The following is a 60,948-nucleotide window of genomic DNA, read 5'->3' as shown; positions in this document are numbered from 1 at the left end:
ACCTTTCATATAAATATAAATGACATTGTACATTATGTGACCTTCTGTATCTGGCTTCTTTCACTCAGCATGTTTTCCAGATTCCTTCACGTTGTGGCGTGTGTTATCCACCTGTTCCGTGTTATTGCGGAATAATATTCCATCGCATGGAAATAACCACAATTTGTTCATTGATTCATCCACTGATAGATCTTAAGCTTGTTTCTGTCATTTGGCTATTATAAATCAGGCTGCTATAAACATTCGTGTACAAGTTTTTCTGTGGACGTATGTTTTCATTCCTTCGGGTATGTGCCAAGGAGAGGAAATGCTGGGTCCCGTGCTAACCCTATGTCTAACTTTCTGAAGTTTTCCAAAGCAATGTATGAGGAAGGTTCCAGTTGTTCCACATGGACCAACACCTGTTATTAGCCATCTGTTTTCTTGTCCTCTAAAGCAGTTGAGTGGATAAGGGATGGCCAATCCTAGGGGAGGAGCCTGAAGACCAAGGAGTAGAGCGCACTCAGCCCCAGTGAGCCCGGGCAGAGCTGGAATCAGATTCCAGGTCTGTCTGCTGCAAATGCTACGCTCTGCCCTCACCAAGAAACATTCCAGTAAATGGGTCAGTGGTGTGCCTTCCACAGGGCACTAGGAGACTTTGAGCCCTTGGTGTTGGGGGTCTTGGAAGAGGAAGTAGCCCGAGAAATCAAAGGGTGCTGGGCACAGAGCGCTCAGTCTAGTGCGAACTCACTGCGAGTAAGAGTTATGATAATTACTATGTTAACTACAGGGTCCCCTCCAGCCATTGCGCTAACCGTTCAGCCTCTGGCCCCACCCCCAACCCAAATGCAGAACAGCTGCTGGGCTGAGTCCCCTGAGACCCAAGCCTGCCCTTGACCTAGCACTGCCAATTGCTTTTTTTTTTTTTTCCCCTGTGACGGAGTTTTTCAGCTTGATCCCCATAACTGTCACATTGTGGGGCGTGCTATGTGACGCGTTCCCTCCACCCGGCAAGTCCTCAGGCCCCATGACCTTGACGGAGCCCAAGAAGCCTGAATCAAAGGCACAAGGTGCACACATTTGCCTTGGATGAAAAAGAAAGTGTCTAGTTTATTTTAACTTAGATGTGAGCCTACAGTTTGCGGAGAGATAAATGAACGTGGGGTGTTGAAGGAACACAATTAAATGCTCTTCAAGGCTGTACTGGGAACAGATGTGCGATTCCTGGCCATTCTAACTAAGCTGTCGTCTGCCAGGGGCAGGGGTGGGGGCGGGGGCGGGGTGGGCTGTGTGTGTATTTTGCATATTGAGAAGGACAGGGTGGGACTCAGCTCTGGGATGTGCCCACAGGGTATATCCACTGGAAGCTTCTAATCTCCCGCAGAAAAGGCCGGGAAAGGGAAGAACCTTACTGCTGAGGGCAAGGACCTGATTTCTGGTTGACTCTCCATGCCCTGCTGCTGCTTCTCCAGGCACGTCCGAGCTCAGCTGTGGGCGGGCCACCTGGCACCTCCCCCCTGCTCTGCCAGTGTGCCCCCCATTCCCAGCAGTTCAGATGATTACAGACACCCCCCACCCCCACCGCCCGTAACAGCTGGTGGGGCCCATGATTGCTTGAGGCTTCTGGCTGGGGGTACATGGGGCATGGGGGTGGCAGCTGAGAAGGTATTAAAACACAGCTTCTAGAAGCACCATCTGTAACAATATCCCAGATAAAAGGCCGGCCCCAATGGCTGATGGCACTGCTTTGAAAGGACACGGGGCGGAGGGGTGGGGCACCCGGGTGGCTTCTGCCTTTGGCTCAGGTCATGATCTCAGGGTCTTGGGATAGAGCCCTCCATCGGCTCTCTGCTCAGCAGGGAGCCTGCTTCCCCCCCCTCTCTCTGCTTGTCTCTCTGCCTCCTTGTGATTTCCCTCTCTTTCAAATAAGTAAATTAAAAAAAAAAAAGGGACACGGGGTCCCTATAGGAGCAGCAACTTCACAGTAAAGGGGCTGTGGCCTCCCTTGAGTGAGGCTGTGATACAGGCTGGGTACCACTGTGTTTTGGGTTCAACTGTGTCCCCCACCAAACCCCTATGTTGAAATCTTAAACCCCAGGAGGCCAGAACGTGACCTTAGAGATTGGGTCTTATAGAGTGAAAATGAGGTCAGCAGGGTAGGTCCTAATCCAATATGACTGGAGTCCTCTTAAAAGGGGGGAAATGTGGACCCAGGCACATGGGCACACACGTGCACACGCATGCAGAACACCATGTGAAGACTGGAGTTCTGTTGCCATGGGCCAGGGAACTTCCAGAAACTTAGAGGCTTGGAATAGAACTGTCCCTCACAGCCCCAAGAACCCAAGCTCTGGCCTCCAGAACTGTGAGACAATAAACTTCTTCTCCTTTTTTTTTTTTTTTTAAGATTTTATGTATTTGACAGGGAGAGTGAGAGAGGGAACACAAGCAGGGGGAGTGGGAGAGGGAGAAGCAGGCTTTCTGCTGAGCAGGGAGCCTGACGCGGGGCTCGATCCCAGGATGCTGGAATCATGAACTGAGCGGCAGGCAGACGATTAACGACTGAGCCACTCAGGAGCCCTGAGACAATAAACTTCTCTTGTCACTGCATAGTGACAGCAGCTCAAGCCAATGCTCCCATGCCTGGTGTAGGGGGGGGGGATCCATGATGCCTTTGATGGGGTGTCCCCTGCCCTCCCACCAGCTGAGGCAAGCGACAGTCTCCTGGCACAGACTTCCTGACCCACCGGCTCCGGACTGCAGCGACGGAGCTGACTTCTTTGTGTAAAATAAACAAAACACTGAGGGAAAGATTAAAGTCATTAAGAACCAGTTTCCCAAGAGGAGTGTAGCTGTTCTTCCTGTGAAAGCCGGGCCCTTCTCAGATTCAGCATGGGCACGACGTCCCCTCCCTGGGCACCTGCTCACTGGCGGTGAGTGCAGCCCACCGCACCGCCCCTTGCGTGACTGGCCCCTAGTAGGAGCTCAGACCCACTCTGTGGAGGCTTGGAGCTTGTACCAGCCACAAAGGAGAGAGGTGACCCCACACCACGCTGACACCCGCTGCTGTGTAAGTGGGCTTCCTGCGTGGGCATCGACCCCCAATGCCCTGCCTGGCCCTGCAGAAGCCCACAGAAAGGTCCCATTGCACACATGGGGCCTCATCCCCAAGCCCACCAGGAGGGGGCACTCTTGCCTGGAAGTGTGTGTGTCTCAGGAGCCCCTGGGGGCAGCTCTGGGGTCTCTTTTTTTGTTCCTGGCACAGAGCAGGTTCTAGCTGGTTATGGGTGGGGGCAAGTAATGACACTGGATCTTTTCCCAGTAGGGACTTGAGCGGGTATGGGGATGGTGGGTGGGCAGGATCCAGGACAGGATATAAGCAAGACAGAAATGTCCGGACTCTTCCCTTGTCATACAAGTTGGATTGCGTTCCCCCAAAAAGGATGTGTTTCAGTCCAAACCTTAGTACCTGTGAATGCGACCTTATTTGTGAATGGGATCTTTGCTGATGTAATCAAGGTGAAGTCATTAGGATGAGCTCTAATCCCACAAGGCACAGTGAGGGGCGCCAGGGTGGCTCAGTCGGTTAAGCATCCAACTCTTGATTTTGGTTCAGGTCATGATCTCAGGGTCATGGGATCGAGTCCTGAGTCAGGCTCCTCGCACTCAGAGACTCCACCTTCCGCCCCTCCTCCCTCTAAAATCAATAAGTAAAATCTTTAAAAAAAAAAAAAGAGGAGGGCACCTGTGGGAGGCAGGTGCAGCTCTGGGTATGGGGGTGGAGGGTCGGGATCTGATGTATCCATGATTTGGCAACTCGGGGGTCCTGGGCAGATGATCTTGGCTTCTCTGGGCCTCTCTGGCTGGGTCTGCCTGGTAAAACCCGATGAGGTCCAGTTCTTCCTCCCAGAGGAGGAGCGTCATCTTATGCATAAGAGGTCTGGACTCTGTCCCAGCTCCTGGAAGGTAACCTCCACGCATGGAGAATTTCCCAAGTAATAGAAGGATGTTTGCTATTCGTGGACCCCTCACACCTGATAGTGTATGCTAATAAGGTGACTCTGGTAGACCCCCAGAGAGTTTAAGTCAAGGGGATGGACTCAGGGTGGAAGCTGGCCACAGGGGAAAGAACAACCCCATGATTAAGACACTAGGCCATTCAGCCACATGATATCAGCCTGGCCTCTGGGATGGGAAGGGGCTGGAGATGGGGTTCAGCCACATGGCTAGGGATTCAATCATGCCTACAGAATGAAAACCCAATGGAAGCTGTGGACACTGAAGCTCAAATGAGCTTCCCCTGTTGGCAATACTCACTGAGTATTGTCAGACATTACAACTGTGAGGGGGAAACACTGTCCAGGACTCTGGGGAGAGGACCACGGGAGTTCCACGTTTGGGCTCCTGGCAGACTTAGTCCTGTGCAAAAGCCAAAGCCTTCCTTCGGCTGGTTCTAATTTGTATTCTTCTGTTCTGACAAAACTGCAATAGTAAAAATAGCGCTTTCCCGAGTTCTGTGAGTAGTTCTCGTGAATTATTGAACCCGAACGTGGTTTTGGGAAATCCCTGAACTTGGCCTTGAGGTCTTAGCCTTGCCTTCCGCTAACTCTGGGTTCAACCCAACGCCAGTAGGGGGCAGTGAGGAGAGAGTGGGGCTACCTTAGAGGTAAGAGATCAGTACTTATGGCCCAAATAAGGGCAGCAACCAAGACATCTCATTATTAGTCTGTCCCTTCCTCTGCTTTTCCGAATTGAAGAAAGACCCCCTCCTCTCTACTTCAGCAGCAGTTTAATAAAAATGCAAACACAAGTCCCCAATGGTGAGAACCATGTCCCCATCACTACCACTGTGTCCTGGTGCCACTTTCATTCTCCTTTTAAGATAGTTAAGGAAGGGATGCCTAGGTGGCTCAGTGGGGAGCCTGTTTCCCCTCTGTCTCTGTTACCTCTCTGCTTACTTGTGATCTCTCTGTCAAATAAATAAATAAAAATCTTAAAAAAAAAAAGATAGTTAAGGAAGGAGTATTTCTAAACTCAAAGTGTACTTTTTGATCTGAAGATGCCCCCACAGTAGAATAAATTGTCACAAAGCAAAGAGCAGTTATAGTTAATGAACCCCATACAATGATCTGTCCCTGCTGTGGATCTGCCTTTTTAATGTCATCATTGTTTCCTGGGGGGGAGAACATCTTGTTTTCTCTTTTCTGCATGGTCTGGACTCTAGATAGAGATATGTGGACAAACCCCTCTCTATGCATTTGAACCACCTCGGGGCTCTCATAATCCTGTGGTCATTCGAATAATACGGGAGACTAATTGTGCCCCCAAATCACCACATTGGAAAATTAATTTCTCTCATTGTCTAAAAACAATTTTCCAAGTGTTTCCTTGTCAGTTTGGAGCAGGCTTAAGTCCTCAATTGGTTTCCTTTCATCTTGATTTGTCTGATGGATTCTTCTGAGGGTTCCACTTTGAAAACGTAATTGACCGTATACAAAACAAAGCTGTTGATGGCTTTGGGAGAGTGTGTATATATAAAATATTTGATGGGCTAATTTTACCACATTTTAATTACAACACTGGATGGTATTATAAATTTGTGTTCAATTAGGCTCAAGCCATCAACTGCAGAATACATTATAAATTTTGTTAGATGAGCCCAACTGATGTTATGAGCTCCACTATAATAGCAAGCAAGATACTGTTGTTAGATGAATTTAACCCCTTAAGTTCCATCCAAACTTGTATTTGTAGCCATAAGATTGGCTAAGGAAGGGTATAGATAGCAGCCTTATAATGAACATCAGTGGGACATAAAATCAAGGCATAAAGCATTTTGCAAAACCCACAGTAGATCCGTAATGCTTTCTGCTTCTGACTCTATGAATCACAGAAAGAGAGTGGTCATTCAAGCTCAGTCCCCTCTGAAGGAAAGAGGAGGCCCAGAAAGTTTTGAATCAGATTTCTGTTCAATCTTACCCACCTAGCTGCAGCAAGTCCTTCAATTGGGGCACACTGGTTAAATATTCTAGTTAGAAGAAAAAGGGGGATTAAGAAGTGGGGTGGATAGTACTCTGGTTCATCAATCTCTTCTTGGCCTTTCCTTTCCAGCTCAAGGCAGCTGCACCCTGACTGTGAGTCCAGATCTGGCCAGTGATATACAAGGAGTGGCCTCCTCATTTTTGAAAGGCAGACATGACCCTGAAAAGCAGTTGAGACACTGAAAAGCAGACATGACCCTCCAGTCTGTCTCTTTCCCGGGCTGGATGATTGAGAAGGTCTCCACCAGCCTGGATCCCTGAGTGACTGCATGGAGAAAATATGTGTGGTCCCTCCCCTGGCCCTGATCAAGGTGCCAGATAAATACTGGGAAACTAGAAAGAAATCTGTGTTAAACCATTGAGATGTTGCACAAAGAGGAGATGCACAAAGCCTTTCCCATACTAACTAATACAAGAACTTCAACATAACTGAAATATGGTAAAACTCAAAGACAAGTCCAGTTTGGACCATCACTTTATTGTGATCAAAACTTTCTCGGGAGAGTTTTGATGAAGACACTGTAGCATCTAGGAGGGCTTTGGGTTATGATTTTGGCTCTTAATGGTTAATGCACAAATCTGTCTCAAATAGTTCCTTGATAACCTCTGTTGTCCTGGACCATAGTTTTGACCTGAACTTCTCAGGTCCTAGGTTTTTGTTTTTGTTTTTAAGATTTAATTAATTTATTTATTTGAGAGAGAGAGAGCAAGAGCAGGGGAGGGGCAGAGGGACAAGTGGACTCCTCACTGAGGGTGCAGCCTGATGCAGGGCTCCACACGGGACTCGATCTCAGGACCTTGAGATCATGATCTGAGCCAAAGTCAGACACTTAACCGATGGAGCCACCTAGGTGCCCCTCAGGTCCTATGTTTATAAAATAAGGTTAGACTTCACTCATTCATTCATCCATATGTTCTGAACATCAGGATGTGTTTCGGCCTGGGTTAGGGGCTCCAGGGGGATAATTATAAGGGCTGATAGTTACTGGGAGCTCGTCATGGGGCAGACGTGATGCTGAATGCTTCACAGGCATTATGAGACTTCATGCTCACCCTCCTACATGGGGCAGGTGCCCTCCTCACCCCCATTCCCCAATAGAGGGAATGGGAACTAACCAAGAGGAGGAGGGAATTTGCCCAGAGAGTCCCCACAGGAAGTGACAGAGCCAGGATTTAGCCCTAGCCCTCGGATTCAAGAGCCTATGCCTCAGCCTGGTCTGTCCAGTGGCAGGACATGAAGGCCCCTTCTGCTAGTCCCTTTTCTGAAACATCCATTATATACCTTCAAAGGCTCCCTGCTTCTCTGAGGCTCCTGGCTTATATCCCTACCCTGGCTTCAAGGCCAACTCTGGTAATCAGGCCCCTGTGGCTTTAGGCCTGTCACCATAACCCCTGTCACTCTGTCCCATCTGGGTGACCCTTGGGTATACCTAAGGAATCTTCCCTTCTCCAAGACTCACCCCCAATCCTGCATCTCCCAAGAAGTCCTCCTACTCCCTGACCACTTAAGCATCTGTTCCTCATGTAGCATGATCATGATATTTACTCCTGGTTGGCCAACCCCCTGGCCCAGAGTCCCTCATGCTGGTCTCCCTTGCCCGGCGCACTGCCTGGCACCCAGTGGGGTTCAGGGCTCATTGGTTTGGTCATATCCAAATGCACCTGGTGGGGGCAAGAGCAATCCTGGCATATCTGGAATAGCATTTAGCTCCACACTGGGGCTGCCACAACCTCAGGGATGACAGCCCTGACTCTGAGAAGTGACATCTATATACATCCGTAATCCTGGACTCAGCAGCTCCCGGGAGGCCTTTCCCCCATTAACAGAGAGTAATGGCTTCCGGCAGGTGATTTGGCTTCATTTAATCCCAAATAGCAACCATTAGCACTCGTCCTTCGTGGTTAAAGGGGACACAACTAAAGGAAGAGTTCGAAAAGAGCCAATTTCCTGGATCTCTCCAGCCACGTCTGTCTCAACAAAGCCACCGCCTCCCAGGTCCACCCAAGCTACTGGGGACAGCATCGGTCATTTCAAACAGATCCCCAGGTGGCTGGGGTGAGGCCCATATTTTAGAACTGAAGTCCAAGACCTCCAACACCAAGGCAGTGGTATTTTCTGGGATTTATGAAGCTGGAACGCTCTTCCTAAAAGTGACCATCTCTCCCCGGGGTAGCTGTTCTCAGTCCTGGTGTGCTTTTGAATTAGAGACTCTCTGGGGCAGGGATAGGGCAGCAGTATTTTTTTTTTTAAAGCTCCCCGGGTAAGTCCAGTGTGTGGCCAGGGTAAGAACAACTGTGCCAAGGGGCACTGGGCAGAGGCAAGAAGCCGTAGGGGGCCGGGCTGACCCTTTGGAAGATGCTCGTGCTGCCTTCTCCCTGCTTCCCCAGCATCTAGACATCAAAGATGCTGCTATTAGAGGAAGGGAACAGAATATTCTGAAGTTACAGCAGATGTCCAGAAGAGGCATTATATTGCTGAGATGTCCCTCTATGATGTCTAATAATTGAGGAGTGTACAAATCAGTTGCAGGTGATAGAGCCTGTTTCTTTTTCACCATGACCCTCCCTCCAGAACTTCAGCCTGCCTTATTTTCAAGTGCCTTATTTCCAGCTTCACTGTGACGCAGACTAAAGTAGGGACACCTGGCTTTTGATCCTTCCCTGCCAGCCCTGTGCTAACAGGAATGACTCATTGTCTCTGAGACTCAGTAACCTCATCTGTGAAATGGGAATTATATCTCCCTTTCCAGGCTCAGGCAGGCCCCCCAGTGTGACCATAGTAATGAAAGTGCCAGTTAACTGCACAGGGAGCCCCTTTCATTCACTGGGTCACCGGACAAACATTTGCTGAGCCCCTGGTGGCTGACCGGGCAGCATGCTGGTTGCTGGGCACGGAGGCTCACCGATACGCGGCCGAGAATCCATCGATAGGATCCCTGTAAGGCCACGGGGTCCACTCTTTCTCCACATAAAGTGTTTGTAGGTCAGCTGGGGGAAGACAGTCCAGAGGCAGGCCAGGAAGTGGGTATTGAACCTCACGGATCCCCTACATTATAAGAGGGGCTGGTTCTCTAGAGTTTAAAATTAAGCTTTGTCAGAATTTTAGCTGTTAGGATGCCTGCCTCCCCCTCTTTCCCTCCTCCTTTCCATGTTTCTTTCTTTCTGTTTTTTACGATTTTTATTTATTTATTTGACAGATCACAAGTAGGCAGAGAGGCAGGCAGAGAGAGAGAGAAAGAGGAGGAAGCAGGCTCTCTGCTAAGCAGAGAGCCCAATGCAGGGCTCGATCCCAGGACCCTGGGATCATGACCTGAGCCGAAGGCAGAGGCTTTAACCATTGAGCCAGCCAGGCGCCCCTCCATGTTTCTTTTTTCTTTTCAAGGTACAGGGACCATTTTCCTGTTATCAGCATTATTTCTTACCCACTATTTTCTTCACCACAATAAAACCCTCCTTGGTGTCTCCATTTATGAAGATATCTGGAGTTATTTGCATTCTGACAGCTTAAATCATGTGTTTTAAGACCGGTCATGAGCAAAGCAGTAAATCTCTGACTTAGCTTCAGCCCAAACAGACAATAAAAAAAGATCTCCCATCAAAGCAATAAACATCGGCAGCGCTGGTGACTTGTTAGGATTCATAATTGTGACGGACAAGTATTTTAATAAAAGGAGAAAGGGCAGTGGGAAACCAGAACGTTTGTTTTTCTTCCTTTTTTTCCCACTCCTTTCTCTTTATTTAGGCCTCTTCGGTGTGATTTCAGATGATAAGTTTGGAGGGTGTGAGCGATCTGAGGACTTCTGGTTTTGACTAGGACATATGGTCAGAGATGTGCTTGTATGGGCAATGGTAGAAGGAGAAGTAACACCAGAGTGAGGAATCACTGGGTGAATCACAGCCACGTCAAAGAAATTCCCAGTCCGTTTCCTTACTAACATCCCACCTTGTCTGGAGCCAAATTCTCCTCTATTTCCAGAGCTCTGTGGCAATCCATGATCAGTTATGGTTATCACCATGGTGCTGCTCTTTGCGCCAGAGGACGCCTGGCATGTGTGGATATAGACACTGTAACAGCTACTCCCAGCTGCGTAACAAGTCACCCCAAATCTCAGCAACATAGGACAGTAAACATTTATCAGCTCACACAACGTCTGCAAGTCAAGAATGGGAGTGTCTTAGCTCGGCTCACTGACAAGGTTCAGTCAGGATGTCTTTTGGTGCTGTTGTCATCTGAAGGCTTGACTGGGACTGGAAAACCTGCTCTCGGGGGGCTCACCCACATGGCTTAAGTGTGGGTTAAGTTAAGTGTGGGCTGTGGGTGGCACGTGGACTTGCCACGAGGCAGCTTGAGGATCCTCACAACATGGAGGCTGGTTTCCTCCGGTGGGGAGTGATCCAAGGAAGAACAAGACAGAAGGCCCAAGGCCTTACATGATCTAGGGTCTGAAGTTATGCTGTCATTTCCACAATATCCCACTGGCTACACAGGTCAGCTATATTCAGTGTGGAAGAGGACCATGCCAGGATGTGAGGACCACGGGGGCCATCTTGGATTCGAGCACAGCAGATACAGCTCCCTATGAAAGGAAATGCTTTGAAGAGCATCATGCACAAGCCACAATAAGGCCCATCCCCATGTTTCCTGGAACTTTTTTATCAAGAAGGGAAGGAGAAAAGCATGGCAAATAGGTTGTAGCTTGCATGCTTTTGCATATCAGTTGGTGGGGCTATCTGGAGCATTGGGGCTCAGCAGGAAAGCATGGTGATTGATTAGTGAGGCCTACCACAGACACAGAAATGGGGACTGGGGACATGGATACACCCTTATTACTCTGACTTATCATAGCAGGCTCTCCAGGGGACATAATATGAATGATCAGACACAGTAAAAAAGCAAGCAGCAAGCCCTAATTATGATATCAGGTAGAGTCACAAGAGCCTATAACCAGACAAGTGTGGAGGTGACTATCCTCTTCAGTTGATGAACCTTCCCCTGGGGTCTGTTCTGGCCCCAGAATCACATGATCAAATCACAGTCCCCTAAAACCTAGAACCAGAAACCTCCCCAGAGGCCATCAAGTCAAGTGTATTTCAAACCGTTTTTGTTCAGACCCCCTTAAAAAAAAAAATCCCCTCCAGGACCATATCATACCAAACAGGTAAAGGCAGAATTGTTCTGGTGGAAGTGAGGTGGGGAGCTTGGAACCTGCCCATTCTGATTTCCCCTGGGTCATCCCAGGGAACTCTGATGTGCCTCTGTTAGGGTTCCATGACACATTGTTTGAAAACCACTGTTTTACTCCATTTTTACTATTTTAGAGCTGAAAAAAAAAAAAAACTGAGTCGAAGAGAGAAGCAGGGATTCCCAAGAACATGTTGGAGAGGGGCTCCTGGCTTAATTTTTGCAGCATTGGGTCTCTAGATGGTTGCTGCATTACAGAGGTGAGGAAGGACCCTTTCTCCCACCCACCCCGCATCTCCCCACCCACCCCATCGTGGCCAGTCCGGGGCTGGCGGCTCCCCGCCCTTTTAGCAAGACTGATAGACAGGTAGGCTGTGTTGGGGATCCCTGCACCAGGGCCGACGGCAAAGGCGACTTCTCTTCCATCCCCTTCTACTCGCAACAGCTCCACACCGGTGCACGTGCACATGCGTTTATGTCAAGCACATCCAAACCCACAAGATGGAGTGGCGCCGGGGATTTTCAAAGCCGAAGGAGACAGCGCTCTAAGTATGTTGTTACCTTCCCCTGCCTCACGGAATGAAAGCAGCAGGCCAGAGCTTCTGTGCAGCTTCCACCAAGGGCTAATTTAGTTGTGATTTGTGGCAAACATTTATGGTTTAATAAAGTGACTTTCCGGTTGCCTGTGTTTATCACAGCTCAAGTGAGGAGGTTCACCAGGGAAGCATCTGGGGCTGATAATTATTAAAATAAAAACACTTTTGTGAGCCATTTTGTCAAGCTCCTTCAAAGTGACTCAACCTCCCCAAGCCCAAATGTGATAAAAAGGAGAGAAAGTGCAGGGAGGGAGAGGCTCTGTGGAGGGGGTGTTGTCTGGAAGGGTCTCCGTGGGGCAGACAAGCCTTCTTGGGGTGACTAAGGGAACCACTCCATGTGACATCTCCTTAGCCCACAGAACTGGCATGACATCTCCTTAGCCCACAGAACTGGCATGGTATGCATGCTATTTGCAAGCTTACGGTAATGACATCATTTCATGCTTTTTTTTTTTTTTTTTTGTGGGCTCTAGGAGTCCACAAGCACCCTGACCTCTGTAGGTTTTGGGGTATAGTCTCTATTACAATAAATGGGGACCCAGAACTCTATGGAAATCAGAAATTAACTTCCTTCTTCCTTCCTCCCTCCCCTCCTCTTTTTTTAAAAAAGATTTTGTTTATTTATTTGAGAGAGGGAAAGTGTGAGAGAGAGCACCAGCAGAGGAGCAGGAGCAGGTAGGGGCAGAAGCAGAGGGAGAAGCTGAGCAGGGAGCCCTACCAGGGGCACCTAACCAAAAGCAGACACTTAACTGACTAAGCCACCCAGGCGCCCCAGAAATAAGAAATTTCTGCTTGAACATGGTCACAAGCTGAACTGTGGCCCCTTCCCAATTCATATGTTGAAATCCTAACTTCTAGGACCTCAGAATATGACTGTATTTGGAAATGAGGTCTTTAAAGAGAAAATTAAGGTAAAATGAGGGCACAGTGGGCCCTCATCCAGGCTGACTGGTGTCCTTATAAGAGATTAGGACACAGACACACACCGAAGGAAGACTATTAAGGGCACAGGGAGAAGCAAGTCATCTACATACCAAGGAGAGAGGCCTCAGGAAACTCCAACCCTACTGACACTTTGATCTCGGACTTCCAGCCTCCAGGATGGAGAGAAAACCAATTTCTGTTGTTTGAGCCACTTGGTCTGTGGTATCCCGTAGTATCCTATTATGGAGGCCCAAGCCTCCATAACACACACAAATAACACACAAATGACCAACGGAGATACATTTGTTAAAGCAGCCTGTTCGTTCTCACTAACTCAGACCCAGCGCTCATCTGAGAAAGTCGATACTCAGGCCAGAAGAATTCTGTCCTAAAGGCACACTAGCCAAGACTGTTAAAACAACATTGTTGAATGCTTAGCGAAATGAGACAATGGGAGACTATGATCACATGATCTCGTCATAAGTGCAATTTAAAAAAGAAAACAGAGGAGCATGTAGGAACGGAGGGAAAAATAAAACAAGATGAAATCAGAAAGGGAGACAAATCATAAGAGACTCTTAGTCATAGGAGACAAACTGAGGGCTGCTGGAGGGGAGGTGTGTCAGGGGACCAGGTAACTGGGTGATGGGCATTAGGGAGGACACTTGATGTCATAGGCACTGGGTGTTACATAGTACTGATGAATCACTGAGCTCTATCTCTGAAACTAATAATACACTGTATCTTAATTAATTGAATTTAAATTAAAAAAAGACTGATGAATCACTGAACTCTACCTCTGAAACTAAATACACTATGTTAATTAATTGAATTTAAATTTAAAAATTAATAACACCCTTGTATAGTGGCTTATTGTAAACCATTAAAATGTTTATAAAAAATGAATAAAAATAAAAATAAATTTTAAAAAGGTATCTTAAGTACTAAAAATTTAAAAAAATAAAAGTTTTCAAGTATACGATTCTTTTGAAAAAAATAATACTTGCTATCTCTATATTTAACAACTAGATGCATACTAATTAAAAAGCATTACTTTATTTTTTTAAAAGATTTTATTTACTTATTTGACAGACATAGATCACAAGTAGGCAGAGAGGCAGGCAGAGAGGGAGGAAGGGAAGCCGGCTCCCTGCTGAGCAGAGAGCTGATGTGGGGCTCATCCCAGGACCCTGAGCCAAAGGCAGAGGCTTTAACCCACTGAGCTACCGAGGCGCACCAAAAAAAAAAAAAAAATTACTTTATTTATTTATTTTTAATTTATTTTTAATTTATTTTCAGCATAACAGTATTATTTTTGCACCACACCCAGTGCTCCATGCAATCCGTGCCCTCTATAATACCCACCACCTGGTTCCCCCAACCTCCCACCCCCCGCCCCTTCAAAACCCTCAGATTGTTTTTCAGAGTCCATAGTCTCTCATGGTTCACCTCCCCTTCCAATTTCCCCCAACTCCCTTCTCCTCTCCATCTCCCCATGTCCTCCATGCTATTTGTTATGCTCTATAAATAAGTGAAACCATATGATCATTGACTCTCTCTGCTTGATTTATTTCACTCAGCATAATCTCTTCCAGTCACGTCCATGTTGCTACAAAAGTTGGGTATTCATCCTTTTTGATGGAGGCATCATACTCCATAGTGTATATGGACCACATCTTCCTTATCCATTCGTCCGTTGGAGGGCATCTTGGTTCTTTCTACAGTCTGGCGACTGTGGCCATTGCTGCTATAAACATTGAGGTACAGATGGCCCTTCTTTTCACTACATCTGTATCTTTGGGGTATTTTTAAAAAAAGTATTACTTTAGGGGCACCTGGGTGGCTCAGTGGGTTAAAGCCTCTGCCTTTGGCTCAGGTCATGATCCCAGGGTCCTGGGATGAGCCCCACATCGGCTCTCTGCTCAGCAGGGAGCCTGCTTCCTCCTCTCTCTCTGTCGACCTGTGATCTCTGTCTGTCAAATAAATAAAATCTTAAAAAAAAAAGTATTACTTTAAATATTGTCTGTCCCATAAAAATGTTAAGTCTAATTAAAAAAATCAGCTCCAAATGGGAATATTTATCTTTGTGGACTCAGGAAAAACCTCTGTAAATTTTGCTAATATTTTCTTTTGGAATAGAATACATTTCCAAAGGGGGGAAAAAATAACATTGTTGAAGACAGCAAGTTTTTCAGGCCCCTGAGGACCCCAGAGGGCTGTTGCTGAGATAAAGCTCCCTTCTGAGAGCTGTTACCTCCCTCACCCAAGACAGGGGGAAGCAGGCCGGAGGAATATTATGTCTTCGAATTCATTCATTATTCATTTGTTCATTTAGTCTTTCAACAAACACTCATTTAGCACCTAGCCTCATAGCCTACGAGAGTGGACTCCAGCCAGCATTGGGATTTCTCCTTTCGAAATGTGGTCCTTAAAGCTCCTTTTAAAAACTCTAGACTACGGGGCACCTGGGTGGCTCAGTGGGTTAAAGCCTCTGCCTTCGGCTCAGGTCATGATCCCAGGGTCCTGGGATGAGCCCCACATCGGGCTCTCTGCTCAGCGGGTAGCCTGCTTTCCCCCCTCTCTCTCTGCCTGCCTCTGCCTACTTGTGGTCTCTGTCTGTCAAAAAACCCCAAAAAACCCAAACCCTCTAGACTTCAAGGCCCCGCCTCAGGGCTGATGAGTCAGAATCTCTAGGGGTGTGATTTCCTGGGAATCTGCCTTCAGAACGCACTTTCTGTGTGATTCCTGTGAAGACAAGTGTCTCAGAGCCTGTGCCCTACGGTATTCCTGGTGATGGTCACTCGGTCTCTGCACAGACACAGTGGGTGACAGGCTTGCCACCCACCAAGGGGGTCTGTCTCGAGAGACACGGCATGCGTTTCTTTCTCTGGGGTGTGAGGACACGCGTGTGAGCCACTAGAGTGGGTGAGGGGGGAAAGATGCCAGCTAAGGGCAGAGCACGAGGGGAGAAAGAGGAGAGAGACCAGAGAGAAAGTGCTGGAGGGAGACCGGAGGTGATATTTTGCAACCTTCACCTCAGTGCTTTGCTTTTCTGGACAACATCAGGGGGGGTTCACACAGCCTGGGCGTGAATTAGGATGGTTGAGGCTGAGCTTCCAAGAGAAGTTCAGCTTTCAGCTTCCAGAACTGGCTTTTGAAGGGAACTCGGGAAACTATCCTGGTGAGAGAAGCTGAGAAAAAGTTCCAGAAGAGGGCCGACCAATAGAAACAGAATATGGGCCACATCGGGGGGCAGTGGGGGAGAAGAAAGAAAGAAAGAAAGAAAGGCAGACAGACATGGAGACTTGTACATTATTTTGGAATCCGAGGTGTATCTGATGCTCGCTTACCGTGCTTACCAGTTTGGACACGCTGCCTGTCAAGTGCTCAGTAGCCACGTGTGGCGAGGCCACTGTGTATGACAGCAGAGCTCTTGCTGACCAGACGGGAAGGCCAGACACACAGGGAAGGGAGTTTCAGCCACACCACGTGCTCTGAGTGAGCAGAGGGGGTGACTCGCTGTCCTCCCCACCCCCTGGACAGGGGCAGAGGGGAGTCATGCCGGCTGGCCGGTGGCATGGGGTCTGACCATAGAGGAGCATGAGGGGGCAGTCAGGAATGTGACACCCAGTTCAAAGAGGTGCCCCAAACTCAGCAATGAAGGTAAGCAATGTTTTAAAAAATCAAAAGAGATGCAAAAAATTATCCATGATAAGCAAGATGTCAAAATTATAAAAACAGGGTCCAACACTCCCTGTGCCTTCACTGCCCTCACTCACCTCCCGCCAACCCCAGCCCCTTCGGATCCATGGGTCTCAAAGCCTCGTGCTTTCTCTCCCTCTCAGGCCTGTGGTTTGGGAGGAGGGCCCACAGCCCTGGTTCTGGGGCTTGGCTGGTGACCCAGGCCTTTGCGACGGAAGTCACCATTTGTGAGGTTCACGGCATGACTGCCATGGTGGGTGCCGCCCGCTGGTGGGAGGCCTCAGTTCTCCACAGAGCCACTGGAGCATCCTTGTGACACGGGAGGTCTAAGATGTACAAGATGAAACTACAATGTCCTCTAGGACCTGCCTCCGAAGTCACGCTCCCTCATTTCTTCAACATCCTCTTGGTGACAAGGACCAGCCCTGTGTCCGTGGAGAGGGGACTACACAGTGGGAAAGCCATTTCAGTTTCAGGAGTGCATGTGTGGCCCATGTTGGTTCCAGAACTTTCTTCGAAGTTCCTGGGAGAGAGGTGGTCTGTCGGGAGCCACGCTGGCAGAACAAGACGGCGCATGCGCTTTTGAGGAACTAGATGTGATTGACTGACAGCTTATGTAAGAGGTGCATGAACACTGCATGACCCTTAGGTGGTGGAAGGGAATGATCACGCGCGCGCTGCATGTAAGGGCTGCTCATTGGCTGTTGCAAACTGTATATATATGTGTGAACTTCCGTGTTGGAGGAGAGGCTATGAAGAGAGCGCAATAAAGAAGCTTGCCACCCTGTGTGCCCCCGGGTCGTTCTTGATGGTGAGAGCGACAAGTGGTGCCGAAACCCGGGAACGCTTACGTGGTGGGAGGACACACGGGAGCTAGGCAACAATAAGGTAAGAGTGCACCCATTTCTGTCTTGTGACAGGGAAGTTCCTTAGGGACGAGAAAAGTAAAGGTTTCTGGAATGGGAAACGAGATGGCTAGGTATAGAATGGAGGGGCCGTTAAGGGACCTTCTTAAGGCAAATGGCACACCCTTGAAAGCAAAAACGGCCCGCTCATTTTTAAGAGAGGTGGGGGAGGTCGCTCCCTGGTTCCTAGAGGAGGGGCTGCTGAATATTCCGCAATGGGAGCATTTAGGGGAAGATCTCAGGTGCAGTCCAAATATCACACCTGGAACTCTTGCCGTGTGGTCTTTGGTGAGGTCTGCTTACAATCTACATGAGAGCCCTTAAAGCAAGCAGTGCAACAGGGAGAGGAAGTTTTTGAGCAAGTGAAGGAGGAGTCCCGTAAAGGGTCCTCACAAGACTCCGATTCTGAAAGTGAAAGCTCAGAAGGGCTCTCGGACAGTGAGCTAAATGACATAGAAGAAAAGGAGAAAAATAGAAGGGAGGAATCACAAGGTCTACAGGCCTTAGAGGAGGTTAAAAAACAGCTTGAGAAAAAAGAGGAAGCACTAAGAAAGGCCATGGCGGAGTTAAAATTGCAAGAGGAAGCTGTGGCACAGTTAAAATTAAAAGCGAAAGAAGACGCTGTGGCACAGTTAAAATTAAAAGCGGAAGCTACAGTGATGGTGGACCCTATTCTTCCGCATCCCGGCCCAACCGCTCCACCTTATGAGTGGCCTCCACCTTATAAATCTAGCTGTTCCAGGACTTGCCATTGTCCAACTTGCACTGCTCAAAACTGGAGGGAAGTTCTTGGTCCGGAAAGGGGGTTTTTCCCCGTTATGGAGGATCAGAATCAACAGAGATATCACCAACCTCTGGACTTTAAACTAGTAAAGCAATTAAAGGAGGCAGTCATGTCTTATGGGCCCCAGGCTGCCTTTACTGTGTCCCTGGTAGAAACTATAGGGAGCCTTTTCCTCACTCCTGAGGACTGGGGCAACCTAGCTAAAGCGGTTTTGACCGGAGGTCAATATTTGGAGTGGAAGATCCAAAATCAGGATAACTGTCAGGACACAGCGCGGAGAAATGCAGCCGCAGGTAATCCTCAATGGAACATAGACATGTTAACAGGCACAGGACAATACCTCGGATCCCATGCACAGAGCAATTATCCACCTGGAGTGTATCAGCAGATAGCAACTGCAGCCTTAAGGGCTTGGAAGACTCTGCGGGGGGCAGGAGACTTACAGAGGCAACTGTCCAAGGTGATACAAGGACCAAATGAACCTTATGCAGACTTTGTGGACAGATTAACGCAAACAGCAGGCAGAATGTTCGGGGACGCGGACGCAGCTATGCCATTGGTCAAGCAGCTAGCCTTTGAGAATGCTAATAAATGGTGCAGAGAAGCCATTAGGCCTTGGAGGGTGAAGGATTTGTCAGCATATATTAAAGTCTGCAGAGACATCTCGGGACCAATGGTCCAAGGTCAAGTTATGGCCGCCGCCTTCGCACAGGCCTTACAAGGCGCTGGGGGAACTCGTCCCAAAGGGTGCTTCCTGTGTGGCCAGGAAGGCCATCTGAAAAGGGATTGCCCAAAACGAGGGACCCAAGCGGGGGGACAGAAACAGCCGCAGCCAGTTAAGTTTGTAAGGCCAGAAGGAGCACCCTTGGCTAAACTGCAGGGAGGACCTAAACCGCAACTTTGCCCGAGGTGCAGAAAAGGAAATCACTGGGCTAGCGAATGTCGCTCTGTGGCTGATATTGAAGGAAACGTCCTTCCCACAAATAATTGGGGAAATTCAAAAAACGGGAAGCAGGGCCCGTCCCCCCGGGGCCCGAATCAAATGTACGGGGCGGTTATGACGCTGCCACAAGTGCCGAGACAACTGTACCCACCGACAGGCCCAGAAGAGCCACCTCAGGCTCAGTAGGACTTGACATCTGTGCCGCCACCCGATTGGTCTTAACCCCAGAAATGGGAGTGCAGACACTGCCCTCCGACTTTCACAGGGGCCCCTCGACCAGGAGGAGTACCCAATGACGGGTAAGCATGGGTAGTGAGGATCGGCAACCTAAGACAGGCACGGTCTCAGCCATCACATATAAATAAAATAAAAAAGGGGGAGCTGTCAGGAGCCACGCTGGCAGAACAAGAACAAGATGGCGCATGCGCTTTTGAGGAACTAGATGTGATTGGCTGACAGCTTATGTAAGAGGTGCATGAACACTGCATGACCCTTAGGTGGTGGAAGGGAATGATCACGCACACACTGCATGTAAGGGCTGCTCATTGGCTGTTGCAAACTGTATATATATGTGTGAACTTCCGTGTTGGAGGAGAGGCTATGAAGAGAGCGCAATAGAGAAGCTTGCCACCCTGTGTGCCCCCGGGTCGTTCTTGATGGTGAGAGCGACAGTGGTCTTCCTTGCAGCAGGGCTGGGAACTAGGTGACTCCAGAGCAGTTTCTCGGCTTCCTCATGCCTCGTGTATTTATTTAACATGTATTTTTTTATTATACAAACAGCAAAGTCTTTATAGAATTATTTTAAGATTAGTCCTAATCTTGCCACTTAGGGGGCACGCTTGCTAGCATCTTGGTGTATTTCTTGTTTTCTTCCCGTTGGTCTCTGTCTGTCCGTGTCTGTCTGGCTTGCTTTCCCTCTTTTCCCACCGCCCCCCATCCATCATCCTTTTTATAGCAAGACATTTAAGCTGATCCCCTTGCTGCACATCTTCTGTGGCATAAAACTAAAAATAATAGCTAATGAGTCATGGTATCTCCAGGCTCTGGCTCCCCGAGAACCTCAATGGTTGAGGGGCTTGGAACAGGCTCCTTATGACTCCGGCAGAGCCACCTGCTTCTTCCTGTTCCCCCGGGGGGCTGGCAGGAGACCACGGGGCAGCTATAAATACTGAGAGTCCCAGGGCCTGGGGCAGGCTAGCCTTCAAGGGTGGGGGGGGCTCACATTTCCCTTCTGCCCTGATTTCCAATGCTTGGTCTCTTTCCTGGAGTCAGCTACATAGTGGGGACGCCTGGATCAAATTCCAGTTGCCTCTAATGACAGCTAGATTGACAGAATTGTGGACAGATTGACTCTCCGGACCCCATCCACCCTCTTGGTGATTCTGCTCTCTTGGTTTCATTTTCTGGTAGCTGTGGGCTGCTGGCATTCCTCCCTCAGGGCTTGGCAAAGCTGGGGTCTGCTCCCACCGAGAGGGACAAAACTTCTGGCCCAGGCAGAGCAGGAAAAGCAGAGAAAGGGCCTGGCGGGGCCAAGGTAGAGCCTGGAGCTCCTGGTCTGGCTCACGGCCCATCTGATTCCAGGCCCCTTCCAGCCCGGCTCTCCCTTGTCCTACCCCTTTAGTTTTGGTGCCATCCACCTTCAGGCCCCACGGGCTCATGGCCTCACCCCAACTCAGAGTCATTCCTGTGCCTCCAGCCTGTTCTCAGACCCTCATCACTAATTGTTATAATCATTCTCTACCACACTTGGACTCATACTAACGAGGTGACTCAGGGTGGGCCCCGAGGTGGCTTCAGGGTTGGGGCTGATCCCCAGAAAGACTAAATATGGGATCAGGTGGTAGGAGAAACTTCAGCCTCACCTTCCCCAGCCTCTGGGGAGGGGAGGGCTGCTGGAGGTTAGCGATATAAAAATGCAACAGCTCCCAGTGTGGTGAACACACTGATTGCTGGGAGGGAGCTGTGCCTGGGGAGGACATGGACGTTCTACACTCCTTCCCCCACCCCTTGCCCCACATGCCTCTTCCACAGCTATTCTGGAATCATCTCCTTTACAAGATACCAGTAAATGGAAGCAAAATGTTTACCAAGTTCCATGAGTCGTTCTAGTGAATTATGAAACCCAAGGAGGAAGTATGGGCCGGTCAGTGGGAAGTACAGGTGGCCCCTGGAACTTGGGACGGGTGTCTGAAGGCGGGGGGCCAGACTTGTGGTGTAGAGCCCTTCACATGTGGGCTCCATGCCAACTCTGGAGGTCAGTGTCAGAACAGGACTGAACGGCAGGACACCTGGTTTGTGTGTGGAAAGTCAGAGAACTGGATGGTGTTGGAAAAGACACCACACTTCAGGTGGCAGGAAGAAAACAGCAGGCAGTCTCACAAACAGAGACATTTGGGAGAAGATATGAGGGGGCGGCCGAAGATGGGGGGGGCTTCTGATGTGCAGTGACCCCATCTCACTCCTGCACAGGGGCTGCCCATGTCCCCCCACCCCACCCCCAACTAGGAGCCTGGTTCGTGGGCTCTGGCACAGGGGGTATCGTGGGCCATGATGGCAGAGCTGGAGACCCTGAAGCTTCGTTTGGAGATTTTCATGGAATCAATCGAACCAGCAGCCTCCCCATGCGATACCCTCTTTCTTTTGTTGTTGATGAGATTCTGAAGCTACCACCAACAAATGTGTCTCACGCTGCACATATTTGGAAACTGGCTTTTTATACTGCTCATTTAGAGAAGAACGAAAGCTTCCTTGGAACACAGGTTGTAATTATTAAGTCACAGCCAAGGAAACACGGCCAGCAACTCAGGTTTGCAAGAAAGTGTGTGCTAGGCTAATAATTTGGAATCTAGTATATCAAGGCCATCGGTAACCTCACCCCTCTGTTCTTGACGTGAGAGCACATTCCCGCTCAAGGTGGGGGAGAATCCGTTTTTCGTCCAGATAATCCTTGGCTCTGTCAAAATCCTAATATGACCCCCTCCCCTATCTCAGCATGAGTTCTGGCCAGGAGAAGGAAAGAAATTTCTGGTTTCAAATTCTTCCCCTGAGCTAAGAAGGCCAGCATTCATCAACAAGTATGCAGAATTTGTTTCCTTGAAAAAATTGGTCTGGCTTCCTTCCTGTTCATTCCAAGAAAGACCGTGTCTGCCAAAAGAGAAGGGAAAGGAGAGAATGATGGACAGAACAGGGAAGAAAGGAAGGGAGAGAGGGAGGGAGGGAGGGAGGGAGGAAGGAACCAAGTGGTCAGACGCTGTAACTGGCTTAGAGCATGGGCTCTAACACCGCACACGCCAGGGTGGGGGTAGGGGTAGGGGGAAGCAGCGTCAGAGACCCCAGGACTTCTCATGTGTTTCATGACATCTCAGAGTCTGTTTCCTCACACATAAAATGTGAGTTATCAAACCTGCTTTGCATGATTGCTATGGGGCTTAAGATAGGAAAGAGATAAGAAATGTCTATAATAAAGAAAACAAGTATTTCAGTAAAAAAATTGGGAAAAGGTTTGGGCAGACCCCCCTCCCAAAGCAAGTACAGTTGACTCTTGAACAACACGGGTTTGAACTGCACGGGTCCCCTCATATGCAGATTTTTTTTCTTCAATAAATACAGTACAGTTCTGTAAATGTATTTTTTCTTCCTTATGATTTTTTTTTAAAGATTTTATTTGTTTATTAGACAGAGATCACAAGTAGACAGAGAGGCAGGCAGAGAGAGAGAGAGAGGGAAGCAGGCTCCCTGCTGAGCAGAGAGCCCGATGCGGGGCTCGATCCCAGGACCCTGAGATCATGACCTGAGCCAAAGGCAGCGGCTTAACCCACTGAGCCACCCAGGCGCCCTCCTTATGATTTTTTAAATAACATTTTCTCTTCCCTAGCTTTATGGTAAGAATAGGGTATATAATGCAGCATTCTAAATGTGTATTCATTGACTGTTTAATGTTATCCATAAGGCTTCTGGTCCCCAGTAGGCTATTACCAGTTAGATTTGGGAGGAGTCAAAAGTGACATGCGGACTTTCAGCTATGGGGGGGGGTTGGGGTCGGCCCCCCCATATCTCCGCCTGGTATAAGGTTCCGCCATGCACAGATGGTCAATAAGTACCCGAAAAGATGATCAGCATCGTTAATCATCAGGGAAATGCAAATTAAAACCACGAGGAGACACGATAACACATCTATTAGAACAACTAAAATAAATATTTTTCAAAGGAGAGACGGACGGCAGGCACCAAATGCTGGTGAGGATGTGAAGCCAGCAAATGTCACTTGTTGTTGACATAGCTGCTCTGGAGGACAGCTCGGTGGTTTCTTAAAAAGTTGAAGCCAGGCTTTCTCACTCTGAGCCCTGCTGCCTCGGGGCCTGCCATCTACACCCCCAGTGTGACGACCAAAGACGGCCTCGGCACTGCCACGTGTCCCCGGAGGGGACATACCCCGCCGAGAACCACTAAGTTGAAAGTACTTAGCATTTGACCCAGCCATCTCGATCCTGGGCATTTATCCAAGAGAAATGAAAACTTAGGTCCACACAGAGACCTGGGCTTTGATCTCCAAGGCAAGTCTAACCCGTAATTGCCCAAACCTGGAAATGACCCAAGTGTCCCTCCACTCCACCCAAGTGTCCCTATCCAGCGGATAAACAAAAACCGGTGCCTATGTAAAATCGTGTATGGATTAGGCTGAGAAAAGAAGGCAGACCGGAAAGGCAACACGCTGTATGATTCCGTTTATAGGACAACCTGGAGAAGGCAAAACTCTAGGGGTGGAGAGCGTGTCTGTGGTTGCCGGGGTGGGGCAGAGGGAGGGATCCATTCCAAAGGGGTGCGAGGGAATTCTTTAGCACAATGGAAATGTTCTTTATCTAGACTGTGATAATTACAGGCTGGAGGGGTTTATGAAAGCTCTTAGAAATGTCCAAGCAGAGAAGTGAATTTTATTGTATATAAATCATGCTTTAATAAATCTGATCTTTAAAAAAAAAAAGGCAAGAGAAAAGGAAGAAGGGAAATGGCAAAGGGGGTGGGGGAAAGTGAGAGAAGAAAATGATTGAAAATCACAACCCCCAGTGCTCAGGGGGCAAACAGTCAATTAACTTTCTAAATCATCACTGTTTTAAAAACAGAGAGACAAGAAGACAGGGATAGTTGGGCAAGTATGGCGACTTGACAAAGCCCGACATTAGGCTCTGGTTTAAGTGGGGAGCTGGTTTAAGTGGGGATCTCCACCTCTGGAGACCAGATATCAGGAACACTGAGGCTCCCCTCACCCGAAGACTTTCCTGACATCATGCATCAAGGAGGCATAATTTGGAAATTACTCCATAATTTGGAAATTACTCCAAGGTTTGGAGATCAAGTATCTCTCCCTGCTCCCACCCCCGCCTCCGACCACCACCAACGTACTGAGATGGGAACAGGGCAGGAGAGTGCTTGCCACATCCAGGGCTTGGATTTCTACTCCAGAGAGAGGGACAAGGGTTGTGGTTTACCCGCCTGCACCCCCTGCCCACAGTGAGACCCCTGAAGGACCGGAGACCCACCCAATGCACTTGTGTGTCCCCATGCTTAGTACAGAGTAGGGTAGACAGAAGGTGGAAAGCTAACGAAGGCTCCACCCCCTTGGTGAATGAAGAAATGAACACACAAATAAGAATTTGATAGATGGGGGCGCCTGGCTGGCTCAGTGGGTTAAAGCCTCTGCCTTCAGGGCAGGTCATGATCCCAGGGTCCTGGGATTGAGCCCCGCATCAGGCTCCCTGCTCGGTGGGGAGCCTGCTTCCCCCTCTCTCTCTCTGCCTTCCTCTGCCTACTTGTGATCTCTGTCAAATAAATAAATAAAATTTAAAAATATATATATATTATAAAAGAATCCGATAAATGAAATGGGTTTCAGCTCTATGGGTAATGATTTCTGGTTCGCTCCATTAGAAGCACCTCAAAAACTGAGTCAAGCTGAAGACTGGCACCACAGAAGCAAAGCCCTAATTCTAGGTCTCCTTACTCTTCATCATTAGCTTGGGTGTCCCATCATTTCAGCTGTGTGGGTCTCCCTGCCCAGCCTCCTGCTCCTTGTCAGGATCATGCATTCCCTTCCTCAGTCAGGGTGGATGGCCCTGGGCAGGTGATGGCGACTGAGCAAAGCTGACATTCTCCAGGCTTGGGGCAGCCCTCTACGAACACAAGGGCTCACCTGGTTGGTGTTTGGGGGCAACGTTCAAGGAGCCTCTGGCACACTCATTGACTATGGAGGGAGAACTGTTGCAAATCAGGGTATTTCCAAAACTGGGCTTTCAGTCCAGCTGGAAGGAGACTGACTGAACTTGTCAGGGGTGGAGATCTCTTTGATGAGAGATCAGTCTGTGAATTTTGGCCATAACGCTGAAGGAGTTCCCACTGCTAAGGAGAGCTGCTGTCACAAAACCCCTTCCATTCCCATCTACTTACTTTATGAAGCAGCATATATATTTTTTAAGTTTACATTTAAAAAAAAAAAAAGGAAGAAAAATCAATGCCAAATTCTGGGTCTTTGTAGCCAGAGCTATACCCCTCCGTGGATTTCATGAACTAACAGAAAATAAAGATGGTTTTATCTATCTCATTAAGAGATGAAGTTCTGACAAAATTTTATTTTTATGCTTATAATTACTTATAAAAATGGGGAGCACAATGATTGATTTTGATAAATTGGATACTCATAACTGTACTGTTAGCTCAAACCAGGAGAAAAAAAATTTTTTTTAACTCCTGAGCTTTATGGTCACAGGTAATTAAAAAATGTAATTTTAACTTCTGTGCTTTTTGTTGAGAGAATTATGATAGGGTGATTAATAAAATACTTTCAAGCATAGAAATATATTACATTAAGATGCAATTCTGTGGGAGAAATGGGACGGAAATACGAGTTCAAGGGGAGACACGGAAGTTACAACATTTTTGACTATTTAAAAAAGACTTGTTGTGTATCTTCTAAATGAACGATGATGGATATTGAATTGCTACAGCATTCAGATTTCATTGGATGCACTGAAAGGAGTGATTTAATAGTGTTATTTTTACAGTGTTAATATTCACAATGCATAAGACATTCTATCCTTTGCAACCATGTCAATTCATGAAAAAATTTGATGTCAGCTAAAAATAGGGGCGAGGTTACATAGTGTTTCTTTTTGGTGGTAGAGGAAGGTACATAAGAAAATAATAATAATAGTAGTAATAAAAAATGATTGTTGGGGTGCCCAGGTGGTATAGTCAGTTAAGCATCTGACTCTTGGTTTGGGCTCAGGTCATGATCTCAAGGTCATGAGATTGAGCCCCTCATAGGGCTCCACGCTCACTGTGGAGTATGTTTGAGATCCTCTCTCTCTTTCACTTGTACGTTTTCTCTCTCTCTCAAATAAATAATAAATCTTTAAAAAAAGGTTGTCCTCAGAGAATTCCTCGAGACTTATCTTGAGACTGTTAACTCGTCTTTTGCAAAAACTGCTAACAAGCCTCATTACTTCCCAGCCCACAATTACTAGAAGAGTCAAAATATGGGGAAGTGAGGGAAAGAGGGTTGTCTGCCTATAGGAAGGATACTTACAGATGTAAAAAATAGCTATCTAGGCAGGAGGAAGGAGACAGAAAAATTAAGAACCCAGACATCAGCAGTGTCCGGTGCTTTCAGCTCAGAGCAGGCACCTTGCCCCACTGCCACCTCACACTGGTCCAGGGACACAGCGAGAATCGTGTGGCAGCCATCACTGCTTTAGCTGAAAAGGCTGAGCTCCCATCTCAAGACACCCCTGGGGAATATGCAGCACATTTCAGAAACATTTTCATAAAAGCTCTAAAGAAGTAGGCATTTAAAAGGACAAGGTTCTGGTTTCAGAACAAGTTTATTCCAACAAACTCTGGTCCACAAGCTTTGCTTGACAGCTCACTTACTCCTTGTTGATGGAGTGTCTGTGTGGGACATGGTATGTCTGTCCCCAGGCGGGTTCCCCGGGGCCATTGGTCAGGCTTCCAGGGATTATGAGACAAGCACACGGAAGAAGGTGCTTGGGGAGGATCAGAGCATGGCTTCTGGGCTCAGGCTGAGGGGTCAGATGCAGCGGGATTATCCTGAATATTGGGTGGGTCCTGAATATAATCACAGGTGTCTGCGGAAGTAGGAGGTGGAGGGAGCTCTGAGACAAGCAGAAACTAAGGTGACAGGAAGGCAGAGGCGGAGATTAGCCGAGGAACAGCAGCCACCTGGAACTGGGAAGGGCAAGGAGCCGGCTCTCCCTTACAGCCTTCAGGGGGAGGGCAACTCTACCCACACAGCGGTTTCAGCCCAGAGATACTGATTTCTGACTTTTCCAGAACTATACAAGAATACATTTCTAAGTTACCAAATTTGTGCTAAGTTTGTTATAATAGCCACTGCAACGAATACAGCTCGAACATACATCACCCGTGCAGAAACTTTGACTCAGAGTCTGCGCCTGGGGGATCCCAGCCTCTGAGAGCAGACATGGGGTCCTGGGCACATGGGTCCTGATGGGTGTGTTCCAGAAGGCTGAAGGTCCACAAGTCTGACCCCGGGCCTTGGGAAACAGCAGTACAGCAGGGGACAGAAGCCACATTCCCCAGGGAACCGAAGGAAGTCTGGACAGATGATCCAGGAAAGCCCAGAATAGCCATTCTCCATGTCCAACCTGCCCTGCCTCAAAAATGCAGATTCCCGTGGGACTGAGGAGTTTGAGGATCAGGAGTCTGTCTTTCTAAAATGCTCCCCAAAGAGTCATCATAAGAGAGATTCAGAGGAGGCTTGGCACACAAGAGGAAGAGACCACAAGATCTCAGAGGCAGAAACAGGAGTGATGCAACCGCAAGCCAAGGAATGCTGGCAGTCATCAGAGGCTGGAAGAGGCAAGAAACAAATCCTGCCCTAGGGCCTCCAGAGGGAGTGCAATCCTTCCAGCACCCCGATTTTAGCCCACACAACGGATTCTAACTTCTGGCCTCCAAAATGGTGAGAGAATAAATTTCTGTTGTGTTGTGGTCATTTGTTGTAGCAGCCCTGGGCAACTAATACAGGTAGGTACCCTTATTATGCCCATTTTGCAGACAAGAAAAGTGAGGTTCAGAAATGCTATGTCAGGGCTGACTTTCCCTGCCTGCTCTCTGCAGGGTGCTTCTGGGTCCATGTTGCTCCCAGAGCAGCTGCCCCAGACATGCAAGCCAGGCTGGCAGTGAAGGATCCCTCAGATCCCGGGAGGTGCTCATGACCTTGGACCTCCCCCCAGACATCAACCAGGCTGTTGGTGCCATAAGACCTCCACTTTACAGCATATCTTTGAACACCTATGGAGAATCTTTTCAATACATGCAGTGCGAACCTTTTGACTCCTGGGGACCTGAAACACCCGAATTTTGATGACTGAGCAGATGACAAAGTCCCATGGGAACACTGGCCCCTCACCCAGAGGGGCATGCCTTTTAGCAAAAAGCAAATCTTTTTGTAGAGGAACCTATAAGGGCAATGGCGAATCTTAACCAACTAGCAGCTTCTTTATGACTACAGTTTCAGTGGATGCAGAATTCATTTACAAACCATACCTTCAAGAACCAGGATGAACAATTTTAATTAACAAAGCTATCATAGCCAGGGATGGAGTTGGCCTCAGAGACCCACAGAAGGGGCTGAAGGGGAACACAGGACAGCTGAAAGCTGGCAGCTATTAAAGAAGGTTTGGAGAGGCTGGCACCAAAAAAAAAAAAAAAAAAAAAAAGGCTGAGGCATCCAGAGAACCCCCATCGGGACCCTGGGAGTGGGGGGCTGGTCAGCAGCATTCTAGAGAAATCATTACAGAAGGGGGGTGTAAGACATTATGTTCACATTGGTCCTCAAGCTGACCATATGCAATTTTTTAAATTTACTATTTTTAAAAAAGATTTTATTTATTTATTTGACAGAGAGAAAGATAGAGATCACAAGTAGGCAGAGAGGCAGGCAGAGAGAAAGGGGGAAGCAGGCTCCCTGCTGAGCAGAGAGCCCAATGCAGGGCTCGATCCCAGGACCCTGAGATCATGACCTGAGCTGAAGGCAGAGGCTCAACTCACTGAGCCACCCAGGTACCCCCATTTATTATTTAATAAGCATAAAATACTAGGCAGAATTTTTTTCCTGGGGTGGGGGAAACCACATTTTTTTTTTCCACAAAAAGAAAAGCTATTTGTTGGTCATGTATTTCAGCCAATTAAAAAAATTAACTTCTGAACTTGGTTAAAAAGTCATTGCTAGCTGGGCAATCACTACATCTTAAATTAAAAAAAAACACACACACATTTCTATTAAGGAGAATTTCAAATACAAATAACAGAGAACGTGAAGGTCAAGTACCCCCTTCTTAGATTCAGTAAGTGGTCAACTCATGGTCACTCCTGTAACGTGGAGAAACTTAGCACATCTGACTTCCTGTGGCTCCTCCTTCCCTTGCTACTGTGACTCCTAGCTTAGGAAGTTCTCATTAGCCCAGCACAGAGGCATGTTTATCAATGAAGGAATTTTGCTTATAGCTCACATTGACAAAAACTACTTTTTTTTTTTTAAGATTTTATTTATTTGAGAGATGGAGATCACAAGTAGGCAGAGAAGCAGGCAGAGAGAGGAGGAAGCAGGCTTCCTGCTAAGCAGAAATATGGATGCGGGGCTTGATCCCAGGACCCTGGGATCATGACCTGAGCCGAAGGCAGAGGCTTTAACCCACTGAGCCACGCAGGCACCTCGAAAAACTACTTTTTTTTTTTTTTTTTTAACCCTCACCAGAGGAGATAAGATGGCATGGCTGGATTCCATAAACCAAAGATCAACCGGCCAAGGACACAGAAGTTACCGAACCCTCCTCTGATGTCTACAGAGGTCAATCACCTTTTGACTCCAACCCCCCAATGCGTCCCCCTTTTTCCTGACATGAAAGAAGCTTGGATTTCATGGCCAGAGGAGTTGGTTCTTCAGGACAAGAGTCCACCCTCTCCTCAATGTGCTGGCTTTCCAAATAAAGATGCTTTCCTCACCCTAACATCTTGCCTCGTCACTTATTGGCCTGTTGTGCTGGGAGCAGAATGAGCTTGGGCTTGTTTATGCTCCTGTTCCATCTCTGCTCCACTGTCTCCATCCTGGGCTATTTTGAAATGAACTCTAGTCCATCATCTTTTGTTAGTAAATGTTTCAGTAATGTGTTTCTTTTTTTTTTTTTTAAAGATTTTATTTACTTATTTGACAGAGATCACAAGTAGGCAGAGAGGCAGGCAGAGAGAGAGGAGGAAGCAGGCTCCCTGCCGTGCAGAGAGCCCAATGTGGGGCTCAATCCCAGGACTCTGGGATCATGACCCGAGCCGAAGGCAGAGGCATTAACCCACCGAGCCACCCAGGTGCCCCGAGTAATGTGTTTCTAACAGAGAAGGATTTGCTTTTTAAAAAACAGAGCCACAATATCATTCTCATACCTAAAAAACTCACTCTAAGTCCCCGATATCATCAAATATTTTGAAGCATTCAGATTTTTCACGTCTCCAATTCTTTTAAAAATGTATGTATCTTTGACAGGCTGTTTGGATCGGGATCCAGATGAGGTCTGCATATTGCAACAAGATCACCCCACATCTCTTTTATTCTGGAGGATTTCCCCTCTCTGGATCTTCCTCTTTATTTCTCCCCCTCCTTTGTGATTCACTTTTTGGAGAAAAGCGGTTGCTGGTTCTATTAGATTCCCCCATCTGGATTCTGCTGATGGCAGCTGCTGGTGTCCGGTAACCCATCCCCCTGTCTGCTGTAAGTTAATAAAGTAAATCCAAGACCCGGCGATCCAGGCTGAGTTTTTGGCAAGATCGCTTCATGAGTGACAGCATGTCCTCCCATCAGGGCATGTTTTATGTCAGTTGGCATCTTTTTAAGACACATCATTGCTTCGTTTGCAATAGCTATGTGTTCTTCTGTGCACACTAGCTGGAAGACTTCTACAAAGAAAAAAAATGCCCCATAGCCATCTGGTTATTCTCAGGGAACATTTATTCAGAAAGAGCAGTATGAATGCTTGATATTTTCCCCTGCCTTTGTTAACCGATTTTCAAAATCATTGCTTATTTTTAATCAATGCAATTATTTTCCTTATGGATGCTCAAAATTCCCGCTCTTAAGGAAGCAAGTATTTAGTGGGGACCTTGGGGAAAAAAAGCACAAACTGAAGAGGTCAGCTGGGATGAGAAATTCCTGATCAAGAGTTCTGTTCTTGAGGCACCTGGGTGGCAGTGGGTTAAAGCCTCTGCCTTCGACTCGGGTCATGATCCCGGGGTCCTGGTTTCAAGCCCCGCATCGGGCTTTCTGCTCAGCATGGAGTCTGCTTCCCTTCCTCTCTCTCTGTCTGCCTCTCTACCTATTTGTGATCTCTGTCTGTCAAATAAATAAATAAAATCTTAAAAAAAAAGTTTTGTTCTTCACATGAGGATTTTATATTAGAAAAATCTGTTCGATCTAACTTGTCATCAACATATTAAACACTCTCAAGGGAGAACTCTCAAAGATTCTTATGCCTCAGATGCTTGATCTTAGTTTTGGAACAACCTCAGAATAAAGCAACTCACCTTTTATACTACAATTACCCTGTTGCATTAAATTCAGTAATGCCTGGTTCTTTCAACTGCCACACAAAGCTATGTGCTTGGATTTGGTGTATAAGTGATAGCTTTGTAGTGAAAATCATCACTAACATAATATATAACTCGAACATGAAATCTGCTTTAATTGCATTAGAACTGGGTCATTTTGCCAAAACACTGTACTTTGGCAAAAAAAGTATCTAAATGTCTTCATAATTCGGAATGCCGTATTATGGGCTGGTTCTGTGAATGCCGCAATTTGAATCCAACCAGAACACAAAAGTCATTTCCTGAATTTCAAAACGCTGTAAACTTAAACTGAGAAACAGCTGTTCATATCTTTAATGCATTCTCCTTGCCATGTGACAAATCATTCCCTAGTAATTGCTGTAACATCGATCCATTTATTTAATTTCAATGCTTAACTACATTTTCCTTTTTGAAATAAATGGGACCTCATGAAGTATTTCTTTACAAGAAGTCCTGTACACGGTGTGATTAATTTCCTGCCTTGATATGAAACACAAATCCCAACTATTAATAATCCAGTGGCATGGGGGAAAAAATCACTAATCACAAAGTGAAATTGCCTTGAAGCTTTTATTTATGGGAAATCCTTCCTTCAGGTGTCAAAGGGTCGGCTGGATTCCCCAAAACACAATTCAGTAAAAGTAATTTGTTTCATTGGCAGAACATCTGAAGTTAAACAGTGTTTCTGACACCCAATTATTTCTGTAATTTTGATGTGGCATATGGAGTATTCCGTTAAAAGGAAATCAGGCCTTTCCTTTAATTTGCAATGCTTAATGTAAGTGATAAGTTTCGACTCCAGGATATTACGGAACAGTTAATGAATGCTTGTCTGTGAGCCACCGAGATGGATGGTTACTGGATTATGTGAAAATTAGTCTCTGTCTGCTTAAAATATCATTTGGTTTGAGATTTAAAAAAAATACATTTGAAAAAAAAGCTCAAATCTTAAGGTCTGTGGATCTTTTTTTTGTAACCGTCATAACATTTCAGCCAAACAGAAGATGCGTCCTGGCTGGTCTTTGATACAAGCTTGGCTTGTGGATGTCTCGTATGCTAAGCCTACTCAGGGAAAAGCTGTGATGCTCTCATGGTAGCATCTTTCTAAACATTCCTGTATCATGTGTAGTTTCCTGTCATGCAATCTGTGGCAAATTACATGTATGACTTCTGTTTCAAGATGTGGTCACCGCTGTTGGTAAGCTGCTGTCAGATGGGGCCTCTCCCATTAAGGTGTAGCCAGCACACATGATGGAAACAGAATCCATGGATCAATTATCCAACAAGTGAGCAACTGATTCAACCCGCCATGACCCGTGGAAGAAATAAATGTCACAAGGAATGAGGATCTGAGGACTGGGTGCGTGCCATGCGGTCACCATCTTTGGCCACCTGCATGCTTGGGTCCCAGGGCACCCGTCGACTCACTAAAAGCACCACCTGTGGGATTCTCTTTGTACCTGACTTGCATGAGTCCAGGACACAGGAGACACGCTATGGCCAGGCAGCCAATCCTCCCACCAGGAGGCTGTCTCACCCCCCTTAGGTCACTGGGCTCCATGTCCCTGGGCAGCGGACTCTGGCTCACAGGCCTTGGGGGTGCTTGATGAAGGTGGGGCGACCCTCGTGCTCTGGCCACAGCCCCTCAGCATCTCCACCTTGGAGCCAGAAGCCCCCATGTGCTGGGTTCTGTGACACAAGGCACCCGCTAGCTCCTCCTGTCCCCATGGGTCTCAGTCTCCTGGCAGGCCTGGTCCATCCAGCCTCCCTCCCCTCCCCTCCTGCTCTTACCTGCTGCTTGCCAAGCCTAGAGCCACAACCCTCTTGGACCCTCAGTGGTGGAAGGATACAATCTACAGTATCACGGAAGTAGTTTTCTCATGGTTCTGGAGGCTGGAAGTACTGGTTTCTTCTCAGACACCTCCCCTTGGCTTGTAGACAGCCTCCTTTTCCCTGTGTCCTTGCATGCTCTCCCTCTGCACGCCTACGGTCCCAATTCCCCTCTTCTTAGAGAGACACCAGTCAGACTGGAGAAGAGCCTGCTCCATGACCTCATTTAACTTCAATGACCTCTTTAAAGACTCTCTTTCCAAATACAGTCACATTCTGAGGTACTGGGAGTCAAGATTTTAACGTGTGAATGGGCTGGGGATGGAGGGGAGCACAAAGCAGCCCATGACACCTACTGGAATTCTATTTTATGTACAGCTCTTACAAGTTCTGCTGCTCTGACCTAAGCCTGACTAATACACCACAGCCCCATTTTTTTTGTGTGTCTTCCCATTTTCACCCATTTGGTGTTTTTGTGTGTGTTTCGGGGTTGGGGCGGGGAGACATGTTGGCCTCAGGGCGTTGTACACTCCTCTAGGGGCTCTGTCTTCTCCTCTCTCACCGTGTTCCTTTGAATATTCACTCCATGCACCCTTGTTGAGCACCTACTAATGTCAAGCCACGTGCTAGACTCCAAGGACTTAGTAATTGAGAAGGCAGCCCGTCATCTGCTTTCAGTAGGACAGACAGGCAGTAAATGCCACCATCAATCACTGAGCATGATCATTTCAGATGGTGGTGGTGAGCAGAACAGAAAAGGGAGGGTCTAGCCGTGTGAGGATTCAGAGGCCAAGAAACAAGAACACCAGAGCCCCAGATGATGTGGCAAGGCCTTTATCGTTAGGAGCCTAGATTTAATGGCAAGAGAAATGGGAAATCTTCAGAGGGCTCTGAGAGACAGAATATCTGATTTATACTTCAATAAAGTTATCCTAAATGGGTATAGAGTTTCAGTTTTGCAAGATAAAAAAGTTTTGGAGACGGCTGCATAACAATGTGAATGTACTTAACACAATTGAACTGTACGCTTAAAAATGGCGAAGATGGTACATTTTATATTATATGTATTTTACCGCAATTTTTAAAAACCTGAGGTGCTGGGCGCCTGGGTGGCTCAGTGGGTTAAGCCGCTGCCTTCGGCTCAGGTCATGATCTCGGGGTCCTGGGATCGAGTCCTGCATTGGGCTCTCTGCTCAGCAGGGAGCCTGCTTCCCTCTCTCTCTCTCTGCCTGCCTCTCCATCTACTTGTGATTTCTCTCTGTCAAATAAATAAATAAAATCTTAAAAAAAAAATTGTGTTTTAAAAAAAAAAAACAAAAACCTGAGGTGCTGAACTCTAGGAAAGAAACAGGGATTTGGAGGGGAGGCGGGGGGAGAGAATGGGGTAACTGGATGATGGGCATGAGGGAGGGCACGTGATGGAATGGGCACTGGGTGTTATATGCAACTGGTGAATCAATAAATTCTACCTCTGAAACTAATTAAAAAAATACAAGTGTGAACTTCACCCATACATGCATTTGATAATTTTGTTTGATTTTTTTCCTCTGCTTCTGGGGGTTCGGAGAAAAAAAAGCGCAGGGAATGATTCAAAGGGAGTTTGTTCAATATATACAGAGAGGATTAGTTCTCTGCTCATGATAAGGAGAAATAGGAGAAGTTTCATTATCCCGAAAAAAAAAAAAATTCCAAACATTCCAATCATCAAAGTAAAAGTATGGAGGACACCTGGGTGGCTCAGTTGGTTAAGCATCTGCCTTTGGCTTGGGTCCTGATCCTGGGGTCCTGGGATTGAGCCCCATATCGGGCTCCCTGCTCAGTGGGGAGTTTGCTTCTCCTTCTGTCCCTTTCCCCCAACTTGCATTCTCTCTGTCTCCCTCAAATAAATAAATAAAATCTTAAAAAAAAAAAAAAAGTAAATGTATGGCTTGAGCTCATTTTAAGGCACATGTCTAATTTAGGTACTTTCGTTAAACAACTGACTGACATATCAATCATTGGTGCCATTTAAAATATTAACATTTACAAGCATACGAGAAAATTTAGTTATTGCATGCAATAAGTCAGAGGTATTATTTTTTTCCCCCACAGGAGAACACACCTGGCCTTCTGACAACCTGGAGAATTCATGACGATGGTAAAGTTAATAAATTATATACATATTATATACATATTAATATGTAATACATATTATATGTAATATATATTATATTCCATATCCATGTAACCACCATCAGATAAGGATACAGAACATAGATATTACATAAGGGGTCCTGGATGGGAAGGGACATTGGGGCCCTCTGGGGTGCTGGAATGTTCTATATCCTCATCTGATCGTGGTTACACAGGGCACATACAAATTCATTGAGCTGTGCACTTGGGGCTGTCCACTTTTATCATAAATCATATCTCAATAAAAAAGTGGGAACAAAGAGGAACGAGCCAGAGGAAGAGCAGACATGCTGCTCTAAGTCAGCTTTACACTTTTCAACAAGTAGCTGGGGCTTTGCTCACACAATTCTATCTCCACGTCAAGGGGCCCGCTTTCCTGACCTCCAAGGGACTGTGTCGGTCCCTATTCGCCTGTGTCGAATCCCCACCTCTCGAGCCGGCCTCTCCACAAAGCGCCAACGATAGCACTCTGGGCTTGTAAAACTTGAAAGGAAATGAATTGAAATATCAAGGCCATAGAAATGAGTATTTAAAACATGGAGTGCACCCAAACATCAGTCTGGGGCTAAAAATCGAGTCTGACTTCCTTGAACACTGATGTTAAGAGCTTGGGTAGCTCCCTTTCATGAAAGAGCCGTTTAAATATTGCATGCTGGGCCCCCATCTCCCCGGGATGCGCCCCGGCCCCGTTTCATCTTCTGTCTCCATCAAAGGCAGGATGGCTTCATCGTAGATGCAGAGCATGCGGCTGTCGGCCCCCTGGGCCAGCCCACGAAATTAGCATTTTCTACATGCAGCTGATGAGACGGGGAATAAAATAAAGCAGACGTGCGGAAGAGGGAAATGAAGGCTAGAGCCACAAGTGTTGGAACTCTGTAGGAGAGGGGGATCCCTGTGGTGGGTGCAGCCAGGGGAGGCTTCCTGGAGGAGGCGGAGATCGAAACAGGGCCCTACTTATTACTACCCCTATTACTGCTGCTACTGCTGCTGCTCCTCCCTCCTCCTCTTCCTATTAGTAGGTCAAGGGTCTTCATTTGAATTCTGCCTAGAAGCAGACCCTGAGACAAGGATTTCAGTGCATGTGGTTTATTCAGGAAGCCCAGGGAATACAACAGAGAAGTGAGACAGGGCAGAGAAGGAAGCCCCCAAGCCAGCCTCCCCCACGGACAACCAGAGCTTCACCCCACTGGGGACTCTGGGAACACGCACCCGGATCACCTCATCCAAATGCGAGAGAGCTGGTGTTTGCACCCAGTTGGCAGACAGCTGTCGGAGAAGGGGCAGGCTTTATTTCCCTGCTCATCCACTGTGCTACAGATACCATCAGAGCAGGCTCTGGCTGCCAGGAAAGCCACAGGCAGAGGGACACAGATGCTGGAAGGAGGTAGGTGGAAGACACCAGCTGCAGGAGGGCCTAGTGGTCATGGCTGTCATGCACTGTGGGTTCATCCTGGACCAGGCACTGGGTTTAGGCCTGTATCTGCACATCCCGTTCCTGCAGCCCACACGGACACACAGGAGGAAACTGAGTCCCAGAGAGGGAGAGAAATTAGCCCAGGTTGAAGTGTAGGGAATGATCCAGAAGCTGAGTTAGCCACAGGCTGCTACCAGGGGCCATACTGACAGGTGTGGACCAGCTACCCATGCCCCATCCCCTCTATCCATAGCTGGTCGTCCTCCCCCTCCCCCCAACCCCAGACCTGAAATGTCCCCGGGACAGAGTTTGAGTCCTGACCAAGGTAAACATGGGCTTTGTCTGAAAGGAGCAACATACACCCTGGTCTCGACAAGGCCAGGGGCAGAAAAGATGGCACAACTCAAGTGTCCCACAAAGGATGGATGGACAAACACGATGGAGTACACCCAGACAACCAGATGTGATTCGGCCACAGAAATGAATGGAGTGCTGACCAGAGCTACAACCTCAACGAACCTTGAAGACGTTACCCCCAAGTAAAAGGAGCCAGACACACGAGACCTCATACCCTATGATTCTGCTCACATGAAATACCTGGAACGGGCAAGTTCATTGAGACGGGAAGTAGTTTCAAGGTTACTGGGGACTGGGGGAAGGAGGCGAGCAGGGAGTTGTTAGCTAAGGGGTACCAAGTTTCCGTCTGGAGTGAAGAAAAAGTTCTGGACATAAATAGTGGTAATGGTCGTACGATATTATGAGTGTACGCGATGGCCCTCAATGATATACCCACAAATGGTTAAAATGGCAAATTTTATGATATCTGTATTTTATTGCAATTTTAAGAATTTTAATATACTTGAAATCATCGACTTGTCCACCTTAAGTGTGTGTGCTATAAAGTGTATGAGTTATATCTCAATAAAGCTGTTTAAAAAATCTGGGAGCCGGTGTGGATGCAGAGACAACCCTTCAACTCCTATCTCTTCCAGCTGAGTCTATGGTTTAAAAAGAAAAGCAGGTCCTGTTGGAGGGTGAGTGTCACATCGGTGGTCGCCACACCCAACAGGATGCTGGCTGGTCAAGCAAACGTTGGGACTCACAGAGGATCCCAGGAGGGGTGGGGTTGTGCAGGGTAGAGGTTGGAGGGAACCCCGGAAGGCCATATCCCTGGAGGCTACCACAGAGCTCCAGAAGACCAGGCAGGGGGCCGTGGTCCAGGAAAGGGTCCATAACTGAGAGGTTTTACCTAGCCACGGCTTTGGGATGGCTGACTCACGGCAATATGGTGTTTCCTCAGCCAGGATTGCTTAAATTTTTTTTTTTCTTTTAGTAAAGAAAGCTTGTTCTGTATTCTGATTATATTGAAATGCCTGATAATTAATTGCCAAGGAAACTGCAACAACACAGACAATTATATGGAAGAAAAACCACGTAAGTTCTATCATTTTGTGACATTTTGGAGGCCATCTTTTCATGAATCTCTACACATTTACACATCAACACACAGAGGTTCGTAAGTGGGGCATGTACAAGGTTAAATCCTGGAAACTTTTGCTTATCTTCTCTCTCTCTCCCCCCGATTCTTTCCCTCTTCTGTCTTCCCTCATCTCTGGTCAGTGTTAACAGCCTGGTGACTGTCTCAACACATCCCTTCTCTACTCATATGATCTCGAACAAATATATAGCTATGGATCTTATTATCTGTTGCTACCTAATAAACCATACAAAGCTAAATGACATGAAACACAATTATTTTAGTAAACTTATGGTGTCTGTGGGTCTGGAATTCAGGCACAGCTCTTTCTTTCCTTCTTTCTTTCAAGATTTTCTTTCAAGATTTTGTTTGTTTGTTTATTTGGTGGGGGGAAAGAGAGAGACCATGAGCAGGTCCTGAGCACAGAGTCTGACATGGGGTTCGATCCCATGACCTAGAGATCATGATCTGAGCTGAAACCAAGTGTCAGATGCTCAAGTGACTCACCCGCCCAGATGCCCCAGGCAGGGCACATTTTTTGTTCCACGTGTGTGGGGTCTCAGAGGGGAAGATGAACAGCGACAGGTGACTGGAATCATCTAGAGGTTTCCACTCACACATCTGCTGTCTGGACTGGGATGTCTTGAAGGCTGGGCCCAACTGAAACTGTTGCCTGAAACACCTAAACATGACTTTGTGTGTGGCTTGGGTTTCCTTACCACGTGGCTGCTAATTCACACAAGGAGGGTCCCAAGAGGAGCCGTCTGGAGAGGAAGAGTTTCAAGAGTTTCAAAGTCACGGGCATCCTTCTCCTCTTTATTCTGTCAGCTAAGAGTGAGTCATAAGGCCAGCCCGGGTTCAAGGGCAGGAGAATTAGATCTTCCCAGCCCTTGGGTATCTGCACAGGCAAAACGTGTTCTGAAACAGAGAGGGGACCACATAGGAGTCCAAGAGAGGACTTGCCTGAGCCCCTTCCCTGTAAAGAGAACCATGACTGGGCAGGGTGGGAGGACGGTGTCTTGGCTGAGAAAGAGCAGGAGTGACCTCCGTGCACATGCCCAAGTGTGCATCTCGTTCTTGTCCCTGATCACAGAGCATGGAAATCTGTGTCCCCAGGTTCACCAGGCCTTGACAACATATGGTTATTGAGGGATTAGAAGAAAGTGGAGGAAGCCCAGAGCTCTGGTGGCAGTTTAACCTACTGGTAGACCAGTGACACAGCAGGAAGCAAAGAGCTCTAGAATTTGTTGCCATTTGAAGGATGGCAATGGTGGCAAGAAATAGACCTACTGTGAAGCTAATGAAATTCAGGCTTCAAGCTGCTCCCATGCAAGGCCGTGACAACATCTGCTTCTAATGCTTTCGTGGTAGTTGTGAATTCTCTTCTTGAAGAGCACACCCCATGTCATATAAGCCTCAGGTCCTGCAAAACCTGGACCCACCCCTGGGAAGTGCTCTCCCGAAACATACTTATGGCAGGGTGCTGAGTCCCTAACTTTGAAACTTTTTGCAATTCCCAAAGGACAGTGATGGAGGAAACCACAGCCACCTATCTAGCGGTTGAGTCTTTGCTTGTTCTCATTTTTGTCAGGGACACAAAGGTTAGTGACGGGAAAAAAGTTAGGAAATGGGAAATGTATTTGCATGCTCTCAGATTATTAAAAATAAATACTTATCATACTGTATTGGTTTCCCCAATCCAAATGCAGATGCAGGCAGAGATCCAGCCCTTGGAATACAGCCCTCCTTTAAAAAGGCAATTATAAGATTTCATTTTCTTTCCTTTTTTTTTTAAGATTTCATTTTCAACAGTGTCTTTTATTGTCAAGCCCCTTGGCAAAGAAGTTGAAAGAAATCCAAGCCTATAATGGCTGCATTGATGAGAGGCATGCTAATTCACGGGTTCTCATTCTGACCGAGAAAGTCACAATCTTGGACATTCCCTGCACACCAGAAATCAACACACCAACCTAACCATGCTCAAAGCCGTGCCCTGTTAAAAACAGACTCGGCGGACATGGCTGACGCAAGCAGGAAAGGATGCCACTAAAAGGAGGCTGGGTGGCTCCAGTATCAGAGGCAGGATGTGGGGGAGACTGGTTCAGAGTCAGTCGTGAGGACCCCGCTGCTGGGCCCTAAAAAATCCAATGGGTTGGACATCACTTCGACACTTAATGCAGGTCACTAGCCCACTTGTGTGGTCACGGGTACCATGGCAGCCAGTGTTACCACTAATGCCAACTTGTCCTCTACTGGACTCTACTGGCCCTACTCATTCCAGTCAGCAGCTCACAGTGTACAGATGGGGCTGGGTGCATTGGACTGGTCAAGCCTGGATTTCATGACCGCAGGCCAGTTGCAAGAGAAGCTGGGAAAGTGACATTCAGGCTTCTGTTTTTTTGTTTGTTTATGCAGAAGGCACACTTCAAAACCATAGGTGTGGACAAGAGATTTGAACAGACCCTTCACAAAAACAAATGCAGGAACAGCCAACAAGTACATGAGACGATGGTCAACATCGATACTTGCTGGGGAATTGCAAATGAAAACCGCAGGGAGATGATACTCTACATCCACTCAAGGGGCTAAAATTTAAGACTGACAACACCAAATGTTGACAAGGGTCTACAGCAACTGGACCTCTCCTATGCTGTCAGCCCCCATGTAAAATGCTACAACCACTTTGGAAAAAACAGTTTGGCGGTTTCTTATGAAGTATACACTTATACAACTCATGATTCCACTCCTAGGTATTTAGCCAAAAGAAAGGAAAATGTATGTCCATACAAAGACTTGTACACAAATGTCCATGAAAGCTTATTCACAACAATGCAAACCAGAGACAATTCAAATGTCCATCAACAAGTGAACAGATTGACAAATTATAAATTGTGATGTACCCATGGAATGGAATCTGAGTCTTAAAAAGGATTGCAACAGCTTGGATGAATCTAAAAACATCGAGGTGAGTGAAAGAAGCCCGTCCAACAGGAGAACCTCCAGTAGAATTCCATTTTCACACACTTCAGGCAGGAGAAATCTATTCCATTGGGATAGAAAGCAGATCAATGATTAGCTGAAGCCTGGGGTGAGGGTGTGTTTAGTGGGAAGAGGCTTGACAAGGACGCTTTTGTGCTAAAGGAATTGTCCTGCATCTCGATTGGGGTGGTAATTTTGTGTGTATATGGTCAAAATTCATCCAACAAAAATATGTGCATTTTATTGTATGTAAATTGTACCTCAATAAAATTGATTTTTAAGAAGCATGAGGACAACACGGGGGGCCTACTTTCAGATAATGTACATTTCCTGGGGGAGTCAGAGGGGACACAGCTTACTGAGCCCCTGTGAGGAGTCTTCAGTATTAAATATGTGATTTCCTATCATTTAATTATTCATGATAATCTCTAAGAGGTACTTTGACCCTCTTAAAAATGAGAAAATTAGACTCTAGAAAAATTGTCACTTACCACAACTAATAAAAGCTTAAATTATTAGTTAATTTATAAAAAGTGATTTATTTGCTCCACCAGCATTTATGGAGTGCCTACTGTGTACAAGGCTATGTCCCAGGGCTCTGAGCTCCCATCTCCGGAAACTCAGAGCTGGGGAGTAAGGGCCATCACAGAGAACAGCGATCCAAAAGGAGAGGGGTGTAGGGGTGTGGGAGTAGGGCTGCACCCGTCAGGGAGGGTTCCTTGAGTCTTGAAGTATTGGTGAGGGATTTACAGACTTGAGAAGAAGGGAATGTGGTCGGGGGGGGGGCGCTTTCCAATTGCCTAGAAATACCCAGATAGGCCTGGGCACAGCTTTCCCATGGATGGGGATGGTATGGACAGATGGAGGAACTCAGATCACATAGGCTCAGAATTGTTACGTCAGGAAATAGGGAGTCACAGCAGGTGTTTCAGCACCACAATATGACCAAGGAGCAGATAAAGAAAGAGTTTCATTACAGTGGCATTCATCTGGAAAATTCCTTGTCCGTTCTGGGCTAGCTTAGATGCCACCTCTCAGAAATCATCAAAAACAAAAACAAAAACAAAACAAAAACCATAGTGTAGGGCCACCTGCAGTGTATCATCTTAAGGGTTTATGGGCAATGTTATCACATTCTATCACAATATAAACACATCACAATATATTATAGTCAAAAACAAGCGACAGCATTTCTTGAGCTCATATTCCATGCCAGGCAGCTGGCACACATTATTTAACTTCATGCCCCTAACAACTGGTTGTGTTATCCTCCCCTTCTTATGAATGAAGACGCCAGAGTATAAAGAGTTAACTTCCATTCACAAGGCTGGTGCATGGCAGCCTTTTAAATAGCAATTTAAAACCTGATCTGACCCTTTACATCTCACAGTGCAACTTTTTTTCAAGATTTTATTTATTTATTTGAGAGAGAGAGAGACCACGCGAGAGAGAACACAAGCAGGGGGAGTGGGAGAGGAAGAATCAGGCTTCCTGCTGAGCAGAGAGCCCGATGCGGGGCTCGATCCCAGGACCCTGGGATCATGACCTGAGCTGAAGGCAGTCGCTGAATGACTGAGCCACCCAGGTCCCCTCACAGTGCAACTTTTTGATTATGAAAGCAGACTTCTCTATTGGTCCGAGAGGGCCCACCCATCAGGACCAACAGGCTGGCTGGGGACTCTGGTCGGCCCCCTGGTTGATGCCGCTACCCAGTCTTGTAGGGAGAGGCAGCCAGGAACTGTGTCACTGCCCCACACCCAGAGCGAAGCTTCTCCCGTGCAGGATTCCCTCTCTCCCTTCAGACCTTCCTCTAAGCTCCTCCAAGATGCCTCCTCACAGGGCTGCCCTGTGCCAGCCATACCCTGAGGCTCTCTGCCCCCTGGCTTCTCTTTAGGTTTGGCAATGGGGAGCCCAGTAGGCGCTAAGAATGAAGGAAGAGAGTGGAGTCTGGGTATTTGTTTCTCAGCTGCCTATCCTCAGAGACACCACCAACTGGGCTGCTTCTTCTGACAAGCGCCACAGGTCCAATCAGGTGGCTCTCTCCTCTCTCCTCTCCCCTTGGGCCCCTCATGCCAGTCTCAGCGGCCATCCCTGTCCCTTGCCCCCTGTCCCCCACCACCCAGGTCTAGGGGCAGTCATGGAGCCCAAGGCACTGCCTCAGTCTGGTGGTTTTCTTCTCCCCTTCTCACACCTCTGACAAGTCTCTAGTATGCTCCCTTCAAACTATCCTATCATTTGGTGTTCTTACATGCTGTTGGTATCAACATATCTCCCCTTTCTACCCACACTCAGTTTCTCCTTGTGTGGTTCCTCAAGTTTAGGTAATTTGGTACACACATGGGTCATCCACAAAAGCAAATCAGGTCCCAGCCAGGTTGGTCCATTCAGAGTGGAGCTCCTCTGGGACTCTTTGATGGTTGTGGGAAACTATTCTCCTGCTCACCCTCCTCTCCCCCCGTCATGCCCCCCTACCATAAGAAGGAGGAGGCTTGCAGCCACATGTCTCCTGGCAGCCCTCTTGTGACCATGAGGGAAACCAACGTGAGGAAGAAGCCAACAAGGAGAGGGAGGGAGATGAGAGAACAGTAGGGAAAATGGGTCAGAGCCCTCCTACAGGATTATTTATTCTATTTTTAAAGATTTTCTATCCCTTTCTTCCTTTCTTTTCTTTTCTTCTCTTTTCTCTCTTTCTTCCTTTCTTTCGCTTGAGCCAGGTTGGGGGTGGGGGAGAGATTCCTGTGGGGAGAAGCAGACTCCTGGCTGAGCACAGAGCCAGATGCTGGGTTCGATCCCATGACCCTGAGATCGTGACCTGAACCAAAACCAAGAGCCGGAAGCCTACCTGGCTGAGTCAGCCAGATGCCCTGTGGCCTCTTTAGTTTTGTAAGATGACAAAAAGTTCTCTGTGCTTAAGTTCATTTGTATTGGATTTTCCACCATTTGTAAAATATACCTTCAAGAGATTTACCAAAGACAGTCCCCAAACTGCTTTACCTTCCCCCTCTCTTTTCCTAATGGATTCTACACAGCTCTTCACCCATTTGCATTTCGCTCTTAGATGTGCAGCTGATTAGATTACTTCTAGAATGAAACCCAGGGCTTATCTTGTGGAAGCAACCACCTTCATCTCAGGCCACGCAATCACTTTTATTCCTACCCCGGAGTCTGGCACCGTCTTCCATTAACGTGTCAGCGTGGAGCTCCCTGAAATAAAGTGCCGGAGCACAATTGTTGAGCTGGGCTAATTAAAGATGTGTATCATTGGTGGAATTGTCTCTTTGGAACCAAAAAATTAATTATGTTTCTTTGGCCTGGTGACCAGATGTGGAAAACAAACCAACAGATACACGTAATTGTTTGCTATCTCCTGTTCTAATAAATTATCTCCAGAACTCATTTGCTTTTTCAGATTCTGTGGGTACCAGACGATGAATGTCCAATGGGCTCTAAAGAAACGGATGCCGCATGGTTGGCAGTTCTTGGGAACGCTCACTTCCATCCCGGGACACGTGACTGGGGCGGAGATGCCAGCCACATCCCAAGGAGCGTCCGTCCATAACTCTGTGGATCAAAAGTGTGTCTGTTGGTTTGTTGGCATCAAAACAGGGAAGGGGGGCTTTTTGTGAGAAGACACAGATGGCAGTGACTTGTTCTTCTGAAGAGGAGAAGCTTCCACAAATGGCCTGGAGAGACTCCTCCCTGGTTCTTCCTCTTGTGCTCCAGGTGTGGGTGGCCAGAGTGAGCTTCCCTGAGGGTGTGTTTTGAGGGTGTATTTTGCACATGGTGGAAAATCCAATTTTCAAAGTTAGGGGAACAGTCCTCGAGATCACCGTCCCTTCTGACACCAGTGGTCCCCAAGACTCCTGATTCGATAATTCACTAAAAAGACTCACAGAATTTGCCAAGAGCTGTTACACACAAAGTCAGGGTTTATGACAGTGAAAGGATACAGATTAATATCAGTGTAGGGAAGAGGCTCATGGGGCAGGGTGTAGATAAGATCCAAACACGGGATTCCATGGAAATTTCCAGTTGTTGCCCAATGGTGGGGTTAAGGGCTGTGCTAATGTCTCCCAGCCACATGTGATAACATGCATGGAGTACTGCCAAGCAGGAAGACCACCCAGCCTTGGTGTCAAGAATCTTTATGGGGGGGTGCCTGGGTGGCTCAGTGGGTTAAAGCCTCTGCCTTCAGCTCAGGTCATGATCCCAGGGTCCTGGGATCAAGCCCCACATCGGGCTATCTGCTCGGATAGAAGCAGGGAGCCTGCTTCTTCTTCTCTCTCTGCCTGCCTCTCTGCCTACCTATGATCTCTGTCTGTCAAATAAATAAATAAAATTAAAAAAAAAAAAAGAATCTTTACGGGGGATCCATGGTTGACTCTCCAAGTGGCTGAGCTCAGTCTCCAGCCCGTTTGGAAGACAAGCTGACCCTGTGTCACCCAACAACCCCACCCTAAACCCTATAGTTAGACCATTTGCCATGGCCCAGGGCCCCGGTAAACAAAGACACTCTTACCAGGCAGGACATTCCAAGAACTCAATGGATTTTTGCACAAATATACAGGTGGTCACCACCCAGAGGAAAACACAGAATGCCTTGTCTCTATCTGTCCAACAGAATCCGCCCCAGCTGGTGAGGTTAACAGCCAGCCAGTCTCCTCCTGGAAGGCCTCAGGGAACTTCCTGAGGATTGGGACTCCCCCAAATCCTCCCAAGAGGGCAGCTACAAAAGCACTGGGAATTTTGCACAAATCCCAATCCTAAATCCCAAATCCTAGCTCATGCCCCCACCCCGCCCCGCCGCCCCCGCCAAAGCTTTCTTTCTAGGGCTTTAAAGTGCCTACTCAAAGGCCAGGCTCAATCACCTGACTTGGCAAATGAATATATTTTTTAAAGCTTTTATTTATTTATTTTAGAGAGAGAGAGAGAGAGAGAGCGCGCACAAGCAGGGGGAGCAGGCTCCCCACTGAGCAGGGAGCCAGATGCCGTACTCGATCCCAGGATCCTGGGATCATGACCTGAGCCGAAGGCAGACATTTAACCAACTGAGCCACTGAGGTGCCCCTCAGCAAATGCATATTACAAGAGTGTCTCCCCAGAGTCATTTGAGCACGAAGCAGCCCAAGAGTTCTGGGTGTCTGTTTCTCAACCTTTCCACCAAATTCCAGACTGGTTCATATAATGTGGGCCTAAGACAACTATGGACGTCATGCCCTAGGGAGTAATTAGGGTTTTTGAATTTTAGGGGGTCTTACCAAGGCGGTACCTGGCCCAAACCCCTCACTTACAGGTTACAGTCTTACTGCTCCATCCTCCCGGCCAGCCTCTTCCGCTTGCAGGGACCTCCAGTTGTTAAAGGGTTTTACAATTAATGTAATGAATGCCATTCCGTGGGCCTTCTGCAAAATTGGCCGCTTAGAAAGGCTAAAGTCAGATCCTGTCTGATCGCATTTTAAGCTCTGTGATTAACCAACAGCACGTCTGGAAGCCACACAAAGCCTGAGAAATGCTCCCAGCCAGCACAAAGCCTTCGCCAACATTTGCTGTTGAGATACAGGGAGGCCACCAAGATCCGGCCTGACTTCGGGAAGAAAGAGCAAGATTGCAGGGTCACAAAAGAGACCCCAGGTAACCAAGTTTGTGGAAACAAACACCCCACCATGGCAGCTTGCTTTTCACACTCACACAGTGGGCACGGTGTGTCTTTTGTGGCTCTGTTATTCTTTTGCATTAGCTACCGATACCAAAAGTCTGCTCTGCAGGTTTGTGTCCAATTTATGGACATGCACATATGATTATACCGGTATTATATGGCTGCACATAAAAGCTGGTGACTGTGGAATCTCATTAGTTTTCACTTTGGTAAATCACCATCCTAGCTCAACTCAACAAAGAAGTGGTTTGTTCTGCCGACAGGCCTGGTCTGCCAGAGCGCGTCCTAATTATGATACACTCTCAAGGGCTCATTAGCAACTAAATTACATCCTAGTCATTGAGGAAGCTGGTTTCTTGCTTTGCAAGGAGGCACCCTGGTTGGATGAAGGAGCTTTGTTAAGTCATTCATTCATTCATTCCCCCCCTCCCTCCCCCATTCATTAGTTCATTTATAATACCAAATTGGAGATGCACAGGGATTGGCCATGGTCTCCTCAGTCATTGGTGCAAGCCAACGAGGTGCCAGACTGTAACATTTCCATTAAGGGACATCCCAGCCTGTCTTCTGGTTCCACCTGCATTTTGCCATCAGCCAAATGAGTTTTGGGAACTTACGGTCAACTAAATCTGGGAAATGTTGTCATAAACGTAGATGGGGAGAAGCTGGAGAATATAGTACCACACATCTTGAGAATTGATCCTAGGGACACCCAGGCTGTTGTGTGGACCCTGGAGCTGCTCCAAGTTACCTCTGCACCCAGGATCCCCCAAGGGAATGGCTCCCTGTCCCTGTTTTGGCTGACTGTCCCTGTTTTCACTCAGGCTCCTTGTCTCTTGGCCAGACAGGTGAGATAGCACATCTTCCCATCTCCTCTTGAGCACCTCCCCCCTTACCCCCACAATGGTGCATTGTCTCCATGCTGTCACATCTGGCTTTCTAGCACCTACTTCAGATTGTGGCCTGCCCTTGCTCAAAGCCCTTGGATGGCTCTCTCTTGTTCCCTAACTTCCAGACTCCAGATGACCTGGTGCTTGCTCTGTCTGTCCTCATCCTATCTCCCCACGTCTGCCAGGGGGGCATGAAGCCCTTCAATACCCCTGCTCCTAGGTGCTCCCTAGTCCCTGGATCCTGTGCCCCTTCCTGACGCTGCTCCCTCTGCCCCGCGTGCCCTTCCCCAGGACGACTCATCTCTCCTCTCCCTCTGGGCTCAGCTCATGTATCCACATCTGTGATGCTTTCCTGACAAGACTGAGGATGTGGAAAGACGAGCTCATCCTAAGGCTGGCACAGAGCAGGAGCACTCAAGATGAGAGGCTGAAATGCCAACCACAAGCCAGACTGTATACAGAGACAGAACCTGAATCCACAACCCGCAGCAACCAGCGCCAGACAGCCAGGACTTTATCGACCAGCAGCTTCTTTAGTCTTCCTTCCTGCTTCCTATTTAGGACAAATCAGAGAAAGCCAAATATGCTCCCTTAACCAACCACACAGGATGTTCCACTTTTAAGAAGCCCACCTCCTGCTTCCTCAAAACCCCTGGACAGGGCATGTCTGAGCCCCCCATCAGCCCACTATAAAGCTTTGTGCCCCGGCTGCCTGCCTCTGGATCTCTGCCAAATACAAATGACAGGGGCTTACTTGTTATCAGAGGTTCTGAATAAATAGCATTGGCTTGTCCTCATTTGGGTGGCCTTGACTTACATCCACACTGACCCCCTCCCTCCTCCCTGAGTGCAGGGTCGCACCCCTCCACAGCTCAACTCTGTCACTGGCGTTTTCTTGCCAGGTTAGAGTCGCCTGGGAGCACATCTGCCCCCCCAGCACCCAGCACAGGACCCGCCCCCGCGAATGCCTGTGGGTGGAGGGAATGAATGAACCCACCAATGATACAGATGTCTATAGGCTTGGTGTCACCATGCCAGATGCCCCAAGTCCAGAGTCCTCACTCTGCACTCACGTGGGTATCAGGCCAGTGAGGACCAAAGCTGGTGCCTCCCCCAACTTTGAGATGTTCGAGAAACAGGGTGATTTGGTTGCGGCCCTGTGGAGCTTGGCACCATTGAGAACATACACATATGACCCCTGAGGGTAGTTCCTGTCCTCCTCCAGCCTGTGCACTTCCTGAGGGCAAGGACATGGCTCCACTGTCCATGGTATTTGGTGTCTTTACTGGTGCCTGGCTCATAGTAGGTTTTTTAAAAAATATTTTATTCTTATTTATTCGACAGAGAGAGATCACAAGTAGGCAGAGAGGCAGGCAGAGAGAGGAAGGGAAGCAGGCTCCCTGCTGAGCAGAGAGCCAGATGCGGGGCTCAATCCCAGGACCCTGAGATCATGACCTGAGCTGAAGGCAGAGGCTTTAACCCACTGAACCACCCAGGTGCCCCTCATAGTAGGTTCTTATTAAATATTACAGGAAGGAAGGGAATGAGGCCAGGAAAGAGGGAGGAAGGTGGGCTGAACCTTGGGTCTCCTGGGGTACCCCTCTCCCCTCCACCTTTACCATTTTCAAGACTCTCCCCTCCTCCCTGGTGTCTTCTGGCTGCTACCAGACTCACGACAAAGGTCAACACAGGACAGTTCTGAGACCTCCAAATGAACTTCAGGAACCCTAATATATCTCTGAGCATCCTTAAATGGGCTTTGATTCCCACCACCGACCCCAGTTCCCAGGCCAGTGCCAGCCAGGAAAGCCCCAACCCAGGGCACATGTGCCTGACCCCAGGGAAGGTGGCGGGGGGGCGTGTCTCTGCTGAGATGGGGAGACTCTTTTGAAAACAGCACCAAATGCCGAGCACCACAAATTATTCCGTGAATTTTACAGGAACCATAAATATTACATAGTACATCTCCTCAGTTCTGCAGGCCCAGGAAGCAGGTGCTACACGCATTCCAACACGGTAATTAGGCGGACTCAGCCAAAGACCAGACTCAATTATAAAAATCCTGCCCCTCGCCGTCTCCAGACCGGTCATTAGGAGAGACCACAGTGAGAAGGGTCCAGTTGCCGAGAGCGTCCGGAGTCGACTTGCGGGTTATCTCCTAAGAGCTCGAGATTTTATTTTCGTTTCGGTGCTATCTGAGGCTGATAATGGCCCCACCAAATCCAAATTAAATACATATTTTAGGGATTTTAATCTAAGCAATACCAGCAAATGTGCCACTTTGGGGATGAATTATTTATTTGTCTGAGGCTAAGAAGAGATCCGCACAAGCAGACGAAGGCCCTGGAATAGCGGAAAATAAATTAAAGCGGTGGCCTGTGGCCGGCTTAATGCACTGACAGCCCCTCGCCGCCCTTAAGTGTCACCAAAAATGAACTCGATGGGCCCTGCCCGGGGAAATATTTAAAGGTTTGCTTGTCTCAGAGTTTGCTTTTCCACATGTTCTTGGAAGCATTTGTCTCTGAAAAGCTTATTGAAATTTTTTGGTTTCAAGTCCCCATCTGTAAAACAAAGGTCTAGGGGGAATATTGAATCAATCAATCTGCCTTCTCATTCTGGGCTTTTTGGTCCATGTTGTTTGTGGAATCATGTTTGGGGTTTTTGCAAAGGTATTACCAGTTTCAGGAGTGGGGGTGCATTTGGGGGTCACGTGGGGTGTGTGCCTCCACCCCAAGCCCCTCAGGGGTGATGTAAGGGTCCGAGGCAGTGTCTAGACGGGTCCTAATTCATTGTTAATCAGCGCCCTGCCCAAAGCACATGTAGACTGGGATCTGTTCCATGCAACACAAGTCTCCGCCCAGTGGAATGTTCTCTACCTGAGCTGTCCAGCACAATGGTCACTGGTTCCCTGCGGTTACCGAGCACTTGAAATGTGCCAGTGTGACCAAGGAGGCTGAACATTTCATTTAAACATTTTGTTTGTTTTCCATTCATTTACCTTTTAAAGTTAGATGCTTGACACAATTTTTTGAAAACTCTCAAGGATGTTTGCACCAGCGTGGACATTTGAATCAGCTTTTTCAATGGCAAGTTTTTTTTTTTTTTTAAAGATTTTCATTTACTCATTGGACACAGAGAGAGAGATCACAAGTAGGCAGAGAGGCAGGCAGAGAGAGAGGAGGAAGCAGGCTCCTCGCTGAGCAGAGGTCCCGATGTGGGGCTCGATCCCAGCACCCTGGGATCATGACCTGAGCCGAAGGCAGAGGCTTAACCCACTGAGCCACCCAGGCGCCCCTTCAATGGCAAGTTTGATGAAGCCTAAATACAGATCAGGTATTTCGGGTGAAAATTTAGGGGTCAAAGTTGAGCTCTGCGGTAAATGTAAAACATTTCATTAATAAATCTTATATTGATCCTGTGCCAGAATGACAAACAATTTGGGTATTTTGTATTAAATAAAATATAGTGTTAAAATGTATCTTCTCTGTTGCATTTGCTGTTTTAATGTGGCTAATGGAGAATTTCGATCACATATGTGTGCAATGGTTCTGGTGGCAAGGTTGATGGTCCAGGCTCATGTAGGCACTCAGTACCAGGATAAGGAGGTCTCAGCCCTCATGAGCCTCAGGGTTGGCAGGATGGGGACACAGACAAGCAAGTGAACAGCATCAAAATAGCAAAAGACAGGAGAAAATCCTCCCTGCGCATGGAGCCTTGTAGGACTAAGTGTCTATAACAGACTCCACTGTAGAAGGCAGGCCTACTGGGTTCCAGATGCAGCAGCTCCCTGAATCAAGAGCAGAAAAGCCAGCAACCAGGACCAGGGGAAGTCCTGACACAGAGATAGCCAAAGCAGTTACCACCAAGTCCTCTGTGGCCTCAACTTCAGAACAAAACTCAGCCCCATCTGGAGTCTCAGGAAAAGCTGGACACTGCCTGTGAGGTAGACTCTCCCACCTCCCAATTCCCCTCCTAACCTGGCGCTCCCAAGCTGTCACATATTGCTACCCTGGGTTCATGGCCTGTGTGGCACTACAGGGTCCCAACCTTATTCAGTGGGAGAACCCCTTTGTCACGTCAGAAAAATCCATATAGCCAAGGATGGTCATGGTGCTCTGAGTGCCTACAGAGGGAGACACCAGTATAGGACAAATAGCCTGAACCTGAATTCGTTCAGGTGCATTTAAAAAACAATTTGAAAGTGATTTATCACAGCCCCTCCATACATTTGAAACCTAAACCACTGTGGAGAGATTGTATTTGGGCTAGCTGCAGAGTGGGGATGGAGGGAAGATTTAAGAAGCCCTGGTGGGAACTCTTGGCAGGACGCTGGGAGCAGGAGGGGAGAGGGAAGGGTCTGGAATGCCCTTGGGATCCCCAAGCCTTGAGTTTCAACACCAGCTTGGATTCAGGAGGCATTTTTTCCACCCAGGACAGAGGAGGTGAGTTTTCTCGGAGGGGTGTGTGTGTGAGACCCATAGGAGAAGCAGGTCCCTGGGGCTGGATGCACTGTGCCCAGATTTTCCCTATGTAGAGGTCACAACTAGGCTCTCACCAGAGCAGTAATGCCCCAAGGGAGCACCTGACATTCCCTATCTCTTGGGTTGGGGCTTCTAGAAGGCGACTCAGAGACAAAAATTTGAGGACAAGTAGGACAAGTGGTCTCCTTGGGAGGGAAAAGGATGGGGTGGCAAAGTGAGCTATGGGAATTAATCCCATGGACAGACCCCAGAACCCAGTGTGGAGTACCACCTCACAGTTAGCCCATCGGAGTGCAACGCTACCTGCTGGGGTTTTCAGATGCACTGTCAGTTATCTATTGCTGCATTAAAAAGTCATCTCAACACTTACCTTAAAAACGAGAGCAGTAACGATCTTGCTTTCCGTGGTTCGAGACCTTGGGAGCGATGCTGCTGGGTGGTTCAGGCTTAGGATCTTGGGAGGTTGCAAGGGAGCGCCCAGTGGCAAGTCTCGCCTAGGGCCAGAAGATTGGCTTCTACAATGGCTTCTACAATTGGCTTCTACAGTGGTTGTGAGTTGGTTCCCTGCCATCTGGCCTCCTTGTGGTCGGGCCAGTGTTATCTCAGTGCAGGGACTCAAAGGAACAGGTGTCTTTCTGCAGGAATGCAGGAAGGCTTCTCAGAGGAGGCAGTGTGGAGAGGGATTTTCCAAGGCAAGAAGGCATTCCTACCAGGAAAACGTGGTTCATTCGTTGGTTGACTTCAGGGACTGTGCCGGGTGCTGAAGCGAGGTGAACAGTGGCAGGAGAGGGCTGGGGAGTTGGTGGGGAGTTGGTGGGAGATGCTGCATGGCCTTCAAGGCAAGGTTGCTGGGAGGACAGATCATTTGTTTGTTGCTGCTCGAGGCTCTGTGTGTGATTTCATTTATGACCATCAACCCAAGTGTAGAAACGGGGAAACTGAGGCACAAGACGATGAGTGACATTTGTAAAGGTCAAGCAGCTATAAGTGGTAGAGCTGTGTTTGGCAGCCAGTCCGCCCAACTCCTGGGCCCAGTCAGAGCACCAGATGCCTCTCAGGGAGGAGGGATGCTTAGCCTTAAGGTCACTGCTGTTCTCAAGGGAGCAGGATGCAGGAGACTTCGTAAGACATGACAGAAGCAATAAGAAACCTGAAGATTCCATGAGTGAGTGGGTCTAGATGGAGCACAAGACACAGAGATCCAAGACCTAGATTTGAATCCTGGCGCTGACCCATTTTGTGGATGTTGACAACTCTGTTAGCCTCTGGGCCTCCATTATGTCATCTGCTAAATGGGGTCCTTTCATTTGCCTGATAATGTTTACTGAGCACAGGGTGCCTGGGTGGCTCAGTTGGTTAAGTGGTTGTCTTCAGCTCAGGTCATGATCCCAGGGTCCTGGGATGGAGTCCCGCACTTGGCTCCCTGCTTGGCGGGGATCTGCTTCTCCCTCTCCCTCTGTGCTTGTTCTCTCTCTCTCTTGAGTAAATAAACAGAATCTAAAAAAATAAAAAGTTTACTAAGCACTACTGTGTGCAGCATTCCTTCCTACATACTGAGGTCTAGCACCTGCCCCCTAGTGAAGGGAGAAGGATAGTAAACAAGCAGCTAAGAAGGAGACATTTCAAGGCAAGTGCTGGTAAAGAAAAAAATCAGAGAGAGACTGAGTGACCACTTTGATTAGGACACTCTGAAATCTACGCTGACTGCTCAAGTGAGAAAGAGCCTGGCGAAGATCTGGGGAAGAATCCATACTCTGGATGAGGGCAAAGCAAGTGCAAAGGCCCTGAGGCAGGAATGACCTTGGAGGTTAACGAGAAGCTCAAAGAAATGAGTCAAATCTTGTTATAGGTCAGGATCTGGGGGTGGGTAGGGGCTGCTTGGGGGATGAGCTATTCCCCATCCCAGTTTAGCCCAAAGGCCCCAGAAGGAGGACATGTATGTCAGGCAACAGCCTCTGACTTCTTTCCCAAATCCAGCGCCACATGGGGAGGCTGAGTCCCCTGAAAGCCAGCTGCTTGATGTCTGTTTGGATCTGCCATTAGAACATGAATACTCCTAATTTAATTTTTCTTTTGTGTCTCTCTGAGTGACTAACTCCACGAGTCATCTCTAAGCAGAATGTGCTGGAGATAAAAACCAGCAGATTTTACATGAAAACCAAGAGCTGCCTATAGACACTTGGCAGCCTCTAGTGCTGGGCGGTGACCTTGTCTGGTCCAGGGTCATGCACACAGATGGTGCTTAATGTATGCTCAATATGCCTGAATGACCTCACCAGTCAGGATGCTCTATTTAGTCCCTCCCAGGCCTTGCTGCTGCAAAGGAGCATCGGAGGAGGTGGGCCAGCGAGGAGGTTGCAAGACAGAACCACACATCACAGTGAGTCAGGCCAGGTGACCAGCTAAATCAAGTGTGGCTGCTGGCCTCTCCTGGCATCTCCCACCCCATTTCTGGAGCGCCTACTATGTCCCAGATACTGCGCTTACCCACTCGGCCCACATGGACTGTAGCTGTTGCCTCTACACAACCCCAAGACATGTTCACATCACTTTCCCAGGACCAGGGGCTGCCTGGGCTCCTAGAAGAGCAGCCCCAACCAGAATGGTCTTGGGTGTCCCAAAAGTTGATCCTGTCCACTCTCCCACTCTTGACCTCTTCGGGGCTCTCTGGGCCAGATAAGCAAAGGCCAGAGCTCTCCTGGGCAGGAGTACTGCTGGCCTGCCCTTCTCATTCCCTAGTTCTCACCCCACGGGACCTCAGAAGCCGGGGCAGCCCACAGCTCCAAAGGGCAGTCAGTTCAACTGCTACTTCCTGCTCAGAGATCTTCCCACTGGCAGGACCAGCCACCCCCAGCTTGTTTTCATCTTTCATCTGTTTGTTCAGAGCAAAAAATGTATGAAGGGAAGTGGGAGCGGGGGTGGGGAGGATCCCAGCTCTACCAGGGAAGAGGGCGGGCCGGGCACACCGCTGGGTTACCCTACCTCTGTCACTCTGCCTGTCCTGTGGTCTGGTCCTGAGTCCCACATGGGCCAGGCAGGCTGGTAGCTGTGCCCAGGGGAGCCCGCTGGGCACACTCTGCCTCTGCTTCCTCCCGGCTCTGTTTCCCTACAGGCTGGGAAAGAAAGAAAGCAGGTTAGCCGTTTCCACCCTCACCCCTCAGGCCTCTTCAAACAGAACTCTAAGCTACCTCTATAGGGATTTCTGGAATATATTTCTGTGTAATTTGGGATAGTTCAGTAATTTTCCAGAAATACACTAAGTGGGCCTGTTGCCTGCCTTTTACGTAAATATTGCTTTCCCGTTATAGTAATTATAGTAATATTTGCCATGTATTAAACACTTACTGTATTCCAGACGTGGCAACCCTGGGAAGAAGGTTCTGTTGGTGTTCTCATTTTCCAAATGAATAAACAGAAGTTCAAATAAATACTTTGTACAAGGTCATTCTAAGTGATATTACCAGATCTGCCTGCCTCCCACAGCCAGACAGGGTCGGACCCCAAAGCCATTCTTAACTTGCGTTCCCTCTTCTAAAGAGAACAGAAAGATAAAATACTCATTTTGTCAGACTTCCTTGCAGCTAGAATGGCCAAGCGACCAGTTTAGGCCATCAACACGTAAGAAAAAAGACCAGGCAGAAGCTCTTAGAGCTAATTCAGCCCTTCATATTTTGTCCTTTTTTCTGTCTGGAGCTCAGGTATGATACCTGGAAACACAGCAGCCATCCTGTAGCCACGTGGTCAAATCCCTATGCCAAGGATGGCAGAGTAGGAGGGTAGAAATAACCTGGGTTTCTGTTTACATTAGCGAATTGCCTTCCCCAGATCCTTGCTTCATGAAGCAAAAACATTTCTTACTTATTTTATATTCCATTTATGGGGTTTTGTAGTTTCTTACTAGCAAACAAAAATAATTGACACCTGGCCCCCTCACACCCCATGGTGTTACAAAATTTTGAGGCTGCCCATCAAGGAGGCTTTGGACTGGGCCCAGGAAAACAACATTAGAATGAACTTCAATTTGTCAAAAACCAAGGACTCTGACCCACAAAACATCACCAGAGTGTCCAGAGAATTTTAGCGGTGGAAATTTCCATTTCCTTGGTGGGTCAACCGTGTCATTACTGAGGTCAAAGATTCTGAAGTCTCTGCAGAGTAGCTGCTCCCTGCAGGAGAGCTGGGAGTCTTGTGCTGACCTCAGTTTGTGACCTGGTGGGCTGCTGCCACCATTGCCCCTCTCCCACTCTGGGGAAGCTGGAAGTTGCCACATTCTTGCCAACCCTGTTGGTTCTGATCCACTCATGAGGGCCATCCCAGGCACATGAAAGGCAGTGGCTGCGTGGGGGTCAATGCACAAGATGCAAATAGACTTTGCCAAGGTCTGCATTGGCCTGGAAAGGCCTGGGGAAGCTGTTCTGGGCATCCAAACCCAATGGGCAGATGTCCAGCTTAGCAGAAATGAGTGCCCACTATGGCCTCTAAAAGGATCTGGGACGAGGATGTAAGCATGAGGCCAAGACCCCCGTGTGGTCCCTGGGGCTTGAAGCCAAGCTCAGGCCTGGGAAGTAGAAAGAAACTAGGAATATGGGCTTGGGCTTCTTGGAGCCTCTCTGCAGGGGCCAGATTGGCTCCTGTAAAGGGTCACCCCTCCATCTCCCCAAACTCCAGGACTGACTCTCCTCCCACAGACTGTCAGCCTGAAGCAGGCGGTACTTCCCTTGGTACCTTTGCATTAAAATACTGTCTGCATATGGTGGGGAAATTAATGTCCCTTTTTCTTCTTTGTGTGTTTCAATGACTTAATATACAACAAAAGGAGAATTTTTCTCCTGGGAGTTTCCAACAGATGTTGCTATTTCCGTCCAGGCTGTGCCTCCCCTTCCAGCTGCCTAACCCAAATAAAGCGTATTATCCCAATAATCTGGAGGCAGGGTGGTGGCACTCCTGTGTCAGAACACAGTCAGGACGTGCGTGGCCCAGCCATGCAGTGGGGGCTGCTGGATCCAGTCTGGGCTCTTTGCAATGGGGGTAAGAGTCAAGTTTCTGTCAGGTGGCGCTGGTTTTCTCCCAAATGGAAATGGCAATAGAATCAACAGGGATACCAGCTCATAACACCCTCTCAGGGACTCTAGATCTAGCTGAAGAAAGCCCCCAACAGCCTTCCCGGCTCCTGCCTAGTCCCACCTGCTGCCTCCGCCTGGGCTCACCTCATTCAACACTGGTGTTTGTTCTAACTACCCTGAGATCTTCTCATGCTGTATTCGCAAGTATTTGCCACAGAGAGGAAATCTCCTTATAGAGTGGCTATAAGTTTCCAGGCCTGTTCTGGGTGACCTGGGGGAACCACGTGTTGCTGGCGTTTTGACATCTGGACCTCCTGACCCCAGAGAGACGGCTCCTCCCAGGGCTAGCCAATTCCTTGACCCAGTAAATAAAACGCTCACCTTGCAAGTGTGTCGTTTACCTGCAGACCAGGCAATCCGGAGTTCATACCTTCGACCCCCTTCTCTATCAGGCTCACACCCTCTGGGCCACTACCGCCTGCCCTAATTGCCAGACAGCTAGCGACAGCCCCCTACATTCCAGGGCTCTCCGCAATTATTCAAACTAGCCAGTCCGAAGCCTGCCTTCCTGTGCAGACCACAGTCAAGCCTCTCACCCATGTCTTCCCCTCTCTCTGCGTCCTCACTGACGCGGGTACTTCCCTGTGTAACCGGAGGGATGTGGCGTGGCGTGAGGGACGTGGCGTGGCGTGGGGGCGTGGCATGGGGGCGTGGCGTGGGCGCGTGACGTGACATGGGGGCATGACGTAATGCGGCGTGGCGTGGCGTGGCGTGACGTGACGTGACGGGCGTGTCGGGCTTGGCCTGGGGGCGTGGCGTGGCGTGGCGTTGTGTCGGGTGGGCGTGGCGTGGCATACCCCTACCTTTTGGGAACTTCGAGTGACAAACTTTCTCCTCAATGGCAATTGTGTCCTGATCGGCTGGCCTCACCACACCAGAATGATAATACAACCTACATTTTCAAACATTTCCTTAACCACCTGGACCTTAATGTCCTCATCCTTAAAATGGGGATAAAATTAGTATTTGCCTCCTCGGGTTGCAATGAAGATCAAATGAGTTCATAATTCATTTATTACTATTATTACATTGCATTACCAAGGCTCAGTTGTTGAACACACGGCCCAGCACATAGGAAGTGTCTGTTCAATGTTGGTGATGACGAATATAACGAACAGCACGGTCGCTGTGGGATCACTGTAGAGAGAACGTGATTCTGAGGTCAGAACTCCCAGCACTCCCTAGCAGGTTCACTGGGTTACTCAGCCTTTTGGGGACTTGGTTTTCTTATAAGAGGAGATTAAAAATATCAATTGAATGATATTGCTGAGATAAATCACCCAAGGTGTGCTGAGTGCTGGCACCTAGACCTACTCCTAAAAAAGAGTGCTATACTGGGAACAGGATATATTTTTGACAAATATGAAAGGATAGGTTTTAAGCCCAAAATATTGATTGAGAGCTTATTTTAAGCTCAGCCTACAAGAATAGCTGGTCTTTCTGTCGTCACTGAGCCTGACTTTTTGCCACCTGGGATCTCCTGAGGTGTACGGTAACTCATCCTTCACAGCACCCAGTGGTTATAAAAAGCTCTTATCTTCTAGAAGAGGGACTCAGGGGGCCCATTCTAAAAGCTGGGCCTGGGTTCAAGTCCCATCTCCTCCACAGTCACTAATGGTGCCACCTGACAAAAATGACTTTATTTCAACGTGCCTAGGTTTACTCATCTGTAAAATGGGCTCTGGTGAAGATGAGCTGGTCCATCCATGCAAAGTGCTCAGCGAGACGCTGGCCTGTTGCAGGCCCTTGTAAATATAGGTCCCCCCAACCCCCGCTGCCATGCCTCCAGCCTTCTCGCTGTTCCTCAGAAACCTGAGCTCTGAGAAACAAAAGGGGCCAAGCAGATGTTCTGCCTCCTGCCCCGTGCTCAAAACTGGAAGAGCTGAGGGTGTTGAGCCTCAAAGGGGAAAGGCACAAACTTAGACAAAGAACTATTGAGCACCTACTGTGTGCCTGTAGGTGTTCACTGTTCTGGATGCTAGGGATTCAGTAGGGAGTGAGATGAACTCAGATTCTGCTCTCACAGAGATGACATTCTAGCTGGGGGGACGGATAATAAAGAAACCAGCAAAGCCTGCACAAACTTCACGTAAGGACGAAAGCTATGGAGAAGAGAAGGGGGAATCCGGAATGGTGAGATCCGGGAGGAGGGTGGCCCGTGAGGCCAGCCTGGATGAGGGGTCTGCATCCTATTCAAAGCTGTCCTGGGAGTACTGCAGGATCATGCTGGCCTTCCCTGCGGGGGCCTCCAACCAGAGGGGGAGGCCAGGAAGCCCCAGGAGAGCAGGAGAAGCCCCTCAGAGCTGTTTTAATTGAAAGATCGGTTCTTCCCTGTGTTCTCTGTAGGCAGCGGGGCCTTTGAATTAAACATGAGTGGTGATTTATTTATCGAGTCTTTGAAAAAGTCTCTCTCTATGATTTGCTGCACTTCTCCAGTTAACCCTTCCTGGCCTCTGACTGGGGTAACTGAGAGTATCACGGGCCAAGTTCCTCTGGGGAATGTGTGTGCTGGTGGCAGGGAGGGGGATGGTGCAGGAGAGGAGGTGGGATGAGTCTGCCAAGGGATGGGGCCTGCCTGCTAGCTACTCTCTGCTTATTCAACCCTCCTCCTCTCCCTGGGCATCTGGAGCCTGACTCCGAAGACCACCCCCGCCTCCTTAGTGGATGGGTTATTGGTCATGATCCCTCACTCCCCAGTAGCAGAAATACACCTCTCTGCCCTTGCCATGGCTTGGTGGCAGGCAGAGTGATCTTCCCTAACCAATGACTTGGCCAATGAGAGGCTAATGGACATGAGGAACACATACTGGAATGTGCTTGTGCAGCCATGAAAAGGACCCACCCTGGGCAGCTGTGGCCCTTCCAGCTGGGCCACAGAAGATGTGAGACAGTTGGAGCAGGGCTGCCCAGATGATCTGAATATCCTCGAACATGAGAACAAATGATTGTTGTCTGAGGCCACTGAATAATGGCTGGGGTTGTTTGTTACCAGCATGATAATGACTGGAACTGACCAGTACACCCAGGGTCCATCAGAAGGACCCACCACATCCGATAGCAGGGGGAAGGATGTCAGGATATCACTGCCCCTTCACCAGTGGTCCTGCTCCCTCTCTGCCTTGTTGTGGTTCTAGAAGCTATGGTTCCTGCTGCGTAGCCCCAAACATGCCCTGGACTCTGTTAATACCTTTCCCTGAACTTGTCCATCAGCCTGGAAGG

At 48.1% G+C, this 60,948-nt stretch overlaps 1 long non-coding RNA gene across 1 annotated transcript; it reads left to right on the top strand.

Moving 5' to 3' along the window:
- Positions 1-17,192: 17,192 nt before the first annotated feature.
- Positions 17,193-38,055, top strand: LOC122895757. The gene is made up of 3 exons (XR_006382268.1): positions 17,193-17,312; positions 35,629-35,674; positions 37,473-38,055. It is a non-coding gene; the product is annotated as an uncharacterized LOC122895757 (long non-coding RNA).
- The last annotated feature ends 22,893 nt before the right edge of the window (positions 38,056-60,948 follow it).

The sequence above is a fragment of the Neovison vison genome, chromosome 14, assembly GCF_020171115.1.
Source record: "Neovison vison isolate M4711 chromosome 14, ASM_NN_V1, whole genome shotgun sequence".
Lineage (NCBI taxonomy): Eukaryota > Metazoa > Chordata > Mammalia > Carnivora > Mustelidae > Neogale > Neogale vison.
This window is presented reverse-complemented; position numbering and strand designations above follow the sequence as displayed.